This window comes from Coptis chinensis, chromosome 1, assembly GCF_015680905.1.
Source record: "Coptis chinensis isolate HL-2020 chromosome 1, ASM1568090v1, whole genome shotgun sequence".
Taxonomy (NCBI): domain Eukaryota; kingdom Viridiplantae; phylum Streptophyta; class Magnoliopsida; order Ranunculales; family Ranunculaceae; genus Coptis; species Coptis chinensis.
The window spans coordinates 60,307,282-60,379,370 of record NC_141456.1 but is presented as its reverse complement, the minus strand read 5'-3'; the positions used below and the strand labels follow the sequence as shown (position 1 = coordinate 60,379,370).

The 72,089-nt window shown below is 38.9% G+C and overlaps 2 long non-coding RNA genes and 1 pseudogene across 5 annotated transcripts; 2 read left to right on the top strand and 1 right to left on the bottom strand.

Moving 5' to 3' along the window:
* Nucleotides 1-13,823: 13,823 nt before the first annotated feature.
* LOC147524774 (protein NRT1/ PTR FAMILY 3.1-like) lies at nt 13,824-34,305 on the bottom strand (annotated as a pseudogene). Its single transcript, XR_015220830.1, has 5 exons — nt 34,033-34,305; nt 33,718-33,935; nt 30,217-30,777; nt 14,568-14,911; nt 13,824-14,470 (listed from the first exon to the last, which is right to left on the bottom strand). The product of XR_015220830.1 is annotated as a protein NRT1/ PTR FAMILY 3.1-like (transcript).
* Nucleotides 24,544-25,265, top strand: LOC147524775 (uncharacterized). Its single transcript, XR_015220838.1, has 2 exons — nt 24,544-24,630; nt 24,726-25,265. It is a non-coding gene; the product is annotated as an uncharacterized LOC147524775 (long non-coding RNA).
* Nucleotides 34,306-54,585: 20,280 nt separating the features above from the next.
* Nucleotides 54,586-59,102, top strand: LOC147524773 (uncharacterized). Of its 3 annotated transcripts, none has more exons than XR_015197243.1 (4): nt 54,586-54,893; nt 54,982-55,028; nt 55,108-55,224; nt 55,328-55,684. It is a non-coding gene; the product is annotated as an uncharacterized LOC147524773 (long non-coding RNA). The 3 variants fall into 3 exon arrangements; XR_015197240.1 differs by having other exon boundaries at nt 54,730-54,893; nt 55,105-55,224; nt 55,328-55,492; XR_015197249.1 differs by lacking the exons at nt 54,586-54,893; nt 54,982-55,028; nt 55,108-55,224; nt 55,328-55,684 and adding exons at nt 57,854-58,018; nt 58,117-58,194; nt 58,772-59,102.
* The last annotated feature ends 12,987 nt before the right edge of the window (nt 59,103-72,089 follow it).

The following is a 72,089-nucleotide window of genomic DNA, read 5'->3' as shown; positions in this document are numbered from 1 at the left end:
CAGACGGCGCCAATGTAAAGGCGTGATTCAGCTTTCCTTTACATACACAGTTGGAGGGAAACTGAAAGGGATATTAGGGGGACCGAGTTCGGCTTAGGAGCGAACTGCCTACGTATCTTGCTCTCGATTTCGTGAGGGAGAGAAGAATCAGGTCTGGCGTAGTTCATATATAACACCCTGTCTTTTAATTGTTTTTCCTATAATAATATTAATATCAATAATAATAATAATAATGTAAATAGATAAAACAGAGATAGGATATCCAGTAGTTTCGGATAAAAGCACGTAACTAAGTAGATAAGTTTAAAGCCCTTGTTTTTCGGGGAGGTTTTAAAAACTAGAAAAAAAAATAGAGTTTTCTCATGAGAGTTTCTGGGGGAAAAACACAGCGAGGGTTTATAAAAAAAAAAGGAGAGTTTTACTGAAAAGGTTTGGAACGAGGAAGATTATCTTTTCGCGTGACAGTAGACGTCGGGCTTTCGGGTTTTTCTCGTCGGTTTATAAACAGTGAGTAGTCATAATATGTTATATTTCTTTTATTGGTTTCTATTAATCATATCAGTAATGCCATTTTCTCTAATTGTGATATTGTCAACTCTGTCGGCTGTTAGCTACAAAATTTGTGAAACAATACAGTAAATAAAACTAGGACGAATTCTAGCATTGAGCTATTGAAGTCTGGACACCGGTGGTCAATGGCGTCGCCATCAGCACCAAACCGTTCTTTTTTTTTTTGTGTTTGAAGTATGTTTTTATTTGATTTGTGGTGATGTTGAACTGTTAAATTTGAATGTTTATTGATGATGTTTGGTTGTGGTAGTGAAGAGTTGGGTATTGAATTGGTGTTTGGGTTGATTGGGTGAGGGGAAGCTTTGAAACAGCAATTAATGGTGTCCAACCAAGACCCCAAACCGTCCTGATTTTTGGTGTTGTTTGAATGTTAGTTGTAAATGATTTTGTTGAGAAATTGTTGTTGAGTTGAGGTGGATGTGTTGGTGGTGGATTGGGTGCTGGAGAGGGGACAATTGGAGCTTTACAGAGTGTGTTAATGGCGTAGGTCGCGTTTTTTCAGTATAATAGAATCATGATTTGATGGTATGGGTAGGTAGGGGTTTTTGTGGGGATGAAAACCGCTGGGTTTGTTTTAGTCATCGATGGCCGGTGGTGTCTGCATCGGTGGTGGAGGCGCTGGTGGAAGTTTTGTTTGAGGAAGGAGATGAACAGTGCAACTCGATTTGGGCTTGGGCCAAATCGTGATGGGCTCATATGTTTTAACCTTTGGATTTTATTTTTGGGCTTAAGTTTAGACTATGGGCCTTAGACTTTGGGCCTTTGGGTTAGAAGAGTTTGGGGATGGCTGACTTTGACTGTTGACCAGAGTGGACTCTGACTTTGACTGTTGACTAGAGTGGACTTTGACTTTGACTTTGACCAGGGTTGACTTTGACCAGTTGACCCAAAAATTTGCCTTTTCCCTAAAATTATGATTCGGTCTATTAGGATAAGTCTAGGACTATTAGCATGTTTGACTTAGGCTAGGACCTTTATAAATATACTTGTGTACGTGTATTTACTGCTTTGTGATTTTCCAGTCTTTTACGATACACAACGTTATGACACTTATACATCCATGAAATTAATAACACATAAACCAAAAATACTTGAATCAAGATATTCCTTCATTCTCTGAAATAATATATACAATAAAGTTCAATAATGCGTAAACAAAATTTACCGCACCCTTTTAGAACTCTCCACGCCTCAAGTTTTGGAATTGAGTTTTATGACTGATGAAGTTATATGTTAGGTGGGCATTTATTGAATGTGCCATAAATGGCCCGTTAGCGTTATATCCGGGTATTCATTGAATGTGTCATGAATGACCAGATGGTTTGACCGCCTCCAAAAGAGGAACTAAGGTATTAAGCCTTGCGGGTTAGTTGTATTCCTTGAGTGTACAAGAATGTAGGATTGGGTATTCCTTGAATGTGGCGAATGACCCGGGCATTCATTGAATGTGCCATGAATGGCCCGTTAGTGATATGATAGGTATTCTTTGAATGTGGCGGGAATGACCTAAGGTGTTCATTGAATGTGCCATGAATGACCTAAGTTTTTGTGCCCAAAGAGGCTGTGAAATATGTGTATGAAAGCCCAGAGATGGCTATGATATTGTGGTATTCAAAGGTGGGAGAGAGGCACACAGGAATGTGTGATTTGGCAAATGTGTGGAGTGCAAATCGTGGAGTAGGTACTAAAGGGTGGGTGTATAAGAAAAGTAATTGATTATTTGATAAGAGAAAATTGATTTGATTATGCGAGCGTGCTTGGGTTTACTTTTGAATACATATAGGATATCTACATATGTTATATACAAGTTCTAACTTTCTTTTGCAGGAGGGTAGGACTTAATAATATTTTGTGCAGGGACGCGGTCCTACCCTTATACAGCAATGGATATTGGTAAGTATTAAGTCAAGTTTTTAGATATTAAAACGAGTTATTAAAATGAGTTAATATAATGGAAGTTTTGCTTTGGAAGAAACTATGCCGGTTAAGATGACGGAACTACTTTTCTTCCCAGCTGAGAATGACTAGGTTATGAAAGAGTTAAAGTGTTAGTTGGATAAGAAAAGATTTTAAAGGTTTATATGTGGTTAGTCTACTCATACCAGCAAATTCCATTTTGCTGACCCATGTTTGCTTTGTTTTGGCAACGTGGGTGTGTTCTTGGGAACATAGGTGGAAGGCAGTGGAACCGCGGCATGTGATTGGGATTCGTGCCTGGAGCAGTCTGTTAGTTTTTTTTTAGGTCTAATTCTTTATTGGAAGAATGTAATAACGTAGTTTACCTTTTGCATGGCATGAGAACATGGTAGTGAGGAATTTTATATTGAGAGTTTGTTTGATGTTTTATTTGGACGTATGATATCTTAATAAAGCAATGGCGGATAATTATTGGGATTATTTTAATTTAAGTTGTTTCTTTTATGACATGACTATTAGGGTTTGTATGTGTAGTATCCTCCATCATAGTCTGGGTTTTTAAACAAGTGAACCTAGTGATGTTTGAGATATTTATATTTCAAATATTCACTTTGTTATTGTTTAGAAATTTGGGCTGTGACATTTTGGTATCATAGCCTAGGTTAGCTTTGTGTTGGAAAGTCTAAGTGATCCTCGGATGTGGACTATGGGTTATAGTATTGAGAGTTTTGGATATATGTGAATATTAATGGGAGTTTTGTTTGAACTGTAGATCATGGTTGAGACATGTAATGGTAATACTACTGGACCTGCAGTGAACACTCCAGTACAGATGTCTGGAGGACAGTTGAATCGATTATTCTGAGGCTATCTTGAGAATAACCATCCTGTTCAGGGAGAATCCTTTTGCTAACGCGCAATAAGGAGTTTGGTACTCTTGGTGGGCAACGATTTACGGTGTTGGGAATGCGATTGCAGCGGAGTCTTGGATTCAAAGTTGTGAAAATGTATTTGAGCGTATGCAGCTTACTGAGATTCAGAAGCAGGAGTTAGCAGCTCACCAACTTGATGACGCTGCTAGGTTTTGGTGGCAAGCTCTCACCCCTAGTCTGGACACTAGAACTTTGACTTAGGAAGACTTCAAGATTAGATTTGAGAGTAAGTTCATTCCTAAGGCAGTAAAAGAGCAGTTGGCTCAACAGTTCTCTGAGTTGACTCAAGACGGGAAGTCTGTGACTGGGTATGTGACCAAGTTTAATGAGTTATCGAGGTTTGCTCCCTATCTTGTGGATAATTGACAAGAAGAAAAACAAAAGTTCATACGTGGGTTAGAGAGTCACTTGTCCGACAAGTTGATTCCTTTGATGGGGACACTTTTGATCGTGTGTTGGACTTGGCCTTGAGATATGAGGAGCAGAATGCAGCCCTAAGAGAGTCAAGGGGGAAGAGGAAGTTTGGTGAGATACCAGTTGTTGGTCCTAGGCCTTTTGAGAGCAGGCAGCCGAATAGGTTTAGGCCTTATGATATACCTCAAAGTGGTCCATTTCAAAGACCACCATCCCAGGGGTTTCAGGGAGGATTTCATCAGTAGGGTGTATACCGACCCCAAGGAGGATTTGCACAGCAGGGTGGTTATAGGCCACCGGGGCAGACTAGAGGCTATAGACCTCAGGGGAATCAGTGGCCGAGGCAGGGTCCCCAGCTTCAGGGTCGAGCTCCCGCTCTTCCGTATCGACCAGCATCATTACTTTTACCTGCACCAGCGCCAATGCTCAAAGCCATGGTTCCTGTTGAAAGGGCTTGCTGGGAGTGTAAGCAGGTGGGGCATTTATCTCGTTATTGCCCTACCAAGCAGGGAAATCAGCAGAACAGAGCACCAAGCACCGTCACTTCGTGCTAGAGCCTATGCAGCTATGCCAGGACCTGGGAATGTTGAAGGTACCTTTAGTTCATCTCAGTTTACATTCAGAGTTTTGTTTGATTCGGGTGCTTCACATTCCTTTATATCTCGTTAGTATGTTGAGGAAGAAAGTTTTAAAACTACCCTTTTATCTAAGCCCTTGTGTGTTGAGACACCGTTAGGAGGTTCTGTTACCTTATATGACGAGTGCAAAGGTTTTAAGTTGTGTTTCTTAGACCGTGTCTTTATGGTAGACTTGATCGTGTTGGGGTTTGAGGGTTTCCATTTCATACTTGGTATGAACTGGTTGACGCGTTATCATGTTACCTTGGATTGTGCGAGGAGGGAGGTTATAGTGAATACACCTAGCATGCCGAGGTTGATTCACACCTGTGTTAGTAAGGAGGACTCGGTGATGTCTAGTTTCCTGTGCTCTATAGAGATACCCACGAGGGATATCAGCGATGTGGAAGTAGTGAGAGACTTCGAAGATGTTTTTCAGGAGATTCCAGGGTTGCCACCCAAAAGGGAGGTGGAGTTTCGTATAGACTTGTTACCGGTGACTGCACCAGTTTCAAAGTCGGCTTACAGGTTGGCACCTAAGCTATTGGACGAAATGAAAGTGCAAGTCGAGGAATTACTCAAGAAGGGGTAAGAGTTTAATGTTTACTGTTTTGTTTTGGCATAACCATATCTTTTTTTGAGTATATGGGTTTGAATCTTTTAAGGTGTGTATGACCCGGTTCATAATGACCGAAAGTAACTCACCATGGGGTGCTTTGCTATTTTGTTTCAAAGAAGGATGGTACTTTGAGGATGTGTATTGACTTTAGGGATTTGAACGGTGACTATAAAAAAATAAGTATCCGCTTCCTAGGATTGATGATTTGTTGGACCCGTTTGAAAGGGGCTAAGATATTTTCAAAGTTTGATTTAAGGACCGGTTATTATCGGATGGGTGTTGAAGAGAAGAGTATTCCTTTGACTGCATTTAGAACTTCGGTATGGGTTGTATGAGTTTTCTCAGATGCCTTTTGGTTGATGTAATGCACTGCATTCTTTATGGACTGATGAATTGTATTTTCAAGCCCTTTTGGATAAATTTGTGATTGTTTTCATTGATGACATTTTAGTGTATTCACAAAACACGTAAGAACATAAAATGCATTTGAAGATAGTGATCACGCAGACGCCCGAACGTTGTTGTATGCTAAGTTTAGCAAGTGCCATTTTTGGGAAGAAGAAATTCGTTTCTTGGGACATGTGGTATCTAGTGAAGGGATTGTTGTAGACCCTGAAAAGGTTGCTGCAGTGAAAGAATGGAAACAACCAACCACTATTACAGAGATTAGAAGTTTCTTGGGGTTAGCTGGATATTATCAGAGGTTTATTGAGAAGTTCTCGCTTATTGCAGCTCCGCTCACAAAGTTAACTAGGAAAGATGTGAAGTTTATGTGGACTAATGATTGTGAGAAGGCTTTCCTAGAATTGAAACAGAGGTTGACTACAGCTCCAATTCTAGTAATCCCGACTAGAGGCGGAAAGCTAGTGGTTTTTATAGATGCTAGTGGAACTGGTTTGGGTTGTGTGTTAATGCAAGATCAGAAGGCTGTGTCGTATGCTTCACGACAGTTGAAGATACACGAGAGACGTTATCCTACTCATGACCTGGAGTTAGCGGCAGTGGTTTTTGCTTTGAAAGTGTGGAGACATTATTTATATGGTGAGAAGTTCGAGCTTTACACAGATCACAAGAGTTTGAAGTATCTTTATTCACAGAAAGAGTTGAATATGAGGCAGTAAAAATGGATGGAGTTCATAAGTAGTTATGACTTCGAGATTCAGTATCACCCAAGCAAGGGCAATGTAGTTGCGGATGCACTTAGTCGATTGCCTGGTGTTTTGACCACTCTTATGGTGCAAGAGTGGAAGAGTTTAGAGACTATAGCAGCTTATGACGTCCGGACTACACCAGATACAGATGAGGGGTATATATGCAGTTTGGAGGTTAGGCCGGTGATATTCAGTAGAGTGATTGCCATGCAACACAGAGACCGATTTCTTTTGAGTCGGTTAGATGATCTGGTCATTGATATTTTAGATGATTGTCCGTCTGAGTGGGCAGTTGATTCTGAGGGAGGATTGAGATTTCATGAGAGATTGTGTGTACCAGATGATGCAGAGTTAAAGAAGGAGATATTATATGAAGCTCATCGTTCTCGGTTTACAATTCATCCTGGAGGAACGAAGATGTACCAAGACTTGAAGAGGACCTTTTGGTGGGAAGGAATGAAAAGAGATGTCGGAGAATATATTTCTCAGTGTTTAACTTGTCAGCAGGTTAAGGCAGAGCATCAAAGGCCTTCTGGATTATTGCAGCCATTAGAGATACCGATGTGGAAATGGGAGCACATTTCTATAGATTTCATTGATGGCTTGCCTAAGTCTCGGAGAGGTAATGAATCTATTTAGGTTATTGTTGATCGTCTAACGAAATCTGCTCATTTCATTCCTATTGACGTACGTAGAAATACAGATAAGTTGGTTTCCTTGTACATTCGGGAAGTGGTCAGGTTACATGGGATTCCAGTGAGTATTGTTTCGTCGAGATCCCTTTGTTCACTTCGAAGTTTTGGAAGAGTTTTTCAGCTATGGGCACTAGTTTGGCGATGAGTACTACTTATCATCCTCAGACAGATGGACAGACGGAGAGGGTGAATCAGATATTAGAAGATATGTTACGGTCTTGTGTAATGGATTTTGGTGGAGGATGGGAGGAGCATTTACCTTTGGTGGAGTTTGCATATAATAACAGTTTCCAGTCGAGCATCGATATGGCACCCTTTGAGGCTTTGTATGGGCGTCCATGTCGATCACCTGCTTGTTGGGCTGATGTGGGAGATCGAGTATTACTTGGGCCTGAGATAGTGAGAGAGACATCTGAACAGATTAAAGTCATTAGAGGAAGGATTAAGACAGCACAGAGTAAGCAGAAAAGTTATGCAGATTTAAAGAGGAAACGGGTTGAGTTTTCTGTAGGCGATTTTGTGTTTTTGAAGGTTTCCCCTATGAGAGGAGTTATGAGGTTTGGCATGAAAGGAAAGTTAAGTCCACGATATATTGGACCATACGAGATAGTAGCCTCTGTTGGTAGTTTGGCATATCGTCTTGCTTTGCCGCCTAACTTAGCGATGATTCATGATGTCTTCCACGTGTCTATGCTACGAAAATGTGTGAAAGATCCTATTGAGGTTGTTCAGCCAACAGAGCTAGAGTTGAACGATGATGTAACTTTTACAGTGAGGCCTATCACGATAGTAGATAGGGATGTGAAACACCTTAGGAGAAGGATTGTAAACTTGGTAAAAGTGCAGTGGAGTGAAAGGGAAAATGACGTGACCTGGGAACTTGAAGATAAGATAAGGCAGATGCACCCTGAGCTTTTCTCTGACACTCTACCTTGAATCTCGGGACGAGATCCTTTTAAGGTGTGTATATTATAACACCCCGTCTTTTAATTGTTTTTCCTATAATAATATTAATATCAATAATAATAATAATAATAATGTAAATAGATAAAACAGAGATAGGATATCAAGTAGTTTCGGATAAAAGCCCGTAACTAAGTAGATAAGTTTAAAACCCTTGTTTTTCGGGGAGGTTTTAAAAACTAGAAAAAAAAATAGAGTTTTCTCATGAGAGTTTCTGGGGGAAAAACACAGCGAGGGTTTATAAAAAAAAAGAGGAGAGTTTTACTGAAAAGGTTTGGAACGAGGAAGATTATCTTTTCGTGTGACAGTAGACGTCGGGCTTTCGGGTTTTTCTCGTCGGTTTATAAACAGTGAGTAGTCATAATATGTTATATTTCTTTTATTGGTTTCTATTAATCATATCAGTAATGCCGTTTTCTCTAATTGCGAATTGTCAACTCTGTCGGCTGTTAGCTACAAAATTTGTGAAACAATACAGTAAATAAAACTAGGACGAATTCTAGCATTGAGCTGTTGAAGTCTGGACACCGGTGGTCAATAAATGTCGCCATCGGCAAACCAAACCATTTTTTTGTGTTTGAAGTATGTTTTTATTTGATTTGTGGTGATGGTGAACTGTTAAATTTGAATGTTTATTGATGATGTTTGGTTGTGGTAGTGAAGAGTTGGGTATTGAATTGGTGTTTGGGTTGATTGGGTGAGGGGAAGCTTTGAAACAGCCATTAATGGCGTCCAACCAAGACCCCAAACCGTCCTGATTTTTTGTGTTGTTTGAATGTTAGTTGTGAATGATTTTGTTGAGAAATTGTTGTTGAGTTGAGGTGGATGTGTTGGTGGTGGATTAGGTGCTGGAGAGGGGATAATTGGAGCTTTACAGAGTGTGTTAATGGCGTAGGTCGCGTTTTTTCAGTATAATAGAATCATGATTTGATGGTATGGGTAGGTAGGGGTTTTTGTGGGGATGAAATCCGCTGGGTTTGTTTTAGTCATCGATGGCCGGTGGTGTCTGCATCGGTGGTGGAGGCGCTGGTGGAAGTTTTGTTTGAGGAAGGAGATGAACAGTGCAACTCGATTTGGGCTTGGGCCAAATCGTGATGGGCTCATATGTTTTAACCTTTGGATTTTATTTTTGGGCTTAAGTTTAGACTATAGGCCTTAGACTTTGGGCCTTTGGATTAGAAGAGTTTGGGGATGGCTGACTTTGACTGTTGACCAGAGTGGACTCTGACTTTGACTGTTGACCAGAGTGGACTTTGACTTTGACTTTGACCAGGGTTGACTTTGACCAGTTGACCCGAAAATTTGACTTTTCCCTAAAATTATGATTCGGTCTATTAGGATAAGTCTAGGACTATTAGCATGTTTGACTTAGGCTAGGACCTTTATAAATATACTTGTGTACGTGTATTTACTGCTTTGTGATTTTCCAGTCTTTTACGATACACAACGTTATGACATTTATACATCCATGAAATTAATAACGTGTAAACCAAAAATACTTGAATCAAGATATTCCTTCGTTCTCTTAAATAATATATACAATAAAGTTCAATAATGCGTAAACAAAATTTACCGCACCCTTTTAGAACTCTCCACGCCTCAAGTTTTGGAATTGAGTTTTATGACTGATGAAGTTATATGTTAGGTGGGCATTTATTGAATGTGCCATAAATGGCCCGTTAGCGCTATATCCGGGTATTCATTGAATGTGCCATGAATGACAAGATGGTTTGGACTGCCCTAAAGAGGAACTAAGGTATTCGCCTTGCGGGTTAGTTGTATTCCTTGAGTGTACAGGAATGTAGGATTGGGTATTCCTTGAATGTGGCAGGAATGACCCAGGGCATTCATTGAATGTGCCATGAATAGCCCGTTAGTGATATGATAGGTATTCCTTGAATGTGGCGGGAATGACCTAAGGTGTTCATTGAATGTGTCATGAATGACCTGAGTTTTTGTGCCCAAAGAGGCTGTGAAATATGTGTATGAAAGCCCAGAGATGGCTATGATATTGTGGTATTCGGTGGGAGAGAGGCACACAGGAATGTGTGATTTGGCAAATGTGTGGAGTGCAAATCATGTAGTAGGTACTAAAGGGTGGGTGTATAAGAAAAGTAATTGATTATTTGATAAGAGAAAATTGATTTGATTATGCGAGCGTGCTTGGGTTTACTTTTGAATACATATAGGATATCTACATATGTTATATACAAGTTCTAACTTTCTTTTGCAGGAGGGTAGGACTTAATAATATTTTGTCTTGAGGGGCCAGCGGTCCTACGCTTATACAGCAATGGATATTGGTAAGTATTAAGTCAAGTTTTTAGATATTAAAACGAGTTATTAAAATGAGTTAATATAATGGAAGTTTTGATTGGGAAGAAACTATGCCGGTTGAGATGACGGAACTACCTTTCTTCCCAGCTGAGAATGATTAGATTATGAAAGAGTTAAAGTGTTAGTTGGATAAGAAAAGATTTTAAAGGTTTATATGTGGTTAGTCTACTCATACCAGCATATGCCATTTTGCTGACCCATGTTTGCTTTGTTTTGGCAACGTGGGTGTGTTCTTGGGAACATAGGTGGAAGGCAGTGGAACCGCGGCGTGTGATTGGGATTCGTGCTTGGAGCAGTCCGTTAGTTTTTTTTTAGGTCTGATTCTTTATTGGAAGAATGTAATAACGTAGTTTACCTTTTGCATGGCATGAGAACATGGTAGTGAGGAATTTTGTATTGAGAGTTTGTTTGATGTTTTATTTGGACGGATGATATCTTAATAAAGCAATGGCGGATAATTATTGGGATTATTTTAATTTAAGTTGTTTCTTTTATGACATGGCTATTAGGGTTTGTATGTGTATTATCCTCCGTCATAGTCTGGGTTTTTAAACAAGTGAACCTAGTGATGTTTGAGATATTTATATTTCAAATATTCACTTTGTTATTATTTAGAAATTCGGGCTGTGACATCATAGGAGGGGTATTTATAGATGTTCAGAATGAATCCTCGCCCACCACGTGTAAAGTGCATCACCAACGTGGGGTCTAGATCAAGGAGGTGTGTGAGACCTGTCTTCATAGGTCCGTGTGTGATGATGGAGATTAGTAGTCCGGGGCTTTGCGGCGGCATTAATTCGATGAGGCGGGTGGGCGGTGATCCGTGCATATGCTCCTTTGCTCATGATTGCTTCTAGAAGGCAAAGGCGAAGTCGCGATAGCATAGTTCGTCTTGATCGGCGCGAACTGTGCTAGAACGTTCTCTTAGCTTATAGGTGTGATCTGGTTCCACAGGTCGGTGTGATAGTTCCACCGTGCTGAGTACGCGCCGCCTGATATTCCTAAGGGGGCATATCACTCCCTTACAGTATGGTAAACAGGAAATAAGTTGTGTAACCAAAACCATGAAAGTATAACCAAATAAGCAAAGAAGAGTACTTCAAAATGGGAAGAAAATGAGATTAAAAGATGGAGATATGTGATGGTATTCTCTTAGCTATTTGGTAAATGATCGATGCGACCGTAATGGTCCAAAATCTTCCGGCGAATGAATCTGCGATAAAAGCTCCTAGCAAAGGAGTCAAGTCTGCAGTACCATTGAAGTTGGTGAGAGTGTTCGCTGCTTTCGTTATGGGCAAGTGCAGCTGTAGTGTCAAGTAACTAATCATGTTAGCACCAAACCCAACGATAGGCAACTTCTCAGTGATTTCATTAGCTATACGTATACAAGAAGAACAAAAAATAATGAATGCCATTAGTTCGATCAATATTAATTCAAATAATATAAACTTAAGAAAATGATCTGCATATATCGATATAGATTCATTACCGAAGATGAAGGGCATTGTTCGCATCCTTCCCTTTCTTCTTTTAACATGACTTTGTTTCTCCTCTTCAAGATGACTTTGTTCCATCACTCTTCACTCTCTATGCTACCTTGTGATGTTTTAATTTGCACCCTTGAACCCATAATTTATAGCTCGTTTGAAGACTGTAGATAGTAATTAAGTAATGTATAATGAATATATAACTAACCCTCAATTGGTTTTTTTGTATTATAAATATACAAGTTGGTCATTCTAACCTTCGCTAGCTAGGTTCAAACCTATAATTATTGGATTTTCATTTTGTGATAAATGTAATTGAGTAGGATAAAGAAAAGTGATTGCTAGATCACCCAAAAAAAAGTTCCAATATGGACTAGCATATGTACTTTTGTTGTTTTCATGTATTCACTATTTCTACTACTCTTGTGAAAATAAAAAAGTGGAACGAAATAAATTGGAAGGATATTCATAAGTTCAAAAGCAACAGATATGATATAATCATGTGAACATGTACATGTACATGTTGCAAGGACGTAGATTGATCTGTTGAAGAAGAATCTAAGAATTGGCGTAATGTGACAAGGATGGGGACAACCTAATGAGAGCAAAACATCTTCAGTTTTGGCGTTTTGAATATGATGGGAACTCCTTTATTTTTCCCAGGCCTCCAGAAAATGGAAAATAGTCCACATGTTTTGAAATACATATTCCAAACAATTCTATCAACGACTTTCCAAAACCATTGCAATACAAATCCCAATCCACTAAAAGTACAACCAGATTCCTTATGTAGTCCGTGTTATGTTAGTTTGGGTTGGGGTCTAAAAACCACACCGGTGTGTATCTTAAGCGACATCCAAATTATATTTTTCTTTCCAAAAACCAAAAAACAAAAATAGAAACAAATAAATAACTAATAACTTATCCAATTAAATAGCTAAAATCCAATATATTAACAAATAAATAACAAAAAGCTTACCTATATTTCAACAAACAAAAAACGAAAGAAAAAACAAATTCTCCAAAAAATTCGCTTTCTTCATTATCAAATCTTGTTAGCAATTCAAGATACGAGAATTATTCGGTACGGGAATAATTTGAGTTTCATTTGTTTAGATGTTAGAAAAATTCGGTCAAAACTTCGCAATATATTAATAATATATAGTATGTTTTATTCAAGTATTAAACGTTTTGAAATAAAAATCTGGATTTCAAAATTTTGGTACCCTTAAAGAGGAATTGTAATATATATTTAGTAATATAATTAAAATGTTCTACCACTTTTATTCTACATAAACTCCAATAATCCATATATACAACAACCAATTATATAACTACTGTCACTCACAATTCACAAACATTTGTCTTAGCTGTTTTTCAAAAATCTGACCATGTTGTCAAGTAGGTTCATTAGAAATTGAACGTTTGATCGAATTAGGTGAGTCACGTTAGAGTCTAATATTTGACTCGCCCAAACATTAATCATTGTCTTCTTCAACATTTTTCTATATCTTTTGTACTCATATCTATTTTAGAATGTAGATTTGCAAATTATAAGGGAAAATAAAAATTAGAATCAACACATCCATATCTCTATGTTAGTTTACTCTTTTGAATTGCAGAAAAAAATATGCCCTTCACATATATTTAAAAATGCTCTTCATAGTTTACTCTTTTGTTCTTATTTATGTATTTTCATGCTACTCATCCTTACAAGAATTTGGTTTTCCATTTTATTTTATTTTATTTTATGAAGTATGTTTGAAATTAATTTTTGAATAACTCGGGAATTCGTATTTTATATGTTTATAGTAAAAAAAAACGTGAATCATTATGAATTATTGAAAAGTGCGAAAGTATTAAACGTTTAGGCCTTCAAAAATTCCATTCGTGTATTATTCGGAGAATTGCTAACAATGTTATCAATATCCTCTCTCTTTCTTGTTACAATGTTTCACTTTTTATCAGTTTAGTTTATATTAATTTTGAATAGAGAAATTTAGTTTGTAACAAGAAGTGGATCAACAGCCCAAAAACCAAAAGTATTAAACCTTCTCTTACACTATTTATGTGGCGCCAAAAGCGAACCCATTCGATCAAACTCATCTAAATGGCATGTACCATAAGGTCCATTCTCACATTTAATCACAAACTCAATAACACGACCCTTACATAAGAAAACCAAAGTTAATTATCATATTTTGGAAATTTCTAACAACTAAACCCTCTCGGCAAGTTCCACTCCTTCCTTGTCATCCTCTTTTTGACGAAATTGTATAGGCTTGAATGTATAGAACATAGCGCATATCAGATAGTAGACAAAATTTAGAATCTGCAACGCCGTGATTAACCAGTAGAGGTTCTCAAGTTTCCCCTTATTAAGGTTAGTGTCTGGAAGCCAATTTGATCCATCAGGCTTAGCACTATACTTGTGTACAAGTGTTACCAAAAACGTACTAACATAATTCCCAATTGATATTGATGTCCAAAATAGGGCAGCAGCTGTGCTTCTCATGCTCTCAGCCTCTCAGGTACTTGATCATATAAAAATTCCAAGTGTCCAATTGACATGAAGGCTTCAGCAATACCATGAAGGCCATATTGAGGAACAAGCCAAAATACTGACATGGGTATGGTAGCGTGGGGTTGGTCTATGAGGCCATGAGCTATGGCAACATTTTTACGTTTGATTTCAACAAAGCCAGCAACTAATGTGGCTAAGATGGAAATTGCCAAACCAATACCCATACGTTGTAGGAATGTAATACCTGTTGGAAGTCAAGTATAGCAGCGAATTAAGTTCAAGTACTTTTATGTGTCAAAAAATTTGTACTTCATTTGGGATAGAACATAAGGATATTGTACCTCGATCAAGACCGGTGACGCGACGTGCAATGCGGATAAGAACACGATCATAAAGGGTTATTGTAGTGAGCATGGAGACTATGGTGAACACAGACATGGAACCAGGAGGAATTTGGAAGGAACCCTTGAGGCGACGATCCATTGTTCGAGCTTGTTGTAAGGAGAATGTGCCTTGCTGTGCATAGGCCGTGATGAGGAGAATTCCAGAAGCCCAAATTGGGCCCATTCTTATTATGGATTTCAACTCTTCTACTCTGTGCACTGTACATAGCCTCCAAAGATTAGGTGTTGGTGATGATTTGAGATTGTCTTCTTCAGTCACAATTGCTGCCCTACCTAGAAACCTACATTGGCAAAAATGAACCTCCATAAGTAATCAAATTTGTAAGGAGGAAGTTTAGATCATGACCAAATTATGGCCCTATTCCAAGTATATCTAAGCAATCCATACTTGAGGTGTGTTTAAGTAGTTCTTTCATAAAACTTGATGAATGCACGCAAGCGTAAAATAGGGTAAAAATGTCAATATAGTAAATGAACATGGGAAAAACAATCAAAACAAAAAAGTTAGGGGGCAAATTGTCCATATATGAAACAGAACAGGGGTAAAGCAATCTATATAACAAATTAGGGAAGGGTTGGGCACGATCCGACGGTCCAAACACTTTCTCAGAGTTTCACCCTGTTTATGACCTGGCGGAATCTACGGATATTTGGTCATATGTCTCTTTAGTTAACGCAGACCGGCACACAGTATCGCGATTTCCTCCAAATAAACCAACGCCTCCCCCTTTTTATTTTCTCCTCACTCTCATCCCTACCGCGCTCATTTCTATCACTCCAAATTTCACTCTCATCCCGACCAACACTCCATATTTCAATTCCTCATCCATCTACCTCTTCATTTAACCCATTTAAATTGGTTTTGGAAAAGTAACTATTCCTCATCCAAGATCAGACACTACTATATTCAGTTGGCATCAGCACTACAAGGTCAGACACTACTACACTACTATTTTTTTTTTGGTTGTATAGAAGAAGAATGGTTGAGGCGGGTGGAAAGTTTGAGGGAGAAATAATTACTAATATATATATATCACTTTTACCGATATATATATTTCACTTTTACCGAATTTTAATGATAAATTGTGATATGAGTTAATTACCCTCATTGCTTTAGTGTTGTCTGTTCATTTTGCTGGTTTGGTGTGAATGGTAAAATTGGTATTTTAGGATTTCAAAATGAAATGTAGGTGCTTTGTTTGGTCCACAATATTGAATCGTTTCTTCTCTCGAGTAAACCTTCCACATGCTATGTCATTGAATTACTGAGGATAGTGTTATTAATTTCACCAAATCATTTGTTCACAATTGTCAACAGAATTACATTCCAATATCAATGAGGATAGGTAGAAGATTAGCAGTGCCCTCTGAATACTTTATTTTGAGACGCTATCCCAGAGTCACTTAAGGAATGGAACTACACAGCATTGATCCATTTTTGTTGGGGTTTTGGATGAATTATTTAGGCTGCCTTGATCAATCTCGTTGGGGTGGCATCGGCGTCACACAACGTCACTGAGAGAATGGCGCACATATTTGGACAGCTGCTGATCGATTGAACGTTGCCTTCCCCCTAATCGACACTAAGAAAATTGGCCTGCCACTCTGCCAGTTGACCTTCACACTTCCTGGTGACCTTATTTTTTTAAAGTTAACTTTCTTCGAGCTCGAACTTTCTTTTCCCACTTCTTTTTCTCAGAGCTCAAGGCTAAAGCAAAAATCCAAATATGTACTTACAAGGATCTACATTGCTGGATTCTGTTATGTGTGACTATATGAACTGCTTTATGGGCTTTTCTCCAACTTCTGTGACACTCCTAAAGAGTCTGCATGATGACCTTGCGCGTCGGGGACGCCGAAGGCGCACGTATCTGTGTCCCAAAGTAGAAGTTAGTTGTTTTGAAAAGTATAGCTGGTTCTCTGGTTTTTCAAGGTTAGGATTATCAGTCGTCTGAGAGTGGAAACAGTCATGCTCCTATAACTTCCCTTTTCATAGTCAGCAACAACCCCCTTTCTCCTTTCTCTCTACCAAAGGACCCTTTTTCTCTTTTATCCTTTCTCCTTTCTCTCTACCGAAGGACCCTTTTCCTCTTTTATCCTTTCTCCTTCCTCTCTACCGATGGACCCTTTTTCTCTTTTATATAATGCCTTATTCCTTATATTACAGTTGTGCGTTCTTATTAATATAAACAAGTTTTATATTGAAGCAACGTGTATTTGTAGTTTCTATAGTCAATAACAAAAATAATAACCGCAAATCACAATAACGTACATTTATTATTCAATGTATTTGTAGTTTCAATCGTATATAACCAAATTAATAACAAAAAATCACAACGACATACATTTATTATTCAATTGTTTTTTATACTCATGCATTATATGAAAAAATATCCTCATTCTAGCTTTCACATAATGTAATTATAGGTATGTTATGTAGACATGTATCCTTGCTGGACATGTATTCTTTATGTGGCATCTTACTGCAGTATCAAAAATCAATGTTTCTTATAGCTAATTACCATTTCTTCTCTTTTCTCCATTTTAAATTTTGAGTGTACAATTTCTATGAAGGATGAAATTGATGGTGGACAAGGGAAAACGGCCAATGGACCCATTTAAGGATCCTTCAAACAAAAAAATTAAATATTCGATTCCTACAACAGATAGGTTGAACCTTCAACCACCTCCTGGCTTCCAGGTATTCTTGTTGTTTCTATTACATTGGTTCGTTAATCAACATGGTACTTATTTCTTACTGGTCTCATGATTTATATGTTTGCTTCTCTATTTATTTTGGGTTATGTATATAGCATCCAAACCGACCAACCGTAGACAAGGGAAAACGCCCAATGGACCCTTCTCTTGATCCTTCGAATCGGCCGATAAGTACCTCTATCCCTCTCCAAGATAGACTCAACCTTCAACCACCTCGTGGCTTTGAGGTAATTGAATTGCGGTCTTATGTGATTTATTATACTAACTGTTGACATTGCACATCAAATTTGCTTTAGATTTTCTCCTTCTCTAACTTTTTCTTTGTTCTTTATATAGCGGCCAAACCGTCCAAACCTACAAAACAAAAAACGCCCACTGGACCATTCTCTTGATCCTCTTAACAAGAAAAAACGTGTCTCTGTCCCTCCACAAGATAGACTTACCCTTCACCAACCTCATAGTTCTCATGTACTAATACTCCTACAATGTTTCCCTCTCATTATCTACCCAATTATCCTCTTTTTCTATTTTCTTATCATTTACCTATTTGCTATGTCACTTGTATACCTTATCTTCGGGTGTTTCTTTACATATGGGACTTCACGATACCATATTGCCATATATATTATCTTTATTTCATATACCTTATATGCTTTATAGTCGTTTCTTTGCATATAGTAGTTATATAGATTTTACCTGTCCCTCCACAAGATAGACTTACCCTTCACCAACCTCATAGTTCTCAGGTACTAATACTCCTACAATGTTTCCCTCTCATTATCTACCCAATTATCCTCTTTTTCTATTTTCTTATCATTTACCTATTTGCTATGTCACTTGTATACCTTATCTTCAGGTGTTTCTTTACATATGGGACTTCGCCGATACCAATATTGCCATATATATTATCTTTATTTCATATACCTTATATGCTTTATAGTCGTTTCTTTGCATATAGTAGTTATATAGATTTTACCTTTGAAAATTTGGTTTATGTTTATCTCTGTTCCAATTTCAAATTCTATTTTGTTTCCTCTATGCTCTTATCCAATTACACCAACTTATCTCAAATCAGACGATTGACTACAATTTGCCCAATCAAGTACAACCATCCCCTTCTCCTATCAAAGACGTTCGCCTAACAAATAGAATTATTGCACAGTGTGCTCGAAGGGAAAAGGAAAAATTGAATAAACATAATGGGCATCAAACAATGGCCCATCGATTGTCTGGTTTTGTGGTGGATGTCCACCCTCCAATTCTAGGAACTCCACCTCAAACTGTCAGGCTTCTACCTCAGCATAGTCCAATCACACCTCATTCCACATCAACTAAACGACTCAAATCTACGGAATCTCTTAGAACATCTCTCTCTGTTCTTAATCCTATTAGGTTATTTACACTGCTTGAAGAATGTACTCATGTTGATTCAGCACCTGTAAGCAATAGGTGAGTCTCGTATGTCATTTTATTGGTTTTCCTTGCATTCCAATTCACACCTCACCTTTATTAGCTTTCTACAGCACATGTATTCTTAGCTCTGGTGTTGCGTTACCAAATAATGCAATTCCAAATTTCAGAAATGAGTCTTTAGGATCAACGTCGTCTTACCAAAATGCAAGGTATAGCACCACAGAGCTCTTTACAACTTTCACTTCATATTTTCTACTTTCCAATATTTTCTTACCCATATAAGCTCCCTTGCAATGCGTGTAACCTCATTTCGTCTACATCAAGCTTCCCTGATGCAATACCACATTTACCAAGTCTACGTTCTGAGTCAATATCAGCTAACCAAAATTCAAGGTAATTTCTCCGCTAAAATGTTTGCAATAATAACAAATTGTTTACACCTCAGTCTAAATCCTTTTAATACTTCATTCTTGCGTAGACCACAGTCATTCCAGCATACTACACAACCGTTCTCTAAACGTGTTGATGCCATGAGTGAAGATGACGATGAAGATGCAGTCGACTACAATGGGGATGTGCACACGACTCATAATCCTAACCGCCCAGTTGAACAAGGAAGACACTACTTGGGGAAAATGGACGTTCAATGTCCATTTTGTAAGGCACTTCATTGGATGGATGAACGATTATCAAAGTCATCACTGTCACGTCCTCTTTTTGGGAGATGTTGTTTACAAGGAAAGATAAAGTGTCCTCCTTTGCAACCACTGCCACCTGCCCTTAAAGCCTTATACGATGGGAATGATCGGAAGACAAAGTCATTTCGAAGATATATGCGACAATATAATCAAGTTTTTGCATTTACAAGTCTTGGAGTACAAGAACACTTATTTACTGGACGGGGTCCAAGGCCTTTCACTATTCACGGTGAACTGCGACATCGCACCGAAGCTTTAATTCCTGACGCGGGATATCAAGCTACTTATTCTCAACTTTACATCTATGATCCCAGTCTTTGCACTAGTCGTTCTCGTCAACCGTAATCCTAAGCTCAACACGGATGTCTTGAAAATCATTCAAGCTACTATGCTCCAATATAACCGCTTTTCGATACATATCGCCACGCGTATGATGTTCTTAGATTGGCTTCTTTTCGAGCATGGTCGGGGACTTCAATGTACCGCTTATTTACATTACATTGCTTCAAGAGACAACGGTTAATGCGATTACAACTTACCAACAGCAGATGAGGTTACTGTCATTTTACCCGGTGATGGCAGTGAGCGAGCAAGTATGAGAGACATTGTCATTTATCTTAAAGGAGGGCAAGAATTCATGCAAATTAGTGAGTGTCATCCAGCTTACTTACCATTGCATTATGTCCTATTGTTTCCCCATGGGGAGCTTGGATGGACACCTGAATTGCGGCGTTGGGACTCTTCAACCGCTACCACCACTAATGATCACTTGACACAGATGAATTTTTATTCTTACCTACTGTTTGATCGCCCCACAGAGTACTTAGCTATTTTGCGAGGGAGAAAGTTGTTTGAGGAGTTTGTGGTGGACGGATGGGCATCAACCGAGCAAAACAAAATGTGCTACTATAGGCAACAACAAGACAAGCTCCGTGCAGAACTATATCAAGGTATCACTGATGTGTCAGTTGATGCTATCAATCCAAATCAGATTGGAAGGCGAGTCCTACTACCATCATCCTGTATCGGCAGCCCTAGGCATATGTTTGAAATTTTTCAAGACTCCATGGCAATTACACGTTACAACCACCATCCAGACATATTCCTCACAATGACTGCAAACCCGCAGTGGACGGAAATTCTTGAAGCATTGTTTACAAACCAAACTGCTTATGATCGCCCGGAGGTGGTTGCCCGTGCTTTTGAATTGAAACGAAGAGCTTTGATGGAAGTAATCAAGAAGCGTGGTGTCCTTGGTGTGGCAGTTGCTCATGTTTACACCATTGAGTTCCAGAAATGTGGTCTGCCACATATGCATGCACTTATATATCTTCAGCATTCAGACAAGATCCGAGTACCTGCACAAGTGGATCGCATTGTATCTGCGGAATTTCCTGATCCTGACACTGAGCTTGAATTATTTCGTATTGTACTAAGATGTATGGTTCATGGCCCATGTGGCCTTAAAAATCCAAACTCTCCTTGCATGGTTAATTGTCAATGTAAATATCATTATCCCCGAGCTTTCACAGATTGTACAACTATGGATACAAATGGATATCTCTCTACCGTCGTCATGACAATGGGAAGTCTTATTTTGTTAGAGAACATACAGTTGATAATAGAAATGTTGTTCCTTACAATCCTTACCTTTCTAAGATGTTTGATTGTCATATTAATGTTGAAGTTTGTGCAGGACTTACTTGTATGAAATACATTCACAAGTACATATTTAAAGGTAATGACAGAACAACAATTGTGTTGAATGAATTGGATGAGATCAAGCAATATTTGGATGCGAGATATATTGGTCCACCTAAAGCTGTTGTGAGATTGTTAGGAATTTCTTTACACGAGGAGATTCCAACAGTTGTGAGATTAGCCCTTCATCTCCCTGGAATGCATCGTGTTGTGTATAATGCTAATGATTCCATGCATGATATACGGGCGAGGGCAGAGAGGCAACAGTCAACAATCAACTCTTACACATATCAACAAGTGCCAGAACACTACGTTTGGATCAAGCAACACCAAAATTGGAAATTCCAGGAACAGGGGTTTGCTATTGGTAGAATGTATTTCGCGAGTCCTAATTCTGATGAAAGGTTTTACTTACGCTTGCTTCTAACCGTCGTGAAAGGGCCACAATCCTTTGATGATCTGAAAACGACTGGTGCTGATTTACATCCAACTTTCAAAGAAGCATGTATTGCGCGCGGACTTCTTGAGGATGATAGTGAATGGTAGCGATTAATGCGCAAGAGGCCTCAACCATGCAGACTGGCTATCATCTTCGTTGACTATTCTGTGTTATTCTCGCAGAATGCAATCCTCTATATCCCCAAACATTGTGGCATGATTTTTGGGAGAGTATCTGCGACGACCTCTCACATAAACTTCGCACCATCTTCAACATTCCAAAACCTACCGAAGCTGAGGTCCAAGATTATGGTTTATTTCTTCTAAATGAGATTCTCATAGAGTCAAGTAAACTCCTCATTAATTTTCCTACTATGCCACTATCAACCACCAATTGGAATTCAGTTGTTGGTAACCGACTTATATGGGACCAACGACAATTTCAATATGATCCACAAACTGAAAAAGCACATGGCAACAGAGTTCATTTAAATGTTGAGCAACACTCGGCATATAAAACAGTCCTGGATTCTGTTTACCAAAATCAAGGGACACTCTTCTTTTTGAATGGGGCAGCAGGGACAGGCAAGACTTTTGTCTATAACACCATTGCTGCTACGTGTCGGATTGAGGGACATATTGTTATTATGGTTGCTTCATCCGGAATAGCTTCATTGCTATTGGTGGCGGTCGGATGCTTCACTCAACCTTTTGCATCCCACTGGACATTCTTGATACCTCGGTTTGTGGGTTCAATAAGAATTCACCGCATGCCCACTTATTCAGGGAAACTAAACTTATTATTTGGGATGAGGTCTCAATGCAAAATAAGTTATGTGTTGAGGCAGTTGATCGGACGCTTCGGGATACTTGCAACAATAATAAGCCTTTCGGTGGAATTACAGTTGTTCTTGGTGGTGACTTTCGCCAATGCCTTCCAGTTATACCCAAAGGGGTGCGAGAACAAATTGTGCGTGCTTCTTTGCGGTGTTCTTTCCTCTGGAATCATATTCGGGTTCTAACTTTGGTACAAAACATGAGATTAGAACATGGGAACTCTGCGAATATGGGTTTCGCAAATTTCTTGATCGAGGTAACCACTTATGTATTCTGCTTTCTCCTCTTTTGTTTCAAACTTATATCTATTAATCTTTTTCTGTCTTCCTTCATTTAGATTGGAAGTGATCCAAGTGAGACGGTGGAACTGCCATCGACAATTCGTCAATGTGCAGATCTTCGATAACTAATTTCTGCTACATACCCTCACCTGAGTCATGCTGCCACAGTCACCCCAGGATATTTAACTGAGCGTACAATTCTTTCGGCATGTAATGATGATGTCAATGAAATTAATGCAACAGCTTTGAATATGTTTCCAGGAGAAACGACTCTCTTTCTAGCTGCCGACAAGATGGAGGATGCAGAAGCAAATAATCCAAGTAATATTAATCAATACCCAAATGAGTACCTAAACACACTTGATCCAACTGGTCTGCCACCATTTCGTCTTAACCTTAAAGTTGGTAGTCCTATAATGTTGTTGCGAAATATTGCTCCCAGAGATGGACTATGCAATGGAACCCGATTGGTTGTGGTACAATGCAAACCACATGTTCTTTTTTCTAGCATTTTAACTGGTGAAAAAGCGGGCAATGAAGCTTTTATTCCAAGGATATCTTTGTTACCGTCGTCTTCCGATTTTCCTTTCCATATGACAAGAAGACAATTTCCAGTTCGATTGGCCTATTCAATGACTATTAATAAGTCTCAAGGACAATCAGTGAAGTATGTTGGTATTGACCTCCGCACGGAAGTTTTCAGTCATGGTCAATTGTATGTGGCGCTCTCAAGATGCACTTCGGCGGACAGGATCAGCATTCTTCTGCCTCCAAATGCAGAAAGTCAAACCGCGAATGTCGTATACCCAGAAGTTTTGCTATAAACATCTTCAACGACAAATGTGTAATATCCCTTTTCCCACTTAGTTTATTTTCTTTCGCTTTGTTTTCGTAAGTGGACACTTTTGTTCCCTGTACTTTACCTTCTTCGTAACATATGAACAGGGCCGACTACTACATCTTTGGATGTGTTTACCCGAAGCGATAGATCTTTCTTCACTCTCTCGCAGGTACGACTTCTTTTCTTTATTGAAAATAAAAAAAGACTATTGATTTATATCATATAATATGTGAAAATTTTAGGTTTGATTATTGATTTAATGACGTCATATATTTAAACTGTTGCTAATTTTGCACTCTTTTTTATCAGATTTTGTAGGTAGGTACTTTTTTTTTTAATAGAGAAAAGAAGAAGGATGATTTCCAGTGAACGTGTTGCAAATTTGGCTCTTGCAGGTATCTATAATTTATCTTCTTTAGTAAATCATGGTTTCATTATGTAATGATGATTTACTGTTGATTGGTGTAAAATTTGTGGGGAATTTTAATAGATTGTTCTGTTGAGGGGTTTTATGGGATGTGAGTAATTCATTTTCTTGTAACTGTTATGTTTTTTGGGGTTGTATCGAGTGTGTGTAAAGTTTGAGATAATAATTGTAGTTTACAAGAATGTGTAACATACCGATTGTTGAATTGTTTTGTGAAGTTAATAATTACGAAAGGAGAGAAATTATGAATCTCATACAATAAATTTTTACAGGTTTGACGTTAGCACCTTTGGTTGTAAAGGTCAATCCGAATCTGAATGTGATTTTGACAAATGCCCGATGGTGTATGTTGGTTGTTATTGATCGATCAAACCAACACCTCCTACCGTAAGCACGCTTTGTTAGCACAAGCATGTTCTCTGATTGTGATTTGACAAAGTATCGATATTTTTTTTTCATCTATCCGAGTTTTCACGCGTTTTGATCATCGCAGAGACGATGTCAAATGAGCATGCTATGCACTTCCCTTTGATTGGGAGTGCAATGTTGTTGTCACTGTTTTTTGCTCTTCAAGTTTTTGTCAAAAGATTTGGTTAATCTTTGTACTCACGTGTTACTTCTTTGTACTTGGGATCTTAGCACTTTCGTAAGTTTTTTTCCCTTTTTCTTATTTTTATTAAGGTTATTGATATACTAATCAGAAATTGTCTTTGTCTAACTTTTTTATTTTGCTATGAACAGTGCAACATTATTACCTGCAATTAGGCGTTTTCTTCCAAAAAATTGGAACGATAACATAATAGAGGCAATGCCATGTTACGTTGCAAAGAGAAAAAGAAAACTCGGAGGTATGATCTTTCTCAGTCATTTAATTCTCTTCCTTTGCATATTTTAGGTAAATGATTCTCTGAATCGAATAACCAATTGAGAGTATTGAACAGATTTTATAAGCACATTTGATATGAATCAAGAAAGGCCACGGCTGATACTAGGAAGCGGGTGAACGGTCGGTTTGTCGAGGAAAGTGAAAGTCAAGGTGCTGATGAGTAGATGAATTGGATTGGATTGGGAATGAGCATTTACGAATGTCTATGTATGCTTAATAACTATGTGAAATCCCAAGAGGTAAGTTGATGTAATGCTGCTCACATGTCGGCCATCTCAGTTTGGGAATAATGATGGCTGACCCTTCTATATGGTGCCATTATTCCCTAATGTTGTATTAGTCTCTGAATATGCCTAAAATATGAAATGGTAAGCATCTGTACATAGTCTTTATTTCATCTATTTCGAGAGATTTATATGTCAAGCAGTTAAGCCAATCTAGGCCATTGTAAATTCATTAGATCTTCGTCTTTTTTATGACTACTCTATCTCCATTTTTGCCTTGGCAAATCAGTAAATCTTTGTTTTCGGGTGATTCTGTACTCTGTCAAAATTGCCAAGAGCCTCAGCAACTAAAGTTAAATACTTACATAGTTACATGGATGAAAACCTGCAAGCCGTGTTCAACCCCGACTCGCAAATCAAAGCAAGTAACTGAAAATATAGGTTATTATGGAATTGGCAAACTATGTAAAGATGATGTGATTCCTTTTCTTCTGCGTTTTTTTTATGTTCTCCAGGTTTACGAAAGGATTCAATATTCAAGAAAAACAGGTTGCCTATGCCCAAGTACAAAAAACACCAACATACATTTATTTTTGTCAACGTCAAATTCTATATGATTTTTTTTTCATGATCTGACCGCAACTAAATATAATTTCCATTGTTTTTGAACATTACCTTTAGCTTGGTGTTGATATGTTTTTTTAATTAAAGACACCTTCGCGCCGGAGGCGCCCGTATCTGTGCCTTACGGCACGGGTAAACCCTAGTCCTAAATAAATCAGGGGCTAAATCATCCATATGATATATGATAGAAGATCAAGGGAAAAACATTAATTTAAAACAGTTCAGGTGTCAGAAAAAATAGACCAAGAACCTAAGAGATTCCTTCATAAAAAATTAGTAAAGTACTATTGTAGTACTGTAGATAGGCCGGCGGGATCTTGGAGACTAGGAGTCTAGGACACACTTCAAATGTGTTAGTTACACAAAAAAACAAATGTGTTGATGAAAAAGCCCATTTTTTGTCCATGTGGAGAGAAACTACCACAATCTAAGAGGCCCGCCCAAACCACTTTGCATTTGACACAAGTACACAGTTGATTAACTCCAGTGGATTAATTGACTAGTAAAACTTTAATGCTTTTTTTTTGATAAAAGAAAAAGTAAAAGAAAATGTGGAGAGAAACTACCACAATCCAAGAGGCCCGCTCAACCCATGAGGTATTTACTTGCCAATATTTATGGTTGTTCATCAAATGGGGCGCGATATATGTTCGTTTGCATCTCAACATAAAACTAATATCCATTTAATCTTTGCTGCTTATAAAGAACTTGACCAATATATTGCCGAAACACTATTTTTCTCATTTTCTTCTTCATGGTATAATATATCCTTTATCAGTTTTGTATTTGTAATCACATTGACAAGAAATGTGGTTGTATGGGAAGCCACACTCTTAAAGGTTTTTTTTAGTGTGATTCATAACTATCTATTTGCTTCTTGACTTGCACTAAAACTTCGTCATTGTTTTAATCATAGCAAGGATGTGGCATATACCTACATTTTATTCATTAAACTTCCCTCTTCAATGACTGAATAATTTTTGTATATTTATTGAAAAACAAATTAAAGTGATACCTATTATTACCTATTATAAATATGTTACGTTGTACTGTCGTAACGATTTATGTGAGCGATGTTTGCCTCTTTTTAGTCTTTCTTATCTAAACTAATTTTAATATCGAAGCTTGAGTATAGTGATTTTTGTGTCTAATAGTAATAGTAATAGTGGTTTTATCTTGAACCCTCTATGTCTTCCAGCTCTGACGTCATTGTCTCCTTGCTCTCTACCCACATCAAGGATGAGCTAAAGTCTATTCCAAAGAGAAAGCTGGTTGAATAAAAATGTGGTGGCTAATCAATAGTCAGGTGAAGTCCCATGTTGTTTATACTTTTGCAGTCATATATATCACATGTGATGTCTCGTCTACCTGGATCATTTGGCATCAGAGATTAATACTCATTCATATTTTTTCGCTTGGAATTTTGTTATGTACATACTTCATTTTGTGAATTGAGTATACCTCCCCATGTCATTGCTTCACGCCTCTATCACTAAGTTCCCCATATACTAAACTGTCATTATGTATGTTTTGATTTGAGTGTGGACATCTTTGGGATACATTGTTTTGTTACTTGATGTCAAGCTCACATATGTCATTCAATTGATTGCATGCCACTGTTCTTTATTTTTTTTTCTCACTTTATCTATCCATTGCAAATGGATTTTCTTTTTTCCGCATACTTGTTGCATCAGTGATTGACTAGACCTTATGAGAAAACCTAACATTTTTTCTCTACCTACAAGAATGGGTGGGTTAAGGAGTAAAGGAGAACAAAATCTTGAAGCGTCTGCTTGGACTACTAATTAATTGTTGAGTAGTTAAACTTGCTATCTTTAATTAGTAGTGCATCTCAGATTTTGTCAAATTAACAATTGTTAATAACAGAACTCTGTTGCTAACTAGGGGAGGGCCTGACTAGAAGTGCATCTCAGCAGATGGGCCGAGCAATTGACAGCCATATGGAACTCATCGAATAAGCAAAAAACCAAGATTACCAAGCGACATGATTTTGCTAGAGTGAAAATACTATCGAAAAAGACACCCACAAAATCTCTCGCTTCAGTTGAATACATTTTCTTTCGTAACGTAACGCATGAGTTGACAAGATGACAGCTGCTTTCTCACTAACAACACTCACATGATCCCATAATTTTATATCGTGTTATGAAGTTATGATTTCAGTTCTAGACTTCTAGCATAGATCGAATTCTTACGGTCCTATTGTCAGAATGGTTTTCGATGAAGGCTTTGATGAAACCTTGATGAGAACAAGTGAGCAACCGAGGCTTGTGCGCGTGTGTGTGACTGTGTGTTCTACTTGTAAGTTTAAGGGCACATCGTAAAGTTTTGTCTTACAATGAGTACTGGCATATGTTTTATCATATCGACTTGGATCGATTATTTGTACTACGCTACTGCATCTAGTTTGTATGTTTTATTGTTTCCAACTAGCCATTAATGAGCGAGGTGCCAAGACCTGATAATGTTCGATTGAAGTTACTTCATCATTTTGATTGCATTTTTTTATTTCAAAATCTGGTTGTATGAATAATCCCATGAATAATTGACGATGTTGCTAATTCATTGTTTCTTTTTTCAATAGTTTTCTTAATCATTTTCTATTTTATTATTATTTATTTTGAACATGAGAGTAAGTCAGATGATAATAATGTGCTAACCCTAAACTAATGCAAATTATATAACTCATTACTAAGGGCATCCAAATTAATTAATCACAAAATCAAAAATGAAAAAAAAAACTTGGATCACGTCCAACCTAACAGAGTTGCTCTTAGCATTGTCGTCTAGTGGGGGGTGTCATGTCAGCCCACAAAGTGTAAAGTTCTCACCATAGTATAAAATATCAGGATATGGTAAAATATCAATTCCCAATTTATGGATATGTATCGTGGATATATTTTTCTCTTTGAAAATATTTGACATTGTTTCATAGGTAAATATCATAAATATACCTAAAATATCGTGGATATTATGGATATTTATTGATATATAATTTATATTTATTTGAAATATAATAGTAAATATTAAATAAAATTATTACCTACACAAAATATCGCCAAATATTACTAAATATCATAAATATCATAATATCACAAATATTTACAGTTTTATATATCTCTAAATATATCATGATATTTATATATCTTTTGTTGAAATATAGATATTTATTACGAAATATCGCAATATATCAGAATATTTTGTAATATGGTTCTCACTAGGGGTGGGCAATGGGCGAGGTCGGCCAGTTTAGCCTAAACATTTAAAGCCGACCTAATCCCTAAATTTTTTAAGGGCTTTAGGGTCGGGCTTTAGGCCCTAGCCTATATATTTTTCTTTTTTTTTTTACATCGGTTTTAAAACTCATTTATATTACAAAAATGTCTGATAATCTACAAACTCAAAGTCCAACCAATCTAAGTAATAATCCTCAGATAAGTCAAAAAATTTAAAATGCACATCCACAATCTAATGAATCAAGACATCGAGAGTTGAATTTGTTATTCCTTGTACTCAAACCTCACTAAAATTACATTTAACATTGAAATACATAGACAAATAATTATATTATCATTTTAAAGGAAGAAGTAATAGATATAAAGAAGAAACAAACAAATAGTTTTGGTTAAGTCATGGAAGTTGTTAAACTATTTGTAATATCATAAATTATTTCTATAATAGATTCAAACAAATATAATATTACCTTTCTTCTAATTTAAAAGTGATTCAAGCTCAGATATATGGAAATGAAAATATTGGCTTTTGAACAAGTGATGGAGAAAGGTTTGAGATTATAAATGTCATTTTTCCGACAAAGGGTGTTTTTGGTTTCTATGTTTCAAATGTCCGCTCAGATTTTGCTTTAATGGTGTGGAAGGAAACCTTTAGTTTTAGACTTGGCTTGGATGTGAATAAAAATATAATTTATAAGAAATAAGTGAGAAAAGAAATTGAGAATAATAAGTTATGGACTTTGACTTGATGATCAAAGGAATAAAGTCTTATTTTTTATTAAAGCTAGTGCTTCATTGTTCTTCATGGCTGCTTAAGTTGACAAGTTTTTGTTATATAAAACAAGTTATTGGAAGTACTTTGGGTGTAAGTGATAAATTACAAAGGACAATGTTATTTTAATTGAAAATATTTAACAAAAGAGTTGGACAATTATGGTATGTGTATTTATAGTGAAAGTATGAAACGGGGGCGGTTAGGGCTTGGTTAGGGGTCGGCCTATGTTTTAGAATCTTAGCCCCCCTCGCCTCTAAAAGCATTAGGGCCGGGCCGGGCCGGCCCTAAACTCTGTGAGGGCTTTAGTTGTAAGGGCTTTATAGGGCTTAGGGTCGGGTCGGTCAGGGCCGGGTTAGGGTCGTTAGGGCCAAATTCCCACCCCTAGTTCTCACACACTAAAATCATTCGAGCAAAAATCCCAAGGAGCAAATCACATTAAATACAAATTGATATAAGTAAAGAAAGTTACCTAAGCTGATTAGAATGAAGAAGCTTTCCGTCAGTAGATATGGCAGCATCAAGTTCTTCATTTTCATACAGCATATTGGGATCAGAAACCATGGGCACCTTTCTTTTCTTAATAGCAGCAAACAATCACTTGTATCAAACGGGTAAATGGGCTTCCTGAAGGATCAATATTTCGATAAAGTGGGTACCCTATTAAGAAAGCGATTATAGAGATGCCCATAGCCATAGAGGGGATCCCGAGTCCCCATCCCCATCCAATGTGGTCTTGAATATAAACAATAACTGTGACAGCTATAAGGATGGAAAATCCCATGCAGAAATAATACCAGTTGAAGAAGTTTCATGTTCTAGTCTTTTGTGTTGGATCGGATTGATCAAATTGATCTGCACCAAATGATACTACACACGGACGAATTCCTCCTGAACCAATTGCTGTCAGTGCTAGAGATACATAGAGTATGGCTAGTTGACCTGAACTAGCCACTATGCACACTTGATTATCTTTACATGGTGGTGGTCTCAGACTAGGAAGAACTGCTGACGTAGTCAGGCTTATCATTCCCTAATTACAGGATTTACAGCATGAACAAAGTCAATCAATAAACAACTATTTCGATAGAATGAGGAACATACAATTTTTGTTTTACATTTTTGGATGTCGTCAAGATAGGTTTAAGAAAAATCAATATAATTATATTGTATACAATATAATCGCATGTACTTTATTACAAGCCTGAGAAAAATTAATATTCTGGTCCTTTAAAAGAGATCTAGAAAGTAAGCATTGTTGTTAATACAGAGGGTAGGCCTCCCGATAGGCCGATAAGTAACTTGACGACTATCACAAAGAAGCTAAAAAAAGGTTTTTTCTTCCTTGCCCGCACAATCTAGATCCACTCTACCAAATGCAAGAAAAACAATTGCATTTAGCTAGATATCAATAAATATATACTGATAGAGACTTTACCGAGGCTATGCTACATTATCAGCAAATTTCAATGGTGGAGAGACTGAGAGAGGATGACGATAATAATGGTGGTGATGGACTAGGGTCTCGGGCGGTGGTTGGGTAGAGGTGGCAATTGGGCCCGGACAGCCCAGCCAAGGCCGGCCCTAATCCGTTTGAGCCAAGTATATATTTGAGCCGGTCCGGCCCAGCTCTAATCTAATATCAGGCTGAGTCAGGACTAAGCTTATATTTGAGATGCTAAGCCCAAGAAGCCCCGTCAAGTGTTCAGGTCATCGACTTTTTGCATACAAATATTAAAGGAATTGGGTGACGGATAATACATTTGTTTTTTATTTGTCTTTTTAGGGCATCTCCAATGGGGAGTGTAAACCGTATAGAGGGAAATTTTACACCCCAAATATAAAAAACTCTCCCTAATGGGGGTGCTATACCGTAGGTGTATTAGCTAATAGAGAGGGTGGGGAATTCCCCCTCTCGCTATTAGTTAATAAAAAGCACGGACGTCACTTCAACACAAGTGACGTCCCAGTTTAAATTAAAGAGGGACGTCACTTGGAGTGACGTCCGAGTTTAAAATCTATTTTTTTTACACTCTTCCATTGGAGAGTATAGAGTGTAGATATTTATGAGCTATACAATACTATATAATTAGAGGTGTAAAATCCTAATGGCACCTACGTGGAGCCTAGGTGGAGGTGTAATTTTACACCCCCCATTGGAGATGCCCTTACACCGAAATTTCTTATTTCTTAGTATATCTCTATAAATCTTTGACCCCAATAGATGTAGGGTCCTATTACTGCCGGACCCCAATTTGTGTTGGACGGACTCCCACAAAAAAAAACAATTATTAAAAGTATGTCATTGGTTTCAAAAAATCCAAAAAAAAAAACAATTATTATAAGTATGCTATTGATTCTCAAAAAATTGAATTCGAAACCCCAAACTTAAACGACCGGGACTTTGAGTCGTTTGGACTAAGTCCCAAACGACTTGGCCACACCGTTTGGGACTTAGTCCAAAACGACCCAACCACACCGATCAAGAGTCCAAAAAACAGAACTTTGATTTTTTTTTTCAAAGTTCAAATCCTAAACGACATGGCCACATCGTTTTGAACTAAGTCCAAATGGTGTGACCATATCGTTGGAGACTTAGTCCAAACGGTATGGCCATATCGTTAGGGATTTTTCTAAGTCCAAACGGTGTGACCATTTTTTTATAAGTCCAAATCCCAAACGACATGGCCACATCGTTTTGGACTCAGTCCAGACGGTGTGGCAATGTCATTTGGGATTTGAACTTTGAAAAAAAATTCAAAGTTCTGTTTTTTGGGCTCTTAACCGGTGTGGTCGGGTCGTTTAAGTTTGGGGTTTCGAATTCAATTTTTTGGGAATTAATCCATGGCATACTTGTAATAATTGTTTTTTTTTTGAAACCAATGGCACACTTGTAATAATCGTTTTTTTAGGAGTCCGCCTAACACAAATTGGGGTCCGGCACTAACAAATACCTAGATGTATATATGTGTTTTTAATTCACGCTTTTTCACCAATAATTATTGGTTTTATGTCTTGTTCAAGCTATAAAACAAAATGAAAATGTAGTAAAAATGAAAAACAAATTATATTTAACTACTACAAACAAGGTGTGAGTGAAGTTACACCTTACCAAAACAATGAGTTGAATATAATCATAAAACACATTTGAAATCAAACAAATTAGGGCTTATTATGAGGTCGGGTTTCGTGCTGGGCTTAGGGTTTGGTATTTAAGTCCAAACCCTAAATATGTAATTAGGGCTGGGCTGGGCTAGGCTAGCCTAAGTGTTCATATTGGGCCGGGCTTTATCAGGATTGGGCCATTTTTAAAAGGTCGGGGTTTCAGGTGAAATCACCACTCTACACAGGTGGGGAGATATTTTATCTACTAAATCTAAAATACTTTAAAGATTACGCCTCTTATCTACAGTGGGGCAATAGTATTTTATTATTTTTTTAATGTATCTCTTGGTTACTTGGTCATTTGTTATTTGCCCATCTATTTTTTGATATTTACCTAATTTATCCTATTTAAAAGAGAGAGAGAACAGTTGTTAGGCATAAAAGAGAGAAAGATATGGTTGGATGAAGAGAGGAAAAAAAAACGTGCATAGAACGTACACCATTCTAGTAAGGATTTAAGGGACACTTTTTCAACCATTGGATATTTACTCTACTTGAGTACTTGACAAAAAACTTCGTGTCAGTTACGTACACCTCCAACTCCTCATTGAATGTACCAGGCGGATAATCTGAAACTAACTCATCTCTATCTTCCCCATGCGGCGCGCAATTTTAGGCCTGACTCATTTGTTTCTTCTATGATTCTATCTAATCATTTGTCCAATACCTCAAAAAGTATGGGAAACAGGAAATAAGTTTTGTAACCAAAACCATGAGAGTATAACCAAAGTACGTATAGAAGAGTACTTCAAAATAGCAGAGAAAAATGTGATTAAAAGATGGAGATATGTGATGGTATTCTCTTAACTATTTGGTAAATGATCGATGCGACGGTAATGGTCCAAAATCTTCCGGCGAATGAATCTGCAATAAAGGCTCCTAGCAATGGTGTCAAGCTTGCAGTACCACCAAAGTTGGTGAGAGTATTCGCTGCTTTCGTTAAGGGCAAGTGCAGCTGTAGTGTCAAGTAACTAATCATGTTAGCACCAAACCCAACCACAGCCAACTTCTCAGTGACTTCATTTGCTATACACAGGAAGAACACAAAATAAACACCTTCAGTTCAATTCAAATAAGAAAAACTTAAGAAAATGATCGGCATATATTGATAGAGATTCAATACCGAAGATGAAGGGTATCGTTCGCATCCCTCCCTTTCTTCTTTCAATTTGACTTTGTTTTTCCTCCCTTTTTTTCATCACTGTTCACTCTCTGTGAGCTGAGCTGTCTGCATGGTGATGTTTTAATTTGGACCATTGAACCCATAATTTATAACTTGTTTGAAAACTGTAGATAGTAAGTAATGTAACCCTCATTTTTGGTTTGTCTGTATTACAATATACAAGTTGGTTATTCTAACCTTCTAGCTAGCTGTTCAAACCTACACTTACTGGATTTTCATTTTGTGATAAATACAAGTAAGTGGGATAAAGAGAAGTGATGTTAGATCCCTATGGAGAGAAACTCCAACAATCCAATAAAGGTCCACCCAACCCACTTTGGATTTGACACAATTTCTTAACTCCAAAGATGACGAATAAAAAATTTACTGAATAAGCAAAAAAACCAAAAAAAAACAAGAGAAAAAAAGGTAAGACGCCAAGGTATGGTCATTTACTAATCTTCATTTGAGTTAGAACTTAAAAGGGAATTTAAAATCAAGAGACAAAAACAAAAGCCGAATAATTTACTGTTAATCATCGAATTAGCAACTGTAATTCAACAAAATGCTGTTGCTAACTAGGGGAGGGCCTGACTATAAGTCTATCTCTGGAGATGGGCCGGGCAATTGACAGCCATATAGAACTCATCCAATAAGCAAAACAAAACCAAAAAGCTACCAAGGGCGACAAGCCGACATGATTTTGTAGTGTGAAAATAGTAAAAGACTATTGAAAAAGACACCCACAAAATCTCCGTCACAGAGTAATCTAATGGATTCAGTTGACTGCATTTTCTTTGTAACGTATGAGTTGGCTACAAGACAGCTGCTAATCACAAGATCCCATAATTTTATGTCCTGTTATGACTTATGAGCGGTCCCAATTTGTTCACCGGCAATTATGCCGGTAGATTCTACCAGCACTCTCATGGGTCCACATGCAAATCGGCAGCTGGTTATTATGCACTTAAATTATTTTCTAATTAAACTTATATAATCAATAAAATTTACCCAAAAGGAAATGTGAACAGATAAATCCAACCATATCATTTGCATTTGTGCTATTTCTTCTCCACGAAACCAGATTGCAAGCCTATCTAATGGAACTTGTAAAGGAGCGTTTTGGTTTTCTTTGAGGTTTGTGAAGAAAGGGGGAAGAGGGTTGAGATTCTCTGGAAAGACCGAGTTTGCTTGTGAGCGAACTGCCTACGTATCCTCTTGTTGGTTTTTCTTCTCTAGGGGAGAGAGAAATCAGGTCCGACGTAGTTCAAATAGATGGTATTTATAGGCTAAAGGAAAGGTCAATCCGGGTAACACGCGGCGTCTCTATTACACACGTGTAAGGTGGAGATCGTGAATGAGTGTTGGGCTTATATTACTAGTCATGTGTTTGATTGGGAGTTAGGCGCGGGTAAGCCTTATTTCCCGTGGTGGGAAGTACAAGTAAGATTTTGGTAATGATTAGCCCCGGTGGTGATCCTATTCGAGGCGTTACAGATCTAGCCATGCGTTAAATCGAGACATCTTTGTTCATACCACCTACACCGAAAGAGCTACTTTACGATCGGTCTTAGAGGTCGATGTCCCGAAGTTAAACATGATGCGCATTATGTGTGTTCACAAGGGAACCGCTCACGAGTCGGTTTTGGAGGTCGACGCGTTAAGTTCGCGCTTATGCTCCACGCGTGCGATATCTTTATGAAGATATCACTCCCCTACACACCCTCTCCGGTAGAGTGTTTATGCCACGGAAACGTTCACTGAGAAAAAATGTAAGAACGTGTGGAACATGAGCGACTGTGGGTGGAGGACGCCTATGGGGATGGCACAACTTTTGAATCATGTGGTTTGACAATTTGGCGGGGAAGGAAAGTGATGGCGGCGACGAGGTGGGAATTTGGCCCTAACGACCTAACCCCGCCGACCGACAGGCCACCCTAAGCCCTATAAAGCCCCCACAACTAAAGCCCTCCACAGAGTTTAGGGGGCCGGCCGCCCTACCTAATGCTTTCTAGGCGGCGAGGGCTAGGGGCTAAGATTCTAAAACATAGGCCCGACCCTAACTAAGCCCTAACCAAGCCCTAACCGCCCTGTTTCATACTTTCACTATAAATACACATACCATAATTGCCCAACTCTTTGTTAAATATTTTCAATTAAAATAACATTGTCCTTTGTAATTTATCACTTACACCCAAGGGTACTTCCAATAACTTGTTTTATATAACAAAAACTTGTCAACTTAGCGACCATGAAGAACAATGAAAGCACTAAATTAATAAAAAATAAGACTTTATTCCTTTGATCATCAAGTCAAAGTCCATAACTTATTATTCTCAATTTCTTTTCTCACTTATTTCTTATAAATTATATTTTTATTCACATCCAAGCCAAGTCTAAAACTAAAGGTTTCCTTCCACACCATTAAAGCAAAATCTGAGCGGACATTTGTAACATAGAAACCAAAAACACCCTTTTTCAAAAATGACATTTATAATCTCAAACCTTTCTCCATCACTTGTTCAAAAGCCAATATTTTCATTTCCATATACAAAGCTTGAATCACTTTTAAATTAGAAGAAAGGTAATATTATATTTGTTTGAATCTATTATAGAAATAATTTATGATATTACAAATAGTTTAACAACTTCCATGACCCTTAACCAAAACTATTATGTTTCTTCTTTATATCTATTACTTCTTCCTTTAAAATGATAATATAATTATTTGTCTATGTATTTCAATGTTAAATGTAATTTTAGTGAGATTTGAGTACTGAGGAAGAACAAATTCGAACTCCTCGATGTACTTGATTCATTAGATTGTGGATGTGCATTTTAAATTTTTGGACTTATATAGGATTATTACTAGATTGGTTGGACTTTGAGTTTGTAGATTATTGTACATTTTGTAATATAAATGAATTTTAAAAGCTGATGTAGTAAAAAAAAAAAATATATATAGGCCCGCCCTAAAGCCCACCTAAAGCCGACCCTAAAGCCCCAAAAGAGGGCTTAGGGTCGGGTCGAGGCTTGATTTAGATTTAGACTTGTGACCGGCCCGCCCTATACTATCGACTTTTTAGTAGGGCCGCCCCTAATATCCGGCGGGCTTTAAATGTTTAGGGCGGGCTACCCGCCCATTGCCCACCCCCCCTAGATGGCGATGTGCACGCGACGTAATCGTAAAGTTTGATGAAGAACGCGTTTTCACGACGCGTTATACTTAATCATTTTGACAGCGATTACTTTGAAACACGTGCGCGCTAGAGCATAGTCGTAATCATAATTTCTTGGTAAAAAATCCGGTTTATACAAAATCAAATTTGGGACAACCAAAAAGGTATTCTCATGTTTGCTTCTTCCGCAAAAAATGCAAATTTTTTTGGTCCCTTAGGTGAGTGCTTCTGCTGCTTTATCTTTCCATTTTCACTTTACATTCCTCTCTTTTGAGTGCGATTCGTTAAATACGAGGTCATAGTAAGGTTGTAGGGTTTAAGCGGGAGTATTTGATAAAAAGACTTGTTAGAATGTCTGATTCTGATGACACTCGATCAGAGGAAGTTCGGGAGATATCATTAAGTTGCGGAGAGTATGAAAACGAAGAAGCGCGTTGAAAGCTTGGCGTTGAGGCTGAGTTGGATGAAGAAGTTAGGGTAGATGAGGGAAATACCCGATCTAGGTCAGAAGGTGGCGTGGCCAGTACGTCAGGTCGAGGGGAGATGTCGTCATCAAGTGATGTACGCCTTAGAAGTGTTAACCGTCGTGCTGCAAACTCATTCCCCGAACTAAGAGTAGCGTATGGGATTAATGTCCCCGACCTGGAGATATACGAACCACGGTTGAGTGAAAATATTCGGAGTGAGGAGTACAACCCGCCGAACGGTGGAATAATAATCTGTGAAGGTCGGTATGGAGATTGTATGCAAATACCGTTCTCGAAACTGGTATGTGACTTCTTGGGCCATTGTTGGAAGTCTCCTTGTCAGTTCGTGGGGAACACCTGGCGATTGTTTAAGGTGTTTGACCTGCTGAACGCGAGTGGGGAATACGACATAGGGGTATCCGACATAGTGGAGCATTATGTAGTAAGGCGATCTGGGAATATGATCTTTAGCTTGCAAACCATGACGACGCGTTCTGCTGTGATCGATGGTGTAAGCAATGATGTAACGCCCGTATTTTTAAATATGTAATTTTCTATTTATTAATTAATTTAATTATTTATTTTAAAAATTCGTCGGATTGGATTCGGGACATGTGGGCCTGATTTTCTTAGCCCGAGTCTGTGTTGGGCTTGGGTTTCGGACCCAAGTATATAAACACATTGTTCTAGAGAATAGGGTTCTGGGAGAATAAAAATATTAAAAATGGAGGCAGCTTGTTTACTCGAGCATTGGAGCACGATGATTCGGGCTGGGAGGATTCGTCGAGCTGTTACGTCAGGTGAGTAGAGTTTATCTCTCACCACTACTAAAAACGATAATTTTTGTCTGTTTAGAATTTACAAATTTCATAAACTATGATTTTTGCCTGTTTATTATTTACGGATTTACTGTCGAGTGTTTCTGACCAGTTTTTATAATTTATGTGGTTATGTCGATATGTGTTAGTTTTTTTGAACTGTCGAAGCTCGGAGGCCGTTAATGGCGGCGTGAGCACGGAGGCATCCTATTCATGGTTTGAACTTAAAAACTGCTGTAGTTGTTGCTTTGAACTTAGAATGTCGGGATGGATATGGGGTGGACGGTCGAAGCTCAACGAGCAGTTCATGGAGGCGCCCAACCCATGAATCTTCTTGCCTTTATCTTTATATTATTGTTGTTTTGTTTTGGTTGTTGTTGGGAGTTGAGGAGAATGGACGCCGGGATTGAGGAGTGGTGTTGGACCGCGATTGGGTCTTTGGAGAGTGGGGCAAAATGAAGCTCGGAGAACTTCGTTAATGGCGGCCGGAGAAAACCGCCCCATAAATGTTTAGTTGAACGGTTTTGGTTGTTGTGTTTTGTAATGGAGTGTTGGTGGTTGAGGGTTTCACGGGTGTTAAAGGGCATTAAAGCTTGGAAACAAAATTTCCTAATGGCGGCGATACTAGCTCGGATCTAGTTTTTTGGAAGATGGTGGGTTTAAGAGTTGGGGTTTTAGCTTTTAGTAAAGTTGTAGGGGGTTTTGCAAGGATTAAAACCGATTAGTTTAATTGGGTGGTCATGTGGAAGGTGTGGTGGTCGGTTTTGGTGGTGGTGGAGGAGAAAAACAGGTTGGAGAAGATGAACAGTAACCAATTTGGGCCAAATCGGTTGGGCCAAAAACATTAGTTTGGTTGGGCGGTTTTAGTTAAGTTGTTTTGGGCGGTTCGTGTTTTTGTTTGGGCCCGGATCCTATTTTAAGTTGTTGGGCTCGATTTTGATATTAGCTTGGGCTTGGGCCTGGGTCGGTTTCCTTGGGCCTAAACCTTTTGTTGGTTGGGCCAAAAACCTTATTTTGTGTGGGCCGAAATCTAATTTAGTTTGGGGCCGGATTTTTGTTAAGTTGTTAGGGGCCGGACCACATTAGTTATGTTGGGCCAGTTCTCTTTGTTTCTTTGGGCCGGTCTAATTTGTTTTGAGTTTGAGCCGATCCAAATCTTTTTAGATGGGGCCAGTTCTAATTTTAGTGGTTGGGCCAAAATCTAACTAGTTTTCTTGGGCCAGTTTGATTAGTGTGTTGGGCCAGTTTTGTTTTAAGTCTTTGGGCCAGAACTTAGTTTGTTTTGTGGACCAGTTTCAGTTCAATTTTTGGACCGAACCACTTAACTATTTTGGGCCAGTTTCTAATATTGCTTAGGACCAGTCCATTGGACTTAAAATAGATCTAATTGGGTCTTTAAATGTTTAGACTTTCGGGTTCTAAGGTTTGGGCTTGGCCAGTTGGGTCCGAACTATGACCTTGGTCATGATCCCATGAGTCATGCACCTTTGCCTTTAGCCATGAACCCTGGCTATGACCCTGGACTTGTCGAACACGAAAACGACAATTTGACTTTGACCATGATATGTTGACTTTGACCAGGCCATGTTGACTTTGACTTTGACCATGACCTGTTGACTTTGACCGGTGACCTTTGACCGTTGACTTTGACTGTGGAATGTTGACTTTTCCAGTTTTTCACATATTTGATTTATATGGACAAATATAGTAATAAAATATTGTCGATATTGTATAACTTGGTTTGTCATTATCTAATTTAGATTTGACGTGAGTAGTGTGTAAAGCATATAAATATTGGGCTTTGATTGTGGACTGTGGACTGTTTAATTGTGCTACGTTTTATGGTGTATATTATATGGACACATATAGTAATAAAATCTTTGTGGAAGCTAGTATAAATTTGGTTGTCATTATCTAAGAAAAGATTTGACATTCTTTGTTGTGTATTTTTTGACCGTGTTTTATTGAGATGTTAGGAGACATTATATTCCCTAATCTTTATAAAATGTATGTGATACGTTGAAGCATTGTGACATGATATAATATCTTTGGGATATTAATATTAATGCAATATCTTGGAGAAATTTATATAAACGCCCATTATTATATATGTGAGATGCTACTATGAGGTAGCATAGTATGGGTGAATATTTGCCACCCGTGTGGTGAAGTGAAGTGCAATAATATATTGGCACGTGAAAAAGTCGGAAAGTGGTTATGTTAAATAACCGAGATATTTCTATATATTATGGCTTAGTGCAATAAGGTAATTGACCAAGCATTGATATAGTGGAATTTATTATGAGTCATTAATGTATGACACCGAATAAATTACGTTAACGAAAAAAATCTAGAACCCCACTACCACAACTCATGATTGGCCCTTCCGGCGTTTTAATTAATCTGAATGGCCCCTTCCGCCTTAAACGTTTCAAAAGCTAAATGGCCCTCCCGGCGTAGCCCGAATAGTGGCTTGATTATTCCGTTCGCAAAAATAAAACGATGACGCGATATTTTATGCCGAATAGTGGCGATTACTTACATAGATTTTGCTTCCGTGTGAGGATTTACGGTGTCGCGGCATCCGCTCCGGGGTGGTTACGCATCGGAGTGGCTCATTATGTAAGGGAGGCATGTGGATGTACATGTTCGGCGTTGGGTTGCGATTGTGGTAGCCGGGAAACTAAGTAAGACATAGATCTGACGTGAATTTTAGGGACACGCATAAAGAAAGCCCGAAATAATCTAATTATGGTAATATGTTTAGTTGGTTATTTGTTTAGTTAAAACCTAAAAAATGGAGGAACTACATGCCTTATTTATGATCGCGTATAGTTTGTTGTGTGGTTAGTGGGAAGTTAAAGCGCCTCGGTGGAGGAACTACCTGCCTAAAATTATTGTACTTAAGGATGTTGTTTTAGTCGTTGAAAGTTAAAGCCTCGATTGGAGAAACTAAGCTGCCAGATAGATTATGTATATATTTGTATAAGTATATGTTGTTTTTAGAGCTACTCACACCAAATTTTTATAATCTTGACCCGATTGCATGTTTGCTTATCGGGTGTGTTCATTCAATGAACATAGTTGATAAGTTTTGACAGGTTTAGTGTTGAAGAAGAGTGGTTGCGGCTTGTGGTTTGCGTTAGCATTGCATCTCAGGATCTGTTTTGTTTTCCCTTGAGGTGATATAGATTTTCGGTCTAGACAATGTTTTTTGTATATTTCATTTGTAATTTTAAATAAAGAGTTATTGGAAAGAGATTTGTAACTTAATCTTATTTGTGAAGTTTTGTAATGAAGAGGACATTTGTATAATAGAAATTTTTATTGGTTTTTAATTATCCGCATATTTTAAACTGTTTATGGGTTTTTGGAAGTTGAGAGTGCGTCACACCTCAGAGATCGAAGAGTCGGGGACAAATAATATTTTTCCGAATTCTGTCGAAATTCGGGGTGTGAAAGTTTGGTATCAGAGCATTTGGTTAGCTTAGACTTAGGTGAGTCTAGGTGATTCTCGGATCGTGGTTTATGGGTAGTGTTTAAGAAGTATTATTTTCAAAACTATTTCCGCTAGTTGTTTTATTATTACAAAGAAAATAAAATAGATACAGAAATAAAGAGAGTCAATATTTTCGTGATTTGTTTATATGTGTAATGTGTATACTTATATTAGTTACTCTGGTGGAGTGCATAGGAAATGCTTTTATTTTTCCTTATCATATGAGGAGTGAGTATATGTGTAATATGTTAATTATTAACGGATTTGATCAAAATGATGTGTGCTGCTATAGTGTGGTTTTGCTGTTGGTGATCATTTTCACATGGAGTATGGATTAAGTATGACAACCTGTTTGTGAAATTTGTATTTGAGTGTTAGGTTATTATTCAAGAAACGATAAGATATTTTAATATATATTGAATGAGTTGTATTAGCTGGTGGCTTTGTGACGTATTGAGTAAGGAACTAATTGCCTCGGTGTTAGAGGAACTATCTCGCCTCACTCGTACACTTTAATGGATGAATAATATTTTGAAGTATAAGAGATTAATTTGTTAGATGTGATTAATTAGAAAAAAATAAATAAATAAAATAAAATATACGTGTATTCTTTTTGAGATGTGTATACTTGCGTATACACATTTTTTTAATATTATTGTATATATAGATAAACTATTACCGGGTATATGATGATAATAGTGTTTCACCAACATGGCATGATAGATTAATATTGTTAAATTAGTTTCACATTGATTTTGCATATTTGAGTATTCTTAAATACATACCTTGATTTATGGTTCATAAATGTTACCATGAGAATATAACTTGTTATGGGTGACATATTAGAAGTGAGTTTATATTATCCTAAATTTTTTAAAATTCGTGTTATACGGTAGCAAGTGTTATGTTAGTTGTCATTGTATATGGAGATTAATTTTTGAATATTTTCACCGTTTAAAATAATTAGTAATAATAATAATAGCAATGAGCGTCGAGTATTTATTCTTAATTGTTTTGTTTCAGTCTATATGATTTTGATAGATGAATATGAAATATTATTTTTGATATGTGCTATATTTGATCGAGTTGCAAGCATGAATTAGGATTCAAGGGTTGTTTTAAATTTAATATTTCTGAGAGCATGACTAAAGTAAATATAAAGTTTTATTGTGGTATCAATGACATGAGTTATTTTTATTTTAAGTGTATTAGGACACTACTTTTCTTTTATGCATGATATGAAAGACTCCCTAATGTTTTATGTCGGGATGAACTTACCCCATATCATTTATTAGTTTAAGTAGAATATTATTTTTTCGTAGAGTCTACTACGTGTCAAGAAAATGCATGCTAATAAGAAATGATGTATTTATCTTCCGTTTAAGTGACAATAATAATGTGTTTTAATATAGACAGTTAAACTGTAATAGGTTTTGTAATGGCATGAGGACATATATTATAGAATTAATTAAAATAATTAATACCAATGTTATCTTGCTTAAGTTTAATCAACGTGCATTTTTGGGTATAATCTAAGTTAATAACCAACGTTGTTGTTCGTATAGCTTTACTTCCGAATCTCGGGACGAGATTCTTTTGAGATGTGTATAGCTGTAACGCCCGTATTTTTAAATACGTAATTTTCTATTTATTAATTAATTTAATTATTTATTTTAAAAATTCGTCGGATTGGATTCGGGACATGTGGGCCTGATTTTCTGGGCCCGAGTCTGTGTTGGGCTTGGGTTTCGGACCCAAGTATATAAACACATTGTTCTAGAGAATAGGGTTCTGGGAGAATAAAAATATTAAAAATGGAGGCAGCTTGTTTACTCGAACATTGGAGCACGACGATTCGGGCTGGGAGGATTCGTCGAGCTGTTACGTCAGGTTAGTAGAGTTTATCTCTCACCACTACTAAAAACGATAATTTTTGTCTGTTTAGAATTTACAAATTTCATAAACTATGATTTTCACTGTTTATTATTCTACGGTTCTTGTCGAAAGTGTTTCCGACCGGTTTTATAATTTATGTGGTTACATGTCGATATGTGTTAGTTTTGAACCGGCGAAGCTCGGAGCTCGTTAATGGCGGCGTGAGCAAGCGAGAGGCGTCCCCGTTCATGGTTTGAACTTAAAAACTGCTGTAGTTGTTGCTTTGAACTTAGAATGCCGGGATGGATATGGGGTGGACGGTCGAAGCTCAACAGCAAGTTCATGGAGGCGCTTAGCCCCATGAATCTTAATGCCTTTTATCTTTATATATTATTGTTGTTTTGTTTTGGTTGTTGTTGGGAGTTCGGAGAATGGACGCGGGGATTGAGGAGTGGTGTTGGACCGGCCGATTGGGTCTTTGGAGAGTAGGGGCGATGAAGCTCGGAGAACTTCGTCAATGGCGGCCGGAGAAAACCGCCGATAAATGTTTAGTTGAACGGTTTTGGTTGTTGTTGTGTTTTGTAATGGAGTGTTGGTGGTTGAGGGGTTTCATGGGTGTTAAGGGTTTGTTAAAGCTTGGAAACAAGCCGTTAATGGCGCGTACTAGCTCGTGATCTAGTTTTGGAAAGATGGTGGGTTTAAGAGTTGGGGTTTTAGCTTTTAGTAAAGTTGTAGGGGTTTTTGCAAGGATTAAAACCAATTAGTTTAATTGGGTGGTCATGTGGAAGGTGTGGTGGTCGGTTTTGGTGGTGGTGGAGGAGAAAAACAGGTTGGAGAAGATGAACAGTAACCGATTTGGGCTTGGGCCAAATCGGTTGGGCCAAAAACATTAGTTTGGTTGGGCCGGTTCAGAGTGTTTTGTTTGGGCCCGGATCCTATTTTAAGTTGTTGGGCTCGGTTTTGATATTAGCTTGGGCTTGGGCCTGGGTCGGTTTCCTTGGGCCTAAACCTTTTGTTGGTTGGGCCAAAAACCTTATTTTGTGGGGGCTGAAATCTAATTTAGTTTGGGGCCGGATTTTTGTTAAGTTGTTAGGGGCCGGACCACATTAGTTATGTTGGGCCAGTTCTCTTTGTTTCTTTGGGCCGGTCTAATTTGTTTTGAGTTTGGGCTGATCCAAATCTTTTTAGATGGGGCCAGTTCTAATTTTAGTGGTTGGGCCAAAATCTAACTAGTTTTCTTGGGCGAGTTTGATTAGTGTGTTGGGCGGTTTTCTTTTTTAAGTCTTTGGGCGAAACTTAGTTTGTTTTGTGGACCAGTTTCAGTTCAATTTTTGGACCGAACCACTTAACTGTTTTGGGCCAGTTTCTAATATTGCTTGGGACCAGTCCATTGGACTTAGAATAGATCTAATTGGGTCTTTAAATGTTTAGACTTTCGGGTTCTAAGGTTTGGGCTTGGCCAGTTGGGTCCGAACTATGACCTTGGTCATGAGCCCATGAGCCATGCACCTTTGCCTTTAGCCATGAACCATGGCTATGACCCTGGACTTGTCGAACACCTACAAACGACAATTTGACTTTGACCATGACAGTTTGACTTTGACCATGATATGTTGACTTTGACCAGGCCATGTTGACTTTGACTTTGACCATGACCTGTTGACTTTGACCGGTGACTTTGACTTTGACCGTTGACCTTTGACTATTGACTTTGACTGTGGAATGTTGACTTTTCTAGTTTTTCACATATTTGATTTATATGGACAAATATAGTAATAAAATATTGTCGATATTATATAACTTGGTTTGTCATTATCTAATTTAGATTTGACGTGAGTAGTGTGTAAAACATATAAATATTGGGCTTTGATTGTGGACTGTGGACTGTTTAATTGTGCTACGTTTTATGTTGTATATTATATGGACACATATAGTAATAAAATGCTGTGGAAGCTAGTATAAATTTGGTTGTCATTATCTAAGAAAGATTTGACATTGATGTTGTGTATTTTTGACACGTGACGCTATTGAGATGTTAGGAGACATTTTATTCCTAATACGCTATAAAAATGTATGTGATACGTTGAAGCATTGTGACATGATATAATATCTTTGGGATATTAATATTAATGCAATATCTTGGAGAAATTTATATAAACGCTCCATTATTATATATGTGAGATGCTACTATGAGGTAGCATAGTATGGGTGAATATTTGCCCACGGGAGTGTGGTGAAGTGCAATAATATATTGGCACGTGAAAGTCGGAAAGTGGTTATGTGAAATAACTGAGATATTTCTATATATTATGGCTTAGTGCAATAAGGTAATTGACACCTTGCGATATATAGTGGAATTTATTATGAGTCATTAATATATGACACCTGAATAAATTACGTAACGAAAATCCTAGAACCTGACTACCACAACTCATGTGATTGGCCCTTCTGGCGTTTCAGTTAATCTGAATGGCCTTCGGGCGGCCCTTCTGGCGTTTCAGTAAAGCTGAATGACCCTCCTGGCGTAGCCGAATAGTGGCTTGATTATCCCGTTCGCAAAATAGAACGATGACGCACGATATTTTATGCCGAATAGTGGCAGTACTTACATAGATTTGGCTTCCATGTGAGGATTTACCTGGTGTGCGGCATCCCGCTCAGGGTGGTTACGCACGGAGTGGCTCATTATGTAAGGGAGGCATGTGGATGTACATGTTAGTTGGGTTCGCGATTGTGGTAGCCGGGAAACTAGGTAAGACATAGATCTGACGTGAATTTTAGGGACACGCAAAGAAAGCCCCAAATAATCTAATTATGGTAATATGTTTAGTTGGTTATTTGTTTAGTTAAAACCTAAAGCCTCGATGGAGGAACTACATGCCTTATTTATGATCGCATTATAGTTTGTTGTGTGGTTAGTGGGAAGTTAAAGGCCTCGATGGAGGAACTACTGCCTAAATTATTGTACTTAAGGATGTTGTTTTAGTCGTTGAAAGTTAAAGGCCTCGGTGGAGGAACTAAGCTGCCATTATAGATTATGTATATATTTGTATAAGTATATGTTGTTTTTAGAGCTACTCACACCAGCATTTTTATAATCTTCAACCCGATTTGCATGTTTGCTTATCGGGTGTGTTCATTCAATGAACATAGTTGATAAGTTTTGACAGGTTTAGTGTTGAAGAAGAGTGGTTGCTGCTTGTGGTTTGCGTTAGCGTTTCATCTCAGGATCTGTTTTGTTTTCCCTTGAGGTGATATAGATTTTCGGTCTAGACAATGTTTTTTGTATATTTCATTTGTAATTTTAAATAAAGAGTTATTGGAAAGAGATTTGTAACTTAATCTTATTTGTGAAGTTTTGTAATGAAGAGGACATTTGTATAATAGAAATTTTTATTAGTTTTTAATTATCCGCATATTTTAAACTGTTTATGGGTTTTTGGAAGTTGAGAGTGCGTCACACCTCGGAGATCGAAGAGTCGGGGACAAATAATGTTTTTCCGAATTCTGTCGAAATTCGGGGTGTGACAAATGAGGCCTGGACAAAGTGGCCGCTGTTGTTAGTTGGCAACTACTGTGTGAACGGGTGTAGATTGCGAACTAGGATTTGTAACATATCTGGTGGGTAGGAAATTTTTTTTGTTGTTGTTACTTTATTTAACGACTGATAGTTGTTCTAACAGGCTCTTGTCTTGCATTGGCTGCAAAGTTTTCTGTGAAGAAGCGAACTGATCGTGGGGAGATAGAGAGATTCGCTCGGCTGACTCATGAAGAAAAACAAGCGAAGTTGCCTGAAGTTGCTCATTTCTTTGTGGAGAAGGGTGGGCCTGCGATCCGGGAAAAAAGGAAGGCGCAAAAAGATCGAGCTCGAGGTCAGACAAGGGAAAAGGTGATGGAGGCGCGAACGAGTGACTTGGTAACGCGAGAAGAGAGGCAACGGGCGATGGCGATGGCGACCTGCGAGGTGGTGCCTCGTGGGCCGGAGGATCGAAGCTTCAGCCCTGAAGGGGTTCGATCGATGCGCTGTGGAGTTAAACGGTGGTTTTCAACCCTCGAAATGAAAGTCGGGTCGAAGAAGAGGCCGCCGTATGTCTCACGAAGAGACCGTTTGAGTGACTAAAGTAAGCGCACGCGCTTGGGGAAAGCTCCAAATGCGGGGGTTTGATGGTGGTCCGGTTGGGGCTATGGTTTCGCCGTGAGTGGAGCCACGACTGGCGGTGTCATGGACTTGGCCACTTTTGGGGGGTCGGGTCCAGCCTCGGCGGGGCGTGAATCCAGTCCGGTGGCAAAAGCGAAAGCTCCGCGCAAGGCGAGTGGGAAGGCGGTTGTGGTTGCTGACGAGCTAGAAGGACAGTTTGTGTTTCTGGACGAGCATGGAGCGCAACGAACTGTGAAGCGAAGTGACTGTAGCTTCAGATCGAGTAAGATATCGGGTTGCTTGTTAGAACAGATAGCGCTGGATGGCAACCGTAAGGAGCTGGATGATAAAGGGTTGGCTGATAACTTGAGATGAATGGAGATTGCGCAATGCTTGGTACGCGTGTCTATCTTTGTTTAATGTAACTGTTTTCATATACACGCTGCTATTCTGTGGCGATTAACCATGTGTGTGTTTTTGCAGCTGGTAAGTGGGTTTCAGAAATTGAAAGAGATTGCCCAGTTCGCGGAGGCAGATAGAGAAGCGGTGGTGAAGCTGTCTGACGAGCTGGAAAATGTCCAGGAAGCCTCGAAGATGGAACGCGAGGAACTGGAAGATCTGAAGAAAGCTCATCAAAGCCGAAGTCCGCCAAGATCTTTGAAAGATACCGGTTTGAAGATCCGAGGCAAAACTACAGATGAAGCGGAAGAGAACGCCCCTAGCGGCTATCGTGGAAATTGGTAGGTTGAACGAGTATACCTTACAATCGCAAGAAGGTTGCTTTCGACGGCGCTACCAAAGCCTATAACGTTTTGGATGCAGATTTCGTTGAACCGAGGCGGATTACAACGCTTTGAAGACAGATCATGCACGTTGTACATCTCACACACGGGTAGAAACAGTGCAGGGAGTGATTAGTGGCGCCCCGCTGCTTGAAGGTCATGCCGGAGATTGTGCTACCGGCCCGATCTTCTTTGCCGATGTCGCGATGAGTTTAGACTTGGATGGAGTTTCTGTGATGGTGAATGGGAGAGATGCTGAGATTGATGAGTCGCTCATGCCTGGAGAACTAATTGTCGAGCCAAGAGATAGCGAGTTGTAAATTCGTTATGTAATCTTTGTCGGCTTATAAGCCGTGGATACAATAATAACCGGTTTCACGGGGTAACCTCGGGCGGCGGTTCGTCTTTTAGTTGTATGTGCCCGCACTGTGAGTGATCTGGTACCCCGTTCTGGTTTGGGGAACTCCTGTGAGGACGAATATTGTTTAATCGGGTTGGATTTCCTGAGTAGTCTCAGCAACCCGGCTAACTTACTATGATTCCAACTTGCTAAGACAGTCGTTGTTTTGCGTGTATGCCATGCTTGTTGTTTGTTGTCAGATTATGTGTGAATCGCTTGCTTGACCACGGTTGTGTCCGCGCACAACAAAGCATGGTAGGTGCATTGCGCTGACCACTTCCCCGCCATGGTACCGGTAAAGTTGCGCGGGAGCGTCTGGTTGTTAAATTGCTTGCAGCTGTTAAGATGGTGCTCATAACGAGGCTACCAGGTCGCTGGATCCTGGTTCGTGAAAGAGGTCGAATCGTGCTGTGTTTAGTGCCGCTAACGGCAATGTTCCCTCGCGTGCGTGACACGTGGAGGAAGACGAGCGGTTCAAGGAACATAATGATTGCGGGCAGATGACGTTTGGTGTCTCAAGGTAATTATGAGGCGCTTAGGAAAAGACGTTTCCTATTGCATAAAATGGCTCATCGAAAACTAACAACGTATTTGCTCGTCTTCTTGCCTAAGCTTAAGTCTATCTGCTCGCTTTGCTGTGCATCACCATCGTTGCTGCTCGTTCAGGTACGTTCATTCTACTCGAAAAGTGTTATTTCGTCAAGAAGAGTTTGGAATAAAACTGTAGCTCATGTGATAGTACTTTTGTTTGCTAGGTTTTATCATGGCAAGGTGTCGTCCATTCATGAGGGGAGAAAAAAGCAAGAGAGAAATGTCACCGCTGATAATGGAGAGGATGGAGTTTGAACCGCACGTGCATGGTAATCGCGGAAAGAGGAAAGCTGAGATTGTAGAGGCGAAGGGTCATAAGCGTTCCAGGAAGGCTGGACGTCCAACTGGCGGCATTGTGTTTAGGTCGCCGCGCGCGATATAGGCGACAATCGATCGCCACGCCGCGAGTGTAGCGAACTGAGGCAAAAGTCGGGGTCGGTGGTGAGAGTTCGTCTCCACGGTGTGGTGATGTGGGGAGCGAATTCTACTACATGGGGAAGACGGGGAAGAAGCGTATGGTGAAACGCTCAGACTGTAGCTTCCACTCGGCGCCCATAGCGACCAGTGTTCTGAAGAGGATCGTACTAGATGGTGATAAGGCAGAGGTGAAGGATGAGGACATGGATACGTTGCTGGGGACGATGGATATGGCTGCTTGTTTGGTAAGTTCTAGACACACTAAGTTATTATGTCGGTTACTAAGGCAAACTGATTCTTTAACTTGCTTCGTGCAGTTTCTTGCAGGATATGATAAGTTGAAAGATGTTGTACAAAACAGGGAGATGGATGACAACCCTCACGTCGAGCTAGGGTGTATGCGAGCTGCGTGGGGGGGTAGACAAGAGAAAGCTGGAGGTGATGACTACCAAGTACCAGAACGTGATGGCCGAGAATGCTGCGTTAGTGACTGACGTGACGGAGTTAGAAAGGGAATTAGCTGTGGTGACTGCTTATGCTAAGAAGTGCCAGAAGGTGACACGTAAAGCGAAGAAGCGATATACGAAGCTGTATCGCCCCTTACCGCTCTGGGACGAAGTATGATCTTGTTGAAGAAAGCGATTGAAGCGATGAACTAGGGAATGAGATGCGTGTGATGCCGAGGTCGGTTTCGGCATACCGCCGACTAAGCGCAGCACCAGAAGATAAGCATGTCATAAGTGAGATTTGATAAGGTGATCTTGATTTGGCTCTGTCAGCCATGAATTGTAAGTTCTGTTTACATTTCCCTCTCTTATACGAGAGTTAACAATAGAGCTGTGTTTTCAGGCTTGCATGAGCAGCCGGGCTTTTCCCCTTTTTCTACTGAGAACCGGTTTCCACGAAAGTGGCGATTCGATACTTGGTTAATTTTTGTAATGAGCACCGATCTGGATTTGCTGGGTAATCCCAGCAGATCGGTGGATGTAGTTGTTGTGACGAATGGTCATATAATTTTATTGGTGATGTTCCGTATGCATGTTGCCGTGTACTTGTGTGTAGCTAGCGCTCTGCTTAGGATTCGAGAAATATGCGTCCTACCGTGTAGTCAACCCTAGAAATATAGGTCGCCGACGTGGACAGAATTGGAGAGGCTATGTTGCTGTGAGCTCCGGAGAGTCGCGGCTCGCCGCTGGAGAGTGTGTTCTCGTTTAGTCGACCCTAGGAATATAGGTCTTTGACGTGACAAGCATTGAGAGAGGCTATGTAGCCCGTGAGCTCGGAGAGTCGCTTTCATGAGAGAAATGTTCTCATTTAGTCGATCCTAGAAATATAGGTCCTCGGCGTGACAAGAATTGGAGAGGCTATGTAGCCCCGTGAGCTCCGGAGAGTCATCGCTTTATGGAGAGCCGTTCTCGTTTAGTCGATCCTAGAAATATAGGTCCTCGACGTGACAAGAATTGGAGAGGCTATGTAGCCCGTGAGCTCCGAGAGAGTCGCTGCTTGAGAGCGTTCTCGTTTAGTCGATCCTAGAAATATAGGTCCTCGACGTGACAAGAATTGGAGAGGCTATGTAGCCTGTGAGCTCCAGAGAGCTGTCTGCTCGCGGAGAGCGTTCTCGTTTAGTCGATCCTAGAAATATAGGTCCTCGATGTGACAAGAATTGGAGAGGCTATGTAGCCCGAGCTCCGTAGAGAGTATCATGCGCTTTCCGCTGGAGAACGTTCTCGTTTATGAGAGCGTATGGCGCGTTAAGCGTGTGAAAGCTGGGAAGTAGACTGGTTGTACGCCGGATGCGAGCTGGAGAATTGTTTGGATGCCAGTAAATGGAATAGCTTATACTAGGAGACAGGGAAAAAAAAAAAAAAAAAAAACTTATTTTATTGTGCTTTAAAAAAAAATAATACAACAACAAAGGTTTTATTGATAAAATCGTTTCAGCAGATAAGTATTCCATGGGCGAGGTAACAATTTCCCTTCTTGAGTTTTTATCCAGTACGCTACGTTGCCCACAACACGTTCTACTATGTAGGGACCTTCCCAATTAGGGGCTAGTTTGGAATCATCTTGCGTCTTCTTGAGCACCAGATCGCCAGGCTGGAATGATCGAGGATGGACTCGTTTATTGTAGGAGTTCTTCAGAGTTTGTTGATAAGATGCGACTCTGATGGTAGCTAGATCACGCCGTTCTTCGAGCAAATCGATCTCTCGTGCTAAGACAAAATCATTGTGTCCGGTTTCAACGAGCTCGGACCGAGTCGTAGTGACTGTCAGCTCGGTGGGAATGACAGCTTCTGTGCAATAACACAAGGAGAATGGAGATTCGCCGGTACTGGACCGAGATGTGGTGCGATGGGCCCACAAGATGTTCTCCAACTGGTTCGGCCATTGACTTTTGTTCTTTTCAATCTTTTTCTTCAAATTTTCTAAGATGGCTTTGTTGCTGGCTTCCACTTGACCATTACTCTGAGTGTACTGTGGAGTAGAAAATGCATGAACTATTTTCCACTTTGCTAGAAATTCTTTAATTGTTCGGCCTTTAAATTGGGGTCCATTGTCCATGACGAGTGTATGTGGCAACCCAAATCTGGTGATGATATGAGTCCAGATGAAATTGCGGACATGCGATTCTTTGACATGTGCTAAAGGAATGGCCTCGACCCACTATGTGAAATAGTCAGTCGCCGCTAAGATGGACCGAAAACCAGTGCTTTTCTGGGGGACGAATGGTCCCATAATATCCATGCCCCACATGTGAAATGGCCATGGGCTTGCTATATTGATCAGTTCACCTGCGGGCTGAATGATGTTGTGGCCGAATGTTTGACATTTTAAGCACTTGAGAACGTATGCTTTGGCATCAGTCTGCATATGGGGCCAGAAGTAGCCTTGGGAAATTGCCTTGTGGGCTAAAGAACGACCTCCGGCATGGTTTCCACATTCTCCCTCATGGATTTCGGCAAATATCATTTGTCCCTGCTCCGGAGTAATACATCGCAAGTGCGGTCCACCAGCAGATTTTCTAAACAACTTATCATGTAACACGCAATAACGACGTGCTTGATATTGGATTTGCCTGGCTTTGGCACGCTCGACAGGGAGCGTGTCCTGTTGGATGTAATCCATGATGGGTTGCATCCAGGTCTGGCGCAACTGATCGTTGGAGAGAGGGAACAGATCGGCTATAACTAGGGCATGTTCTACCTGGTATGCAGGTCGATCGACTACCTCAATGAGGAGTTGTCGTGGAGCACAACTCGGTGTTTGAGTGGCTAGGTAAGCTAGGCTGTCTGCGTGACGGTTCTCATCACACAAAAAATGGTGTATGGTAGAATTCTTAAAAGAAGGCAACAAATGATGAACGACCTGAAGATACTTCGTGATATACTTCGTGAAGAGCGCCAACACGTCTTTTCTCTCTTGATGAGGTGACTGAATCATCGGGGAAAGTAATCATGTGAATGGTGCGAGCATTATCCCGATCTGAGGAGTGTTGTCTGCGCTCATGACGAGAACGCTCTTGGGGACACTACCAAAAAAATGACTTTATCCAACAGACTCGAGAAAAATTACCCGACAGTTCCAGTCTGTAAGACGGTCCCTGCAAATGATATCCGTCGGGTATTATTTTTCCATCCGTCCAGTGAGTTCTTTCAACACTTCACGTGTTTTGGTTATAACCGACGGTTGTGTGAGAGCTTTTATCCGTCAGTTATTTTGATGGTTTTTAACCTTCCTTTCTTTCCGACTGTTGATTAAATTTTCGCTATAATTATTAACCGTCCGGTTTGTTCTTGCGAGTTCAGCCGTTGGCATATCTATTCCAATTATCAGGGCGCCAAACCAATTTCAGTTACCACCCTAAATTTTTTGATAAAAATCAAAAAATAAAGAGAACCCTAACTATTATCCCTCTCACTCAAGCTTGTTGTCGGCTGCCTTCCCCTCACTCACTCTCACTCACGCTTCAAGAAGCTAAGGTAACACCTTCTCAAATCCCTCACTCCCTCTCACTCACTTTCTCTTTCTCACACACATTCAATTCAATGTAAAATCAAGTTTTAATTGCATGAATACTAATAAATTTGATTTTTTTTTAAAAAAAAATTAATCAATACTAATAAATAAGCCGTCAAGGTAATAAATTTGATTATTTTGATTAAAATTTGATTTTTTTCCTTTTGTATTTGGTTTTTTTGTAGTAGCTGTGTTGTACATCTCTGCAAGTAAGCGTTCCTCTTCTTCTGTTAGATAAATACTTTGTAACATTTGAATGTTGGTTGAGTTTTTCAGTTTCTTTGGCATTCTTGGTACTATTTTAATGTTCTGGAATTACATATGATGGCAGTGTTAATGAACCTCCAAAGTTTCGCACTCATAGAACTCTGATTCCAAGGATAAAGATGGAAAGCCCATAAATCTTCAAAGAGAAACCACCTTCATTTGCAAAGAGACTAAACAATGCCAAGAACAAGCAGGAGGAATTCGTATCTCTGCCAACGTGATGATGAGATTGAGGTGGATATTGATGTTGTTGATGTGAAGACTCTGTGGGAACTTGATAGATTTGTTACCTATTACAAGAAAAGTTTAAGAAAGAAGAAAAAAGTTGTTCAACAAAGTGAAGGAGAAGCTGGGCACTATGTGCAGGAAGTGGTTAGTATTTGAATCACAAATGTTAGTTTCCTTTTTCATATAGGAAGAATATTGTTTGATTTCCTGTTGTTGATTTTTTTTTTGTAAGGAACCTGGCTCCAGCTATAGTAGAGGCACTTAAGGAAACTAGACCAGGTACATCCTAGGTTCCCTTATGGAACTTTTGGTTAATGTTGCATTCAATAATTCAATATAACCTTGATTGTTGCAGCAGAGGAGAAAAATGTGTCGTCTGCTTCATCGCTTGTTCAACAAGAAAAACAAGGAGTTCATGCGGGTCGATTGAGTAGTTCAAGTAGCTCTAGCAGTGACTCTGGATCCTCTTCAAGTGGTATTATTTTGTTATTCTTATGAAGTTGTTTATAGTGCAATCGATAGCCAACTTATTCATAGTCAGATTATCTTATTATGTTATTACTACTTTCATTTGACAGATTCTGACTTTGTGTGGGATAAACTGCCTATGTTCGTAAATGGCTGAAACCTTAGCTTGCATGACAAAATTAGTATTGTTTTCTATATGTATATTAGGTGGACGATAGTTGTATTCTAGTGGGATGGTTTGGTCAACATTGGATTATTTTCCTTTTCTTTTTTGACCTCCAAGTTTGTAATATTTTGGTTGTCAATCTCTATTTTTCTGTCAGATTCATACATGGATCTTCCTCATACCACGACTGAACCTTTTTAAGTTTTGTGAACTTTCTTGAGTTTTTCTGAAGGCTATTGTATCATGTTGAAGGTCTGTTTATTTTCAATCAGATGTCGATCTTATGAAAAAGCCAAAAAAAGGTTGACGATAGTGGAGGCCCCTAATGTCCTCACAATTGCTTTAAAGAGATTTCAGGTAATTAGTGCATAATATTATTTTTAGAAAATGAAATTTCATGTCATAAATCAATGCAGTGGCTATTTTCCAATGCTAGCATACCTGTTTTTTACATATCAAGTTTCATGCTATACATGGTGGGAAGTTTGGGAAGCTTAATAAAGCAGTCCTGTTTCCAGAGATCTTAAATTTGGCCCCATATATGAGTGGGACTAGTGGCAAATCCCCAATAGACAGGCTCTATGCAGTGGTGGTTTACCTAGATACAATGAATGCTACATTTTCTGGACACTACGCGGTAATGCGTGTTATATTCGGAATTTCCAGGGGAAGTGGTTTAAGATTGATGACAAAGATAGTATGGTGGGAGAAGGATGGTGTGTAATCCTAAGTATTTGATATTTCACCGCTTATTGGTATATTTTTCATACATGGCAGCCTTAGGGTTTTGAGTTCAAAGAGGAATTTTGTTTAATAAGAATCTGCTCAAGCAGGCGTTAATAGCTCCAATCACTATCTTCTTTAACATGCTACCATTTTTCTTTCCAGGAAAATCTTTCAAAGGATGATGCAAGATGTACAACAATTTCTCCGGGTTTTCTTTAGTGTTAGGAAGATTGATGATCCTATTGGGCTTCTACCTGGTCGAATTATTTTAGGCATCAATAAGTGTGGAGTGAGTTATAATCTTTTGACTTTGATGTTATTGACACGTTCTAGATATTCAGTTTTTCTGAATGTTAAGTCTGCTTGTGTTGAATATAGGACTAATTGCGTATTTGCACTCCAGGTTTATTTTTTCCATCCTGTCCCAAAAGAATATTTGCACTCTGCTGACCTTAGAGACGTAATGCAGTTCGGTAGCAACAATACTGCTTTCGTTTTTAAGATGAGAGTTGCAGGTGTCCTTCACATATATTGCACACAACATTTGGTCTAAAGTCAAGTGAAGTAAATTCATATTCACTTTTCTCAAGTAGACACCTTCTTATCGTAGCAAGTAAGATTAACTGTTTTAGACTTCTTTTTTCTTTTTAGGCGGAGAATCTTGTGCTGGAAAGAGGAGAAAACTTAACAAAGAGGTACTTAAGATTTCGTGATGAAAGAAATCATCCTACAATTCTCTCAAAAATTGAAAATTGGTATCATAGTCCCTCTACCTTTTGGAAAACCACACACCTCTCTTGGGGAGGTGAAGAAAGGCATCGACGGTACGATTGCCTTGGTAAAATACCAAAAATGACTTCATCTTCTACTCGACCTTGTGTTTCACTGTCACAAAGACAAAATACTACTCAAGACTCACCACATGATTTGTTAAGTTGATTCATTCCCATATTTTTGAAAAACGATATATATTGATGTGATTGATCCATGTAAAGTAGTGAAAGATTCTTAATTAGATTGTTGTTGGACTGTTGGTCACTATGTTTTGAGGTCATATGATTTCCAAAGAATGTAGTTTAGAAGAGAAAGACAAAAATGCTAATGTCTTTTGTTTTAAAGTCAATGCGTGCATTTTTTTTCTCTCTCCGGTTAGATTTGTTTTCATGCAATGTTTTCAATTCAACGATGTTGAAAGACTTGGTTGCCAAAAGGAAGAAAGATGTTGAAAGACGACTTTATAGGTTTAGGTCTATCGGGGCCACTTTTTAGATTGGGTTGATCGATATAGTTCATTATTTAATATATTGTCGACCTCCATATTTGTTGACTTCCATGCTTCGCAAAGATTTTACCGTTCATATCTAAAGGCTTAAGCTCAGAATAGAACAATTGGGTTGGTATTTCAACCGTTCTCGAGACAAACTCTTTTCCTCGAATTGAAGCAATCTCGGGTTGGTGGCTATGGCTGTAAATGTTGTATTTGACACTTCCACCTCTTTCTTTCTTTCTTTTGAATACTTACACTTTCATGACTTCAGCTAAAATTTCAGGTTCATGGTCTATAATTTGCATATGCTTGTATGATATTCTTTTAAGTCATTTGACTGTAGTGGCTGATTGATTTATGAGGCCATTTGGTATACTTAACTACTTATGAGCTAAATTACTAAACAGTCTTATTTGCCTGCATATATGTTTTCTTCATTATTTGTTTGGCTTTACTTAAAGTTATTAATCAAGCAGATGTTCTTCTTTGAATTCATTCTTTAATGAAGTTTTTCAGTCGTAAATAACTTAATATTAAAGGGAAGTTGACTATTGACCTTTACATCTGCTGTAGATATGTGGTGCAAGTTTGTCAGAGGGTGTCTTTGTTGGCTTTTTCTTGTCAATGTCATCAACTGCAGTGGTAAACTCTTTATAACCATTTATACAAACTTGTATATATTTTCTATCCCGGGTTATTATTTTATCAAGTTTGATATGTAGTATTTTATTTTTAACCAGGTTTTGAAGTTCTGGGTTGATAATAATAGTAACAGTGCCCTTCATGGCCAAGTCACTATTGGGACACTTATTTTTCAGGTATTATTTGCATTTTGGTTTCAGAAACTATTTTTACTAGTTGCTCAGTAGTATGTCGTCATGGATACTATGCGCGCTGATATATCAACAGGACATACTATGCATGTTTATATTTCTTATTCCTCTGTGGTGGTAATAGTGGTCTTTCTTTATTCAACTTCTTTGGAAATGTACACCGTCAATACAGTAATACAAGTTTGTTGTCTACTCTCTCAACTATATATTGGGCATCTGTTTGATAATTTGTTGTGATGCATATTGATAAAAAATTGATAACATATTATTCATCGAGATCACTATATGGAATCAAACCGAATTTCACTTTTATCAAACCTATTCCACCTTGCCGAAATGTGTTAGCAGATGTCTTCCCAATTCCTCAGGATGTTTTTGGGTTGGAGGATTGATTGGAATGTTATCTTATGAGGTAACTATGTTTGCATGTATGCTTATCTCTTTTATAAAAAATAAAATGCTTATCACATTTTTTTTTTTACATTCATATGTAGTACAACTGATTCTGCACCCTTTTCTTTTTTCAATACTCTATATACTCATTACATGGAAATTCTTTTAGGTTTGGGAGACACAACTATCAGAAGCAGAGAAAAGCTTTCGCTGTCAGTTTTTGCTGGAAGGAACAAATGCAAAAGAAGTCATGCAAGCTTTGGTTAAAAGGGAAAGTCTTCACTTTGGAAATCCTTTTATGATATGACAAGTTTTGACCCCTCTACTTTTTTCTTTGTAAATGTTAGTTTTAGTAAAACCATTTCCTTTTAAGTTGTTGGGAATAGCTTTAGCAATACATAAAGGGCTGTATGTTCAAATTACATTTCTTGTTCGGTCTTAACTTTAAATTTTGCCCGATATTATTCTTATCTTAGCTTGAAGTCTTGTTTCTCCTTTGATTAGTCATGTTAGGCAAGATTATTATAGTCATGCAAGTCACAAACTATTCAGTGTCTTTGAGTAGAGTACATTAATTTTAGCATTTTGTTGTTCTTATTGTTTCTTTATGAATACATTGGCGCTTGTAGCATTTGAGTGGGAACCTGCAAGAATGTAATTTGAGGGGAAAAAAAATGTAATGTTGGGATACATGAAAGAATTATTATAACAAATATTTTTTTTTAAAACAAAAAACTAATACCCGACAGATACCAACTGTCTAGTAGTAAACTAACCTGACGGCCTATAACACTTGTCCTATCCGACGGCCTATAACACTTGCCCTATCCAACGGCTAGCCACAGGTATACCCGACGGTTAACAATAGCAGTCCATTTCCGACGGTTCTTGACAGCAGGCATACCCGACGGTCCAAAGCAGTGGGAATAGCTGTCGGCAAAGATCATCAAACCCGACGGCCTGTTCTAACTGTTAATAACTGTCAGAAGCCTATGCCGACCGAGCTTTTTCCGACAGTCGTGCGACAGTTTTGGTCTGTCGGGTAATACCTTTGGCGACAGTCATTGTCAGTCGGGTAAAGTCGTTTCTTTTGTAGTGGGACGTCCTCTACGGGGCGAAGCTTGGAAGTCTTGATGATGAAGGCGATGGGAGAGCGACTTACGACTCGGGCGAGGTGGAGATCACCACGACGCCGGGCGAGCCATGAGCTTATGACGCAAATCACCGTCAGGAATGTTGGTGTAATATTTAATATGACCCGCTTCGACAAGGTCTTGAAGATAGTGGTTAAGCCCCCAGCACGCATTCGTTTCATGACATTTGGCTCTGTGGAAGGCACAATATGGCTTGTCGTATGATCACCGGTCTTTCACATCCGGCGTAAGACGCGGCGGCTCGCCGGATCTTGTCGCGGATGTAACTAGGAGAACGTGTCAAGACAGCAAATTCTCTGTTGTTATCGCGTCGGGTGCCCATCTTTGGTGCCCGCGATCTGGAGCGCTGATTGGCATGCGGTGTAAGATCAGAGATCGCTGCAACCTCTTGGTTCTCGGCTAAACCACTGGACTGTAAACTTTCTTGCAATTTGATATACTTGTCAACCCGGGCGTACAATTCGGATAGCGTTTCTGGGCGTTCCTTCATCAGCGATCTGGACAGGTCGGTATTACGCACTCGACAGGCGTTTGAAAATGCCAGTGTGGCAAAAGATTCTTTCAGTCCGCTTTCCATGCACAACAGTTCAGCCTTGAACCGCCCTAAGAATTGGCGAATGGTCTCATCTTCTGAAGGATAACCGAACAAATAATCAAGATCTGCCTTCTTCTGGTCTGTTGTGCCGCGTCTTGGCTAGCAAACGCGCAATTCGATGGCTGCTCAAAAGTTTTAATAGAATCAGGCTCGAGAGAGAAGAACCAATCAAGTGCGCCATCCTTGAGACTGGCCGGAAATAATCGACAGTGAAGATGATCATACTCAGAAGAACTGTAGAGGGCCAAACTCTGAATGTATCGAGCCACGTGTTGACCGGGACAGGTGCTGCCGTCATACATGGGAAAACGTGGCTGGATAAAATCTTGAGAGAGGATTTACTGAGAACGTTGGCACAAAACGGGGACGCACGGTATGTCTTGAGCATCTTCTGAACAATATGGGTTGCGTCTTTTCTGACTGCACTTTGGCCGATCCTATGTGACAATTCGTTAATCTGCTGATTAACCTCGTTGATACCGTTTTCAACAACATTACCGACTGGTTGCTGCTGATACGCATCGACTTGGGCCCGTAAAGTAGCATTTTCTTGCCTGAGCAAGGAAATGCTTTCATTTGTGACACCCAGTTGTTCGGCAAGGTTTTGAACCTGAGCTTCGAGGTTGACCATGCTTCGTGGGCTTGAGAAGTGCAAAGTGTTGAGTTAGGGTAACGTGATTTCTCAAGGAATTGAAACCACAGACGGCGCCAATGTAAAGGAGCGTTTTGGTTTTCTTTGAGGTTTGTGAAGAAAGGGGGAAGAGGGTTGAGATTCTCTGGAAAGACCGAGTTCGCTTGTGAGCGAACTGCCTACGTATCCTCTTGTTGGTTTTTCTCCTCTAGGGGAGAGAGGAATCAGGTCCGACGTAGTTCAAATATGTGGTATTTATAGGCTAAAGGAAAGGTCAATCCGGGTGACACGTGCGTCTATTGCACACGTGTAAGGTGGAAATCGTGAATGAGTGTTGGGCTGGTTATATTACTAGTCATGTGCTGATTGGGAGTTGGCGCGGTCGCCCTTATTTCCCGGTGGTGGGAAGTACAAGTAAGATTTTGGTAATGATTAGCCCTGGTGGTGATCCTATTCGAGTATGCTCAGATCTAGCCATGCGTTCGCATCGGAGACATCTTTGTTCGTACCACCTACCTGAAAGGAGCTACTTACAGATCGGTCTTGGAGGTCGATGTCCTGAGTTCGCTTATGCTGCGCACATGTGTGTTCACAAGGGAACTGCTCACAGGTCGGTTTTGGAGGTCGACGTTCTGAGTTCGCTTATGCTCCACGCGTGCCTGATATCTTTATGAAGATATCACTCCCCTACAGAACTTATGCACCGAAAAAAGAAGTTTGTTTATGTAAAGAAATTAGATTATGAAACCCAATTGTCCATGTAATCTAACCTTCAATTCTAGAATATTTGATTGTACATTATAGCTATTTCCACTGTTGGTTAAAGTTTTTTTTTTTAAAAAGTAAGCTTGGGTTACGGCAGAACCTAACTATTGGTTAAAGTTTTTTTTTTTTTTTTGGGTTGGCAAGCCTATTTTTAAATGAGATCAATAACTCTTTGATGCTGGTGGGGTTCAAGCCTCAGACCTCTGGTACTTCTAATGGTTTTTGAACTCGAAGGTAAGTCTGGACTCTGAAGTATGTTGAACGGTTGAATCTCATCAATGTGCTATTTATAGTCAAATTTCTAATGGTATTGATGCATGTAAGTACCCTCTGTTCTCAAACATATCACTTCAGCACACGTGTCCACACTCCAAGTCGTATTATCTTCACAGCTCGTACCACGCCACCATAAAGTAACAACAACCCAGACTCAGGTCGTCCCAAACATCAGATACAACCATATATGGAAGCAAATCTGCGATCCTGAAGCTCAGTCAATGCACAATGCACCAATCAATAAGACATTTACTTTGTAACATCAGAAGTAATGACGAATCATCAAGATAACACAAAATATGGATCTACACTTAACAACGACCTGGAGCAAATAAGGAAAGTCAGCTCAAGCATCTATAAGTAGAGAGAGACGAACTACGTAAGGCTTGATTCAAGTTTACCTAAGAAACTTAATACGTAGGCAACTCTTGTCCCAAGAAAGAGTCCAGTCATTCCCTATCAAACTCAACATCAGGTCATAGACACAAAATCCACACATCTACATTGGCGCCGTCTGCCGGTTCGTTTCACTATACCATAATAGGATATTTGCAACACGCACCTTTTTTGATTTGCAACGGTTATTTAGCGTTAGTAAGTTTCCAACATTAAATAAGCATTGGCAATGTTGTAAAGTGTTGCTTTATTTGGGTGAATTTCCGGAATTAATTGCTAACGCTTAAAAAGCGTTGGAGAAGTGTTACAAATTAAAAACTTAAAAATTTCGTGAACAGAGGGAAACGAAAAAAATCGAAATATAAAACATAACTTTTTTTTCTCTCCTCTCTCTCTCTCACCGCCGCATTATTTCAAGATCCCTAATTTTCGCACTCCTCAAAATCAAATTCCCTAGTAAAGAAAGAAGAAGAAGAATAAGATACATATAATCCTTCATACCTTCGTCAGATACATAATCCATCATCTTTTCAAACATTCCACTTTAGATTCCTATTTATCGCATAAGAGGCAGTAAGAGAATGATGATCAATTAAGAAAGATCAACGATCATACCGCTATCTCTGCCATCTTACGAATGTGCTGATCGTGTCGAAGACAGCGACCATATCGTAGCTTTGATTCAATTAGTTTTATCTATAATGAAATGCAAGGGTGCCATTACCATGAAGAAATACATGAAGTGAATCACGTAATAAAATCATGTGTGGGAAAGATATATAACCTCTTCAGCTGTTGAGTTTGGACCCTATCGAGTTATCACTTAAACGCTGTTGAGTTTGGAAGTCATTTTCTTCCACCCATCAGGTACCCTTCTTTTCTATCTTATTCACCTTTCAAATCACAAATGTTCAATGTTTTTCTTATAAAGTGTCAATCTTTATACTGATTAGAAACATACCCACATCAGAATAATTTGTTGTTACTGCACTACTTCAACTCTTTCTACATGGTTTGCTCTCTTTTTTTCTATGTTGGGGTTGTCTTAGTTTCTTACAGTAACTGTTTTTAGCAGTTTTGAACTGATTATAGGAATGCCTAAGTTGGAGTACAATCAGATCGAACGAAGGCTCTCAGGTACTATATATTTCTCTCGATTTGTTTAAATTTTAAATAATAATACTTGTAACTTTATTCAATTCAATCTATATTATGTTTTAATCATTCCACCTGTTTGGGTTTGATGTGTAGTTTGGATAGGTGAAAACTATTTAGTTAGTTGGATTAATGGGTAGCTGGCTTGGCTTTATTTGTTTGACGAAATGCCCCAACGAAATGAATGGTAGTAATTGGTCTAAGTTCTAAGAGAACATGTAATAGTACATTGCATTAGTATTTGGTCGTATGTACTTGGCCGTGGCAGTATATATATCTAAGGTTTATTACTCTGAATTGAAATCCTCATTTTTTGAAGGGAATTTGATGTTAGGGTGGGGATCTGTTATTTCAAATGTAACTTAGCTAGTTTCTTTTACTGTTTTGCTTCATCTTCTTTCTTCACCTTTTTCTTTCTTTCTTTCTATCTTTCTTCTCGTGAATAAGATACGAATTTATCAAAAAGAAAAAAAAACACAACACGGGTAACTTATTCTTTGTTTTAGATAATAATATAATCTTCCTAATCTTACCCCAAAATAAGAAAAAAACACATATTTTTTTAATTATTCCTTTTCATTATGTTGCATAGTTTCTTGTAGATTTTTAAAGTCTCCTTAATTACTCTCATAAAAAAGGGTTTGTTATGGGGCTGAGCATGCATTAGTGTTTGGGTAAGGGTTTTGTGTATGCTCTTTTCAGTTGTGACCATCAATACCCTACTAGTACTATTTTTTTCCATTACATTGTATAGCTTATTATCCTCTGCTGTTTGAAGGTTTTCCAACTGGGTTGGTGCGGATTTTCTTGCAAAACATACTAGTTGTATTCGTTGGTTTCGGCCTGTTTGGACGGGAAAGAGATGGCGTCCTCATTTTTAGCGGCCAGCCGGGAGAGGACAGTTCACCGTGATGACGGCAAGCTTTGAGTCTAACAGATTCAGCCGCTACTAGAATCGTCACCGCTACAACAAAGCACCAACGTCCGTTTTCAAGCTTGGTGTCAAGGCTCGTGGGTGCAACGGCTTATTCTACACTCTCAATTATGCAGTTTTTAGATTTTGCCCTCACTTGGTCTTGTAATTTGTCATATGCATATTGTTATTATTTTATTGTTTCTCTTATCCGATCTAGTTCTCACAGGTGGTGAACTTAGAGACAAAACCCTTGATTTTATATTAGTTTTACATATTTTGGCATGTACTCCAACGTATTGAATTTGGAGGTGGGCAATTCTTTGACTTCTTTTTTTACTCCATCGATTCAGTATTTATTTGTGGTCCATGTGACTAAAACTTCATAATCTGGATTCTACATTTATTTTGACTCATTTTGGATGCATAAGTGGCTTGTCGATTGTTCATCACTGGCAATTTATTATCCAGTTTTGTCAAGTCTCTAGTGCTTGACATTTCATGCAAAAGTGTGCGGTCTCCCTTACACAACAATTTAAAATACGTAATTTTCTATTTATTAATTAATTAAATTATTTATTTAAAAATCGGCTGGATTGGATTTGGGATACGCGGGCCTGATTTCTGGGCCCGAGTTTGCGTTGGGCTTGGGTTTCAAATCCAAGTATATATTCGTATTGTTCTGGAGAATAGGGTTCTAAGAAAAATAAATAGTAAAAATGGAGCGGCTCGTTTGCTGGAGGGTGGAGCGCGACGATTCGGACGATGAAGGATTCGTCGGGTTTTAATACAGGTGAGTAGTTTAGTTTTCTTCTTTTTCTCGTCGATAGTCTATAGTGTCTATACAGAGATAACAGTTTTACTAGAGTGCAATGTTTCTGTTAAATTTTTCCTGCTCTTCATCGTCTGTGATCATTCCGCGGGTTATTGTTAAAACCGGTTAGATGATTGGGCTGTTGAAGCCCTTCATTAAAGCTGTTGGAACGGTTCAAGCTTTGGAGCTTCGTTAATGGGGTCGCGAGCCTGTTCCAACAAGTGGCGTGAACTGTTAGTGTTGTGGTTTTCGGTTGATTTCTAAAGGAGGAATTGATGTCGGGGGGAGTAAGGGTTTAATGTTTGGCATTGTACCCTGTGTTTCCGGTGTTCATAGCAGATTAATATTATCACTGTTACTGTTTAGTTAGTTTGGTTTACAGGAGTTGCTTGTTTTATGCTTTGAATTTTAATTGGCTGCAAGCAAGGAAGTGGGATTTTGGTGTACGCCTATGGTGGTCGGGGTCGAGTTTCAGGGGCTGTTGGGAGCTTGGAGAAGTCGTTAATGGTGGCTCGCCCAACATCCTCCGGTAAAATTTTATTCGAACTGTTAGTTGGTTGGTTTTTGTTGGGTTGTTGGTGATAGGATTAGGAGGATTGATTGAGGGGATGAGGGCTGCGAGTGAGGTGCTGTCGGAGGTGGTAGAAGCCATTAATGGCGACGGTCTCAGATCTAGTTTTGGTCGAGATGTTGAATTCAAGAATTGAGGATTTCGCGTTTGTTAAAGTGGTGGGGGTTTGTACCCTCTTCATTTTCGGTTAGTTGAAATGGGTGGGTGAGTGGAGATTGTGGTGGCCGATTTTGGCAGCTGGTGGTGGCTGTGAAGGAGATGACAGAGGGAGAGATCCAGTGCTCCCCATCTCACTAGTACAAGTCTATTTCGGTTGGGCTTTGGGCCTAAACCTTTTATTTGGTTTGGCCAAAACTCTAATTTTATGTTGGGCCGGTTCTATTTCTTGTTGGGCCGGACTAGTTTAATTAAGCTTTGGACCAGTTTTAGTTTTAGTTCTATGGGCCAGTTTTATTTGTTTTGTTTGGGCCAAAACTAATTAGTTTTCTTTGGGCCGGTTTCTAATTTTATGTGGGTTGGTCCTTATGTCCCCAATTGGGTCAGGTTGAATAATAAGTTGGTTTAGACTTTCGGGTTCTAAGGTTTGGGCTTGGCCAGTTGGGTCCGAACCATTACCTTGGTCATGAGCCCATGAGCCATACACCTTTGACCTTAGCCATGAACCATGACTATGACCCTGAACCTGTCGAACATGGAAACGACAGTTTGACTTCGACCATGATGCGTTGACTTTGACCATTGATTTTGACCGTTGACCATTGACCGTTGACTTTGACCGTTGACCGTTAACTGTGGAATGTTGACTTTTTCCAGTTTTTCTCATATTTAAGAATATGGACAAATATAGTAATAAAATATTGTCGAAAATTATATAACGTTGTTTGTCATTATCTAATTAAGATTTGACGTGAGTAGTGTGTAAAACATATATATATATTGGGCTTTGATTGTGGACTGTGGACTGTTTAATTGTGCTACATTTTATGTTGTAAATTGTATGGACAAATCAAATGCTAAAATGTTGTGGAAGCTTGTATAAATTTGGTGGTCATTATCTAATTAAGATTTGACGTTGATATTGTGACATTATATAATATGTTGGGATATATATATTAAATGCAATAGTTTTGGAGAAATAAATGTATAAACACTTCATTATTATATATGTGAGATGCTACTATGAGGTAGTATAGTATTGGTGAATATTTGCCCACGGAATTGTGGCTTAGTGCAATAATATATTGGCACATGAAAGAATAAAAGTGGTTATAAGATATAATTGAGATATTTCTAAATATTGTGGCATAGTGCAATAAGGTATTTGACCTGCACGTGATATAGTGGAATTTATTATGAGTCATAAATGGATGACACTTGAATAAACTACGTAACGAAAATCCTAGAACCTAGCTACCACAACTCATGTGATTTGGCCCTTCTGGCGTTTCAGTGAATCTGAATGGCCTTCGCCGTAAGTAATGTGATTGGCCCTTTCCGCGTTTGCTGAATCTGAATGGCCTTCGGGCGTAAGTAATGTGATTGGCCCTTCTGGCATTTCAGTAAAGTTGAATGGCCCTTCTGGCGTAGCCGAATAGTGGCTTGATTATTCCGTTCGCAAAATAGAACAAGACGCGCGATATTTTATGCCGAATAGTGGCAGTACTTGCATAATGGCTTCCGTGTGAGGGTTACCTGGTGTGCGGCATCCCGCTCAGGGTAGTTACGCACGGAGTGGTTCATTATGTAAGGGGAGGCATGTGGATGTACATGTTCGGCGTTGGGAAGCGATTGTGGTAGCCAGGGAAACTAGGTAAGACATAGATATAACGTGAATTTTAGGGACACACAAAGAAAGCCTTAATTAATATAATTATGGTAATATGTTGGTAAATGATATATCTTTAAATAGATGATTGTATATGTTTGGCTAGTTAGTAGTTTAGTTAGAACCTAAGGCGCCTCGTAGAGGAACTAAATGCCTTTTTATTATGCGTATGGTATGTTGTATTAGTTGTTGAAAGTTAAGCTGCCTCAGTGGAGGAACTACCTGCCTTACCTATTGTAGTTAAGAATGTCATATTAGTTGTTGGGAGTTAAGGCGCCTCGGTGGAGGAACTAACTGCCTTATAGATTGTGTATGTATATTTGGTATAAATATATGTTGTATTTTAGGGCTACTCACACCAGCATTTTTATAATGCTGACCCGATTTGCATGTTTGCTTATTGGGTGTGTTCATTAATTGAACATAGTTGATAAGTCTTGACAGGTTTAGTGTTGAAGAATATTGGTTGCTGCTTGTGGTTTGCGTTAGCGTCGCATTTCAAGATAGGCTTTGTTTTCCTTTGAGGTGATATAGATTTTCAGTGGAGATAAGGTTATTTACATTTTCATTTGTTAATTTTTGTAATGAAGAAGACTTTTGTTAATTCGAAATTTTTATTGGTTTTTATCTATCCGCATATTTAAACTGTTTATGGGTTTTTGGAAGTGGAGAGTGCGTCACACCTCGGAAATCGAAGAGTCGGGAACAAATATTGTTTTTCTGAATTCTGTCGAAATTCGGGGTTTGACAATACTTCTTTCCCAAACATGTTGGGTTTCAGGATACTTCATTTGTCTAAATTTATTCGTGGCCTCATGTGGCAGCATTGGGTGGTTATTTGAAGGTTATTCTTTCCGATTCAAACGTTCCTGGTGAGGGTGAACACAAGATCATGTCATATATCCGCTTGCAAAGAAATCTTCCTGGTTTTAATCCAATACAAGGCACCGCTTATATGGTTTGGTGAGTGCACATCGATACATCCTTTTCTTGTTAATATTACAACTTCGACATTTAACTTAACTGTTGTTTTTAAGTATGAAATTTAAACTCTTTGATTTCTTATGCTCGATGGCGATCCGATTATGCCGTCTTTTAGCTACACACGAAGTTCATTTCTCTATATTAAGAGAGGTTAGTGGCAATTCTTCGTAAAAACATCTCTATTAATGGTTCATTTTCGATATATTGGACTTGATTTTCTTGACTTACTCTACAGTGATCTCCCTACCGACAACAAGAGAAATGCTTTCAATGCGGTCAAATTGGTCACCGTCTGGCGAGTGTCATGGAAGTTCAAATGGCAAGGCAATTGATGAAACTCCAATTCACAAAAAGAAGTACTAGGTTGGATCTCTATCCAAACAAAACCCGACTTGGATTGTCGCCATAGTGCGAGAATAATGGCTCCATATCAAACTTATTTGAATTTTCCGAAACAAAATGGGGTAAAGTGCATTATCCGAACTCCACCAACCACTTCCGCATCCTTCCCGAAAACCCCAAAAGGGTCCAAACGCTGAAATCCGGAGAACATACCCGCCATTTTCGTGAAAAGCTTGTAGCAAGTTCACCAGAACTAAGGCTTCGAACACTCCAAAGTAGATGAAAAATTTAAAACCAAGCAAAGATAAAAGGGGACCCCTCCCCGCCTTGACTGAATCTTGAACCCCAAAAGGTCCTCCGTAGACTTCATAGAAGATAAGAGCAATAAGGGGTAAAAGTGTTAGTTTTGGATTTGCTTTCATAGTGGCTTCCCCGGGCATCGGGTTCCATTCAGTTCTTCTTCACCCATGAAACAAAACCTCCATAGGTTCCATTCATTACTAATCTTAAACTCCATTTATATACCCGTTGATGAAATACTAGTTACTTACTTTTCTTTATCCCCGATGCTTTATAAATTTCATTCCATAGGTTTGGGATACAAGGCAATGTACTTGCTGCAATTCTTATGACGCCCATGAAGAGTACATTTCTGATATGACTTATGCGGCGGATTCATTGAAACTTTTGGGAACGAGGTAGATCTATTTTCTTTCATATTTATGATATTACGTGGTTTCTTTTATGCAACTCGGGCTTCATGTGATATGTTTCTTATTGAGGAATGGATAAATTGATTCATGATGACAAGGGCAATGCTACTATTTCATGGTGCTACTATTATGAAACTTCTTGATGTTGTTCATCCTGCTGCTAAGATTCTTGTCGATATTGCCAAGTCTCAAGATTCTGAGGTATACAATAGAAAACAAATTTACTAATTTTAGTGATTGGCTAACTAAAAGAGTGAAATTTTTATGCTAAAGTTTATATTTATCTTAGAGTGGGTTATGATGGTTGCATTACTACAACATTTAACAGCTTATACTTTAGAGAAGATAATGACATTAACAAGGACATTGTCTCAGAAAAAGTTGAGAGGGTATCATTAATAATTGTATTGGTTAGGTTTTAGGGATAAATTTGGAATTCACTTGTAATTTTAATGACCGGATTTATTGTCTACAAGTGGGTGATGGAACCACTAGAGTAGTTCTCTTTGCAGGAGAGTTTTTAAAGGAGGCCAAACCTTTCATTGAGGATGGTGTCCACTCAAAGTCTTATACGTAGTTTTCGAGCTGCTTCCAATTTGGTAAGGAATTTGGATCTTTTGATTTGATTGGATGGATATGTTCATGACAAATTGTTAGTTCTAGAAGTCATGAGTTTGCTACTTGTATTTCAGGAAATTAGCAAAATTAAGGAACTTGCTGCGAGTATAGAGGGGAAAAGTATGGAAGAAAAGAAGAGTTTGTTGGCAAAGTGTGCTACTACCACACTCTTCAAAGCTTTTTTTTTTTTTTTTTGATAGGAAAGACCTCACTCTCTTCAAAGCTAATTGCTGGTGAAAAAGAATTTGTAACATCTATGGTTGTGGACTCAGTTATTTCAATTGGAAACTATGATACATTGTTTATTGTATTCTTGTATTCATTGTTTATTGTAGGTTTAGCTGGTCTCGCTACAAAATATGAGAAATTATTTTTTTTTATTAGCAACCCATCAGCAACGGTTTATAACCGTTACAAACGAATTTTAAATTATTTTTTTTAAAATTAACTAACAACTTTGCAACGCTTATAAACCGTTGGTAAAATTTTTAACAAATTACCAACGCTTAAAAAGCGTTTGTGAAATAAAAAACCGTTGCAAAGGTTTTAAATTTGTGCACGAAATAGTTATAATAAGCGTTGGAAAGTTCTGTTTGCAACGCTTAATAGCCGTTGGAAATTTCTGTTTGCAACACTTTTTAAGCGTTGCAAATATTTCCAACACTTTACCCACGCCATATTTGCAACGCTTAAAAAACGTTGCGAAAATTATTAGCAACGCTTTTTTGCCGTTGGAAATAGCCTGTTATGGTGTAGTGTTTTCTTGAGAAAAACAACCACACTATTTTCTCAATCCCACGAAACTGGTTAGAAAACCACCATGGAAGCACAACTACAAGCTCTAGTAGATCAAGTCAAGTTCCTCCACAAATCATTCACCATGCTCCAGCAAGAGAACTAAGCTATGCGCGAGCAAACCACTTCCAACACCAACAACGTGTCTCCAGACGCCATCGACAACAATGCGGTCACAGCCCTCACTACAACCACTAATCAACGCCTTGATGATCTCACCCAACGACTGGACAAAACAGGCGAAAAAGCCAGCGCAGCCCAGATCGTTCAAAAGATGCTGCACTCATACAAGGCGTCACCATTCACCACTAAAGTCAGGGACAAGCAGCCTCGCTCCCACCGACTTTATCCAACGAAAGTTCCCGTTATACGATGGTAGCTCATGTCTAGGCCAGCACATAGCTCGCTTCAGCCAAATCCTGGCGCTCTACAGCGCTCCAGACTATGACTACCTAAAGTGCAAACTCTTTCCAGCCAGCATGAAGGACGGAGCATTAGACTGGTTCTACACGCTCACTCCTGATTCAATCAACAACTTCGACAAGGTGGCTGAGATGTTCGCAGCAGAGTTCGTTCACAACAGGAAGAAACAAGCTGACCTAGACTCACTGTTCCAGCTGAAGCAAGCACACGGCGAGACTATCTATGCTTTCCTAGGATGTTTCAAGAAGGAACTCCTATCAATGGAGCCAAGCCTCAAGGACAGCTTTGTAATTTTTGCATTTACCAACACTTTCCTAGACGACTCTAAGCTAGCAAGGTCTCTCATGCGCAACAAGCCAAAATGCTTAGATGACCTGTACCATAGAGTCGACAAGTACATGAAGTACGAAGAATGGATGGCCCGGTGCAAAGGCAAAGAAGTCCACGCAGTAAGCGACAAGCAGGGACCCAAAGAAAGCAATCAATACTCAGGCAACAACAACAAGGGCAACAACTC